This window comes from Pyxicephalus adspersus, chromosome 5 (assembly GCF_032062135.1).
Source record: "Pyxicephalus adspersus chromosome 5, UCB_Pads_2.0, whole genome shotgun sequence".
Taxonomy (NCBI): Eukaryota; Metazoa; Chordata; class Amphibia; order Anura; family Pyxicephalidae; genus Pyxicephalus; species Pyxicephalus adspersus.
Window position 1 is genome coordinate 75,695,878 of NC_092862.1, and position 72,089 is coordinate 75,767,966.

Genomic DNA, 72,089 nt, shown 5'->3' on the forward strand with positions numbered 1-72,089 from the left:
AAATTTTCTATTTCAATTTTGGGCTTCTGAGTGCACTTTCATATACAACAGCAACCCAAATGTTCAATTTTCACAAGTTTTAAACTTGTGACCCCCACATATCCTAAAATTCTTTACATAATTAGCTATATTTGGTTCCCTGTGTACCCTGAAAATTTCAAGTCGTTACAACCAATGGTTTAGGAGAAGGTTTGATCACAGTTAGACTACAGAATATGAAAAGCAGTCTTTACACATACACAGCTATTACACTGCTGCTGATATCATTGTAAACATACACTCAGGTGAATACTTTTCACAGTTTTTGTTTTTTTAAATAAAATATAGGCAGTGATGAGAGGGAGACATTGGCTGTCCTGCCCCCATCTTGCTATCACATGCACAATGCTCTTAAAGAATCACATTTTACCATTGTATAAAGGGTGACTTTCCCCTTTTATATAATGGAAAAATTTGTTGTTTTTCTTTTCCATTTTGTGGGAGGACCCCTCCCCTTCCGTCTTTACTGCCATGGTGGTAAAGGCTGAAGGATAAATCCGCAGCCTCCTGGGGTATTTGTGACAGATATCCCAGGTGGCTGTGGGCTGCTACAAAAACTAAACCACATCACACTAATATACTACTACAAGGGATACACTATTAAAACATGAAACACTACGAAGTTGGATCAAAATACACAGCACTGAAACATTTGAACATATTACAACAGAATTGAAAAATTGGTTATTCTAACATACCAGGCATTAGAAAGTTGAACAAAGTATAGTGGGAAGGTAGAACATTGACACAATAGGAGGTTACTGGATACCTATGGCATTAACTTGGAGCACCAAATTTGCAGTGTCTTTCCCCACCTACTTTTTACCACCCGGCTACAGCTTTCCACCAGACGGCTGAAAACAATTTCTGAGGAGAACACTGATACACGTAAATAATAATTTTATTTTTGTGCCTGGAATTAGCAGGAATACACTGAAATAATCATGCTGACACATCAACACAGATATCTTAATAAAATTACTGTTGAATTCGGAGTGAAAATTCCTATTTTTGGCAATGCGTGTGCATACTTCTCAACTGTCCCTGATTTGGAGGGACTTTTCTTTTTTCAGAACCAAGACCCTCTGTTCCTATTTACTATGTAGTTGTTTCTATTGTCTTTCTTTTTTTGGTGGTGGTGGGGGTGTGGGGGGCAGTGAATATATGCAAATAAGTGTATAATATACATGTATCTTTTAGTTATTTTTTTTAGTATTAATTAGTACTACTTCTATCCATCTTTCATCCAGCTTCTATGTTATTCAATTTCTTATCTTCAGCTAACATAAAGAAAACCTAGTTGTAAAAAAAAAACATTTGCAGATATAATCAATCAATTTTATTTATTTACGGTCTGCATGATATGGACCAAAGCAGGGGTGTTTAATTTCCCTTTGAAGGAAAAAGTGTCCCTTGTTCCTATCTACAAAAGTTGGAAGGTGTGCAATCACATTTTGGATGTTTGAATTCACTTAAAATGTCACCAGGGCTTAAAACCTAAAACAGCATTCATCTATTCAATGTTTATTAATATAACTGTTCTCACTATTACCGGTTTCTGTGCGCTTGTGTACCAAACTTGGCAAGATCCTCGGGGCACTGGAAACACTCAGTTGCTCGGAGCTGAAAAGATTAATTGTACCATTCTGATCATTGCCAGCTGTATCATATCAGATGCTATTACTGCTATTTGGTTTCTCTTGTGTCTGCATTACTACTGCTTCCACATCCATATATTACTTCCAAAATGTAGCTGATTTTCTTTGTTTTCTAGGCATTTAGATTCACTTGTTTACATTAGCTGGTCATTTGCATTGTAAAGATTCCTGTACTCTTTTTTCATCTCTTAAAATGAACGCATTTGATAGGTATACTAAAGGGCATGCATGAGCACATAAAGCAAGCCTGTCTGTACCACTGTATTTAAAATAATAATTGTAAAAGTATGAGCACCCCCCCTGCCTCTTTCATGACAATGCACAGGTTACCAAACTTTGGATTATAATAGTGTTTCTAAACCAGGGTACTTCCAGAGGTTTTTAGGGGTTTCTTTGGCAAGTGTGTCTCTCAAGTCAGTTTAGGTCACATCAACAATCTTTTTTGCTATCTGTAAAGCTGCATACACACGTGCAACATTATTCGATAGAAAGGATCTTTCACAATCCTTTCCAACGACTAGCACTGCACGATGCATGAACGAGTGTTGTACATACAGCACCGTTCTGCTCTATGGAGAGGGGAGGGGGAGAATGACGAAGCAGTAACCTGCTGCACAGGTTGTCCATCATCCGTGGATCCGCCAGGATGGTCGTTCGGACGATGGACAACTGACGCTGTACACACGCCAGATTCTTGCCCGATATCAGCCCTGAGCCAATTATTGGGCGAGAACCGTTGGACTTAAGAGTGACATTCTTCCCACAGGCCAGAAATGTAAGAGGCATTCTTCATACTAACCACAACACTAATGCACTGTGTGCTGTGGATATAGTAATTATAGCACAGGTTCCCTAAAGACCTGAAAGCTGTTTTCAAGGTTCCCCCATGTAAAAATTTTAGGAAAGGCTGGGTTTTAAGATCTGTGGGAGCATGCCTATGCCTTTAATTAGAAAGTGTTGGTTCCTGTTTTTTTTTCTAATGTCTGCTTTGCACCTCCTCTTTAAAATCTTTGTTTAGACTCAGTTTAGAGCAGTTTTGGCTCTGCTTATGCATGCACTTTGTGATCTCAATTCAATGTAATTTCAGTAATTTCATACTCTCTTGGTATTAGATGGATCCGGGTAGTATAAACTTTCCATTGGAATGAATTCAGATTGCTGTGCCCATGCATGGCAGAATCATAGACACAGAATTCACAGTAAATATTTTGAAAAATAGACTGTGTGATGTGGAGCAGGTTACACAGCAAAAATGTACGTAGAACAGATAAATATAGAACTTGAAATAGAGACTGGGAACAGGCATTAATACATTTATGCATTTATATCCCTATGACTGGCAGCTGGAGAGATACATACTAGGCTTTAAAGTTGCCTAAGCTAGGGGATTCACTATGATAACTGTCCAACAGTGACACACGCACATGTGCATGGTCAATAAACCTTTCATACTGCCTTTCATAAACAGAAAGGACGGGTCTTGCTGATATTTTCTATCAAATTGTCCCATCCCTTCCACTTCAGTGTCCAGTGACTGTTTAAAGCAGCGGTCCCCAACTGGTGGTCCGCAAGAATATTTTGGTTGTCCACAGCTCTGGCCGGTGCGTGTTAGGTGCTTGTTTTCGGTGTGTGACTGAAACTACTGAGACCAAAAGATCAGAATTACACCTAGGAACTAGCATTCTTTGTAATGAGCTCTGCAGTGGAAACTTGCAAGATTTCTCATGGGTAGCTACACTTTACCAATGTTCATATTCTTCAATAGTTTCTTTCAGGTAAATTTTAATTTCTCTATTTACGGACAAAGTGGGCCTCTTGAAATCTTACAAAAATATATAGGTAATTAAAAGAAAAAAGTTGCAAAATTGCAACATTTCTGCATCTTCTGGATTTACATTTTCAGTCAAATCCCAATCATAACCAAGCATGAGTGCAGAGATAAGGCCAAAAACTGCCTTCAATGCAACAATAGCTCTTCCCAATTGGTTTAATAACATATGCTGAGAAGTACAGAAAGCTTTTACTGATTACTGAGAAAAAAACATGACGTGAAAAATTAGTGCTGAACATAATGAAAGGATCTATTTAGGTGAACAGGAAACTGCAATCTTCCCACAGGCCATCAGCTGTTGGAATTGTTTTAGAGCATGCAAATAAAAGTTTATTAATTGCAATGACTTAAACCTATCATGCGTCAGATGCCAGGAACAAATGAGTACATCACAGAAACGTGCTAAGCTTTCCCTCACATGCGTGGCCACTAGCTTCAACATACACTTTATCATCTAGAACAACTGGTTTAACAGTTAGACAAGGCAAAGACCAGTTATATTGAGTAAAAACCCATGACCACTAATCTGATGTGCTCTGTGGTTGTTTGGCAAGGCTACAAAAAAAGAGCATTTTATATTGAGCTCTAAGCCTTCTCAGCTTTCTTTATATTTACTCTTATGGATGTAAAATTTATGGAACTGCCTATACCACTACTTATATTTCTGGTAATCCATACTATCATAAATGCCACCGCTGCTGTTGGTGGTAAAATCTCAATGTAGATCCCATATAATTTATAAGAAGCACACATCTGGGGTCCTCTTATTTCCAAACAAAAATTAGAATTGATATACAGTGATGTGCATCTTTAAAATTCATCCTAAAATGAGATACATTACCACCGCTTTATACCTTGAGTAAATTACTCAAAATTAATACACAGTATTTATATAGCACTAACATTTTACACAGAAAGTCCATGGCCATGTCACTAGCTATCCCTCCAAGGGGTTCACATTCCAATGTCCTTACTTCAATCATATTTTATTGTCTTTATGTATGTTAATCTCTAACACAGTCTAAGGTTAATTAGCCTAACTGCATGTTTTTGGAATGAGAGAAGAGTACCCCTTCGCAAACACAGGAAGAGCCTGTAAACTACATGCAGATAGTGCTCTGGCAGAGATTTGAACCTGGGAGCTAGCACTGCAAAGGCCAGAGTGCTAACCTCTAGGCCACTATGCTGCTACAATTACTGTAAGGCAATAATATTATTGTAGAACTACATGATACTTACATTTATCTGTTATGAAAAGCCTGCATTTAGAATCCCTGTGCCAGTAAATTGTATACACATAATACAATCTGCTTTTAGGAACTATTTAGGAAAATATTTGCTGACAGAGGCAAATCCTTTAACATAGCACAGTGCTGTCTCAGTACTGTTCACAGAGAGAAAATTTGACTATTCATAGTTTAATTCTGCTTGGAAAGACTGGAATGTGTAGGTGTAATTCTCCGTAGGATGCAACATCGCTCTCATTACAGTGATATTGTATTTTCCTATATCCATGTAATAGCAAAGCAGCTGAGGACTCTCATTTTATGGTGCTAATTCAGCAAACTGTATTCATAAATTGCAGAGAAGCTGTTTATACTTTCGTGCCTTTCAGTGCTTTATCAAAGGTCTTGATCATATGCCAAGCAAGAAGTTCAAATTAGTCACCAACTCTTGGCACTTCCTACACCTTACACTCTTGGCACAGAGACACATGTGTTATCCATATTGTGTACATTGCAATGTGATTGGCAGATGTTAACATGATTGCTGGTTTTCCAAACATTACATGAATAAAGCTTGTCATATTTTCTTGCATATAAAAGGAGAGTGCTTTGTTAACATCTCCAGTGTGAAATTTCTTTAATTACCCAAAATTATGTCTTTATAATTTTGCCACATTATATGGAATTGCACATCAGCAATATTGCTGGTTTATACATAATAGCAAACATTTTAGTTAATTTGCAGCAATTTATGATCTGCAATTTACATTATTCAAAGGCAATAGGTAAACCACCTAAGAAAAGTTGATGGGCAAGGTGGCAGACCCTCAGATCTGTCACTGGAAAGCAACAGTGCAAGCATTGGTTTGCATTATCACAGTAAATCTGTGTTAACTGTGTTAAAACCAGTTAGCAAATGCATTATCCATAACCCTAAGTGCAGGTTTAGTCATTCTTCCGGATTCAGCAATCCTATGAAGCTCCCGTGGTTGGGTTGGTCACTTGCACAGCAGTACGGGTTCCCACATTTGACAATAAGTGACAGTGAGCAGTATTGGTACTGCTTACTGACGCCCCCATTTATTCTCTATGGGGCTGCGGCAGGAAAAACGTCTGCCCAATGGCAGGTGTTTCCTGGCAGGGGCAAGCTGTGACTATGCTGAAACCACATGGCCAGTGTAAACCTAGCAAAAAAACTAACCTTATATTTTAGTAAATAAATGATCATATATCTAAACAAACAAATTAAAAATGGTATACATCACTTATTGTTTGATAAGAATGAATACATGCAAGGGTGGGAAATGTGCTGTTGCTTAGGGACTGCTTTTGTCAGCAGGTCATTCTGAATGTAACAAACAATTGAGTAATTGTTAATATTTATTTTGGAGAATTAGCAAACATAAGGATTGGTCAAAGACATGTATCCAATAGAAAACGTAACTCTACTAAAGTTGATTTAGTATGAAAAGTCTTAGTTGTGTCTTTAGAATAATATGAGCACTTCCAGGTGTTAATGATAGCTAAGGCTTAGTAATGTGTATCAAGATTGGCTCAGCTACTCTGGCAGTTAATGCCAAGGCCAGTAACTTAACTGCTGCTGAATGAAAGGATAAAGTATACAATTTCCACGTACTCAAAAGGCTTAAGAGTAAACTGATATACCAAGTAGAGCTGCTTTTATGGAGTATTGGAGGGGAACATTCTTATGATTTAATGAGCCTATTATAGAATCTGTATTAAATGTATTCCTGAGGCATAGGACATTAGAGTGAAGTGGCTAAACTTGAACAGAATTTGGCTGACAGAACTTCATTGCACCCCAAAAACCCTCAAGTCGATCAAAACAGGTCTCTTCCTTTAAAGCAACACAAGAATTAGGCGATTCAGCTCTTGTATCTTCCTTTTGTTCTCTGACGCAGTTAAGGTCTATCAGAGTATTGGCTATATTGGATATATTCAGACAATTGGTCGTAACGGAAAAGGCAGCAATCCATATAAATTGCAGCATATAAGAACTATACCATTACCTGAATTTTGGCAAACTAACTTTTATTTTTAATGAAACTAAAGCCTACAATAAACAACTGCGAGGACAGGCTATGTCTGTTCTGCAATAATATAAACTTACCCATCTGTTCAGTTTTTTACCTAAACTCCCACACATGCACACAGAAGTTATTTTCAGCAGCCAGTTATGCCAGGATAACCTAAGATCGTACACCTAGCTGTGCATGGTGTTTTAAATTTTTTTTCACTAGAAACATGTTCCAGCAGGGCCATCAATTAGATAAGCGTCCCTGTTTAATCTGACAGGGACTTAGAAAAGCCTTTAAAACTCTTCTTCTGGAAGGTTGCAATAAAGTGCATTGACTTTAAGTGGTTGCTAGGTAGCTGCCTCCCCCAGGGCATAACAATTTTAAAAACAATTGCATTAAATGTGGTCTGACTTTGAACATAAAAGTCCATGGGGTAATATGTAAAAAGGAGGTCCTCATCCTCCTCATTTTCATTGTCAGACTGGGGAAAGCAAATATGACAATTGTTAAAAAAAAGAGACTTCATCTGAGCAGGAAAAATTGTAGAGTTTTGAAAAACAGAATATCTTTGAATAATAAGGACAAGTGCCTTGTTTTGATATCCTAACGTAACCTAATACAGAATAGATAGGGTTATACTAATACTAAATATAGATAGGGTTACAAAATCAATATTACAACTGCGTTTTATACTACTGAAATTAATACAGTCCAACATTTTCAAAAATAAAACTTCTGCTGACAACAGACTAAACTTTCCCATGTAGCCCAATGCCGAATAGGTCATGAAGCCCCACCTTTGAAGTTATGGCCATTTGTGGAAGATATTTCTCTCTCAAAAACCATCAAGGAAAAGTTCAACCACTAGAGAAATAAACATACTACAAATCAGCATAATTCAGATAAAACAATATATGCCTTATAAAGCCTGGTACAGTTTGCTCCAACAGGGGAAAAAAATTCCTTTCCGATCACGTGAGGCAATCCGATATTCCCTGAATCAACAGTCTGTTATCTTTACTTTAAAACTTTAGCTCATCATTTAAAACTTTAGCTCATCAAACTTTAGCTCATCAAACTTTAGCTCATCAGCAGCATCTTTCATGTCAGAAATGTCCTTCAGGTGTTTCTTCAAATTCAGGAACAGATAATAGTCCGAAGGAGCCAGGTCAGGTGAGTAGGGGGATGGTGGACCAATTGGAAACCCAGGGTGTTCAATTTGGCTGCCACAACATTGGACGTGTGCGCAGGTGCATTGTCCTGCAAAAAAGGATCCCTTTGGTCAACTTTCAACAGTGTTTCGTCTTACTGGCCTCCTTAAGCTGGTCTAGGAGGTTAGCATATTACTGTCCGGTGGTACTAGAGTCCTGAGATAGGCATGGACGCCATGACTTTTTTGGCCGATTTCTTGGTTCTGAACTTCTTCGACCAAAGGGACCCGCTGTGGCCCCATTCCTTTGACTGTTCCTTGGTTTCAGGATCATAGATGTGGAGCCAGGTTTCATCCTCAGTCACTAACTTAGCCAAAAAGTCCTGTGCAGCTTCAAAATAGGCCAAAACGACTTTGGATGCTTCAACTCATTCTTTCTTCTGATCACTGTTCAAACATTTTGGCACCCACTTCGCTGAAAGCTTGCACATGTCTAGGATAGTGGTGATAACAAACCCAACACGCTCCCGTAACATGTCAAGTATCTTGGCTATCTTTTTTGAGGATTTTCGCCGGTCCTCAATAATCAGCTCATGGACAGCATCACAGGTTGCCAGGTCAGTTGAGGTTTGGGGGCGCCCACAGTGGGGCTCATCTTCAACGGTGAAATGCCCAGTCTTGAAATGAGATATCCAGGTTTTGACAGTGCTGTAGGAAGGACACTTCTCCCCCAGTGTTTGTGACATCTCTGTGAATCTCTGTGAATGTCCTTTGCTGACTTTTCCTGGAGAAACATAAACTTCATGACGGCCTGTAACTCCAATGACGTGAAACTTGCTTATGCCTCTGCCATCACAGCTTCTCACTAAAAGAAAAAACAGTTTTAAGAATCGCAAAGACCTAATATGTGCACAATTACATACTAAGATATTAGGCTGTCATATGCCCCCACACTTATTTTTCTATTTCATCTGGAAGGAACTTCTCAACACCCCCTCATATTTAGGACAATTCAGGTGATTTTGTGCCAACTAACAGGTTGTAATTGAAGCTCTTGGACAGCACGTCTGCTGTATACACTAAGGCTTTCTTTACACAAAGCTGGCATTTGGCAGGCATTTCCAACAAGCACCACTCAACTACAGGGCTTGAATTAGTGTACAGAGCTAAATAAGTCAGTATACACTTCCGTAGTTGCCAGGCACTCTATTGTGTTTCACTGACCTGCCCTTTTTGTGGCCCATGCTGTCCCATTCATTATCTGCTTTTTTCTAATGAGATGGAGCGATTGGATTTCACGCTGAAGCTTAAACAATGCAGGCAATGGATACTCTCGTGTAGACACCTCCACTGTACCAGTATAAGATTAGCTTGAGGAAAAGTTATGTATAGAATCCTGTTATTTAATATAATGTTTGCAAGATCTATCAGGATAACAGTTAGACAACAGGAAGGCACATAGCACCAGATATACTGTATGTGTTAAAGTGTATGCCTAACCAAAACTTTTTTTCCTGGATCCGGATAGGTTTAGAACACCTTCAATATGGTTTGCTACAAAAAATTACCATCGCTTCCAGTCTTGCTAACAATTTTCTGTCGTATAGGAAGTGAGAGTAACTCTCTAACAGAAACACAGACAGACATAAAAAAATTCTTCTTTATTAAAGTAGTGGAAGCCTAGGGCCCCCCTCAATGTTTTATTTCTGTGTTTTTCCTTGTAAGCAGCACATAAAGTAAATAATAATCTCTCTAACAGAGCCTCAGATAACATAAAAATAGAAGGTGCCATCGTTTCCCTTTTTATCCAAAACTACACTGGCTTGACATAGACTTTTACAAGTAAAAGTAGGGCTATGTATAAACTGCGATGTGTTCTGGTTACCTTTTTATTACGCCATTAAGCGAATACCTCGGAAGAGACACTACATGTAGCATCTACCTGCGGTAGCCAAAACGTGAATGAATTAGGATGGCAGTAAGTGGTTCAATACCACTCATTGCCACCTGCTGTCAAATCTACACTAGATGTGCAGTGCAAGGGGTTGATCCTTTGCTCCCACAGGTTTAAACCTGTCCTAAGTAATGTATCTTACACTGGCAGCTATTTATAGTCTCTGATGTATACAGACAGTGACACAGGAGGAGAGAACCCTGCCCCATGGAGCTTACAATCTAGGGGGTGGGGGACGTAACACAATAGGATGGGAGATATGTAATGGTGGGAAGTAGTGAGGGTTTAAAAGACAAAAGAAGACAGGTCGGCAAGTTTGAAAAAAATGGGTTTTAGGGTATTTTTTTTAAATTAGCAGAGAGTAGGAGCAAGCCAAATAGGACAAGGAAGACCATTCCAGAAAGTCGGGGCAGCTCTACAAAAGTCTTGGAGTGGTGCGTGTGATGAGGTTATGAATGAGGTAGTCATTAGTAGGTCATTGGAGGAGCAGCTAAGGGAGTATTTTTTTTTACAGGTCAGAAAGGTAGGTGGGACAAGAACTGTGGAGAGATTTGAACTGTAAAATGGAAGCAAATGAAAAGAACTACAAAGCAGAAGAAGAGTAGTGGGAAGGATGGATGAGTCTCGCTGCAGCGTTCATAATAGATTGTACAGGAGAGAGAGGGTTATTGGAATACCAGAGAGGATGAGATTACCGAGAGAGGAGGTGTACAGAGAAAAGAGAAACGGTCCAAGGACTGCCCCCTGGGGAACACCAACAGGGAGGAGAGTGGGAAAGGAGGAATTACCATTGAAAGAAACATGAAAGTAGTGGTCAAACAGGTAGAAAGCAAACCAAGAGAGAGCAGCATCACTGATACCAATGGAGTGCATGATTTGGATTAGAAGGGGGAGATCAACAGGTTCAAAAGCAGAGGAAAGATCAAGGAGAAAGAGAAGGAGAAAGTTGTCTTGAGACTTAGTTCTGTGGAGGTCGTTTCAGTGGAGTGGGCAGCTCAAAAGCCAGACAGGAGAGGGTCAAGGAGAGAGTTGGTGCTCAAGTCAAGGCGCTCAAGAAGTTTGGAGACATACGGGAGAAGGGAGATGGGACGGTAGTTACAAGGTATGGAGGGGTGTAGTGATGGTTTCTTTAGGATAGGGAGAAATATGGGGCAGGGGCCAGGGTGGAGGAATGGGCATGGAGTAGATCAGAGAGAATAAGGTCAAGCGGAGAGGTAGTAGATGGAGATGATGAGAGCAGAGAGGAGACTTTATTCAGGGTTAAGCTACGTACACACTTCCAATTATTATCGTCGGAAAACGAACGATGAACGTTCCTGCACGATATACACGAACGATCGTATAGCACCGATCCTGCACATAGAGGTAACGACACGATCGTTCGTAGATATTGTACACACAATAGATACGATCGTTTAAGCGATAGAGGAACTATGTGCACGACAGGAAAGTGAACGGACGTTCGTTCATCACGCATGCTCAGCCCATGGACGATCAACGAACGACCGTACACACGAACGATGTTCAACGATCGTCGTCCAATCCGATCCGCCGGTCCGGTCGTTCGTTCGTTTCCAGCGACTTTCCTCGTTCGTCGGCGTCGTTGGTTACTTTTTTAAGAACGATTTTTTGCCCAATCGATCGTTCGTCGTTCCATTGGAACGATAAAAATTGGAAGTGTGTACGCACCTTAACAGGGCGGTTATTGATGATTTTTTAGGTGGAAAGGGGGGCAGTGCTCAACCCAGAAATTTTTTTAAGCCGGGTGGGATGAAATTGTAGGTGGGTGGCAGCCCCTGTATTGTGACCAAACTCTTCAGTAACCACCCAAAAACAGCCGGGTGGGTGCTGAAAAGTGCTGGGTGGTGCGCCCAGCTAAAAGGGCCTGGGGAGAACCCTGGGGGGTTTGGTAGGAGTGGCACAGAAGCAGAGAAATCATGTCTGATCTTATCAGTTTTATCTGTAAAGTATGTGGCTATGTCTTGGGCAGAGAAGGTGGTGCAGGTGTGGGGTTTAGGAGGAAGTCAATTGTTGGGAAGGGGCTGCGTTGGTTGGAAGTTTTCAGAGGAAATGACAACGGAGAAATAATTTGCTTGGTGATAGTGAGTTCAGTGTTAAAGTGTTGTAGACTGGTATTGTAGTCCACTAAGTTAGCGCTAAGGCCTAATTTCCTCCACATCCACAACAGTATTTTGTAGATGTTTGGTGAGATTGTTTTGCCAGGGTCGGGGGTTAGCAGGATCCGGAGCCAAAGAAAGAGTACGGCTGAGTGGCAGCTTTATCTGTAGATGTTAATTTCGAGAGAGTGGGAGTTATGGCCCTTAGGCAATTTGGTTGTGGTCAAGGTTAAGGATATCTCTCTACCATTGACCAGGTCTGGGAGGTGGTAAAGGGGGGCAGGAATATGATTTCATTGAATTAGGTGGAAGGTGATTAGGTTGTGATCAGAAATCATCAGAGATCAGGGAAATGGCAAGTTGTCAAGGTGGGTGGGGCTGCAGAGTTTTAAAAATACCAGGTCTAAAGTGTGTCTGGCGATATGTGTGTGGCGGTTTATGTTCTGTGTGAGTCCAAAGGAGGAGGTACTGGAGAGCATTTTGGCCGGGGAGAGATGGGTAGGGTCATCCCCTGCAACATTAAAGTCACCGAGGATGAGGGTGGGCAGGTCATGGGAAAGAATGTGTGGAAGCCAAGAGGCAAAGTTTCCCAAAAATTGTGAAAAAATAGGTGAAAGAGGTGAATTGAGAGAGCTTGGGGTAGGAAGGATTCTGTATGTACAGTTAGGGGAGAGAATGAGACCCACACCACTCGCTTCTTTGTTTCCAGGTCTAGGGGTATGTTTGCATTGCAGGCCTCCATAGGAGAGAGCAGCAGAGTCTGAGGAGGAAAGCCAAGTTTCAGTATGAGCCAGGAATTGAATTTTAGAGATTTAGAGAGGAGAAAGGTTGTGGATAGAGGTTAATTTATTGGCAACAGATTCGGCATTCCATAGACTGCCAGAGAAAGGGGGTAAGAACTAATGGATAGTGTGAATGGGAATGAGGTTAGAAGAAGGAATTATTTTGGTGGAAGGGAAGAGAGAGGCGCTGGGGGGGGGGGGGGGGCAAGTTTGGGTGAGATGTCACCAGAAAGTAGCAGAAGAGTAAAAGGGTGCAGGAGCACAGACAGAAAAAGCAGGAGAGTGAAGTAGCTGGGAGACAGAGATTTAACAGACTGGGGAGGATGAAAGGTAATAGAGCCAGCAAAGAGTACAGGGTGAATGATACATTGTAACAGATAATTGTGAACCACAGGAATACATTAAACAATGTGGCAAACTGAATACCTTGTGAATAGCAGCTGTAGTAAGGGTTATAATGAGGCTTGTAAGCTTGTTGAGTTCCAGGTGTGGGGTAGGATGAATCATTCACAGAGATGGCTTGGTGGAAAGGCAGTGCAGGATGGCAGCAGCAGCGGTTGTGTTGGAGTCCAGGTGGATACCTAACCACCTGAGCGGTAACCCAGAGTGTGATTCAGATTCACATAATCTTTTGGAGGCAATGTACACTCATTGGCCACTTTATTAGGTACACCTATCACAATCACACTGTTTGTTAGTACATATATCTAATCAGCCAATCACATGGCTGCAACTCAATGCATTTACAGTAGGCATGAATACATTGTAAATGTGACTTACTGAAGTTCAAATGGAGCATCAGAATGGATGAGGATGAAAGGAATGGGGATGAAAGGTGATTTAAGTGACTTTGAATGTAGTGTTATGGTGTGTGCAATATTTTCTTGGAATACTTTTGGCCCTTTAGTACCAATTTAGCATAATTTAATTGTGACAACCTACCTTAGTATTGTTGCTAATACATGCCAATCTGTTTATGACTGCAATGTATCTATCCTCTGATGGCTACTTCCAGAAGGATAATGTGCCACAAATGTCACAAAGCTCTCAAATCATCTCAAACTGCTTTCTTGAACATGACAGAGAGTTCACTGTACTCAAACGGCCTCCACAGTCACCAGACCTCAATGCAATAGAGCCCTTTTTGGAAATTTTTGAGGCTATCATGTCAATATTGACCAAAGTCCCTGAGAAATGTTTCCAGCACCCATTGACAGAAACCTTGTGAGCTGATCATGACCTGTGCACAAAGAGGGGTTATTGAGATAAAAGGGATAGGAGGAAGGAAGAGGTCTGTGTACTTTTTAACATATCAGAAATAAAGTAGGCAGGGCTGGCAACACAAATTTTGCATTTTAGAAACTAAAGCCGCCATTTAAAAAGGATGGTCAGAATATACTGTATGTTAAATACATCAAAAGTGTTCTGTACTTGCAATGTTTAAAAGAAATAAAACATTTGGAAATGAGCATTTGAATTTGCTTTGCCCTGCCCAATATTCCCATGTTGCTGATAGCGGTTTCCTGTTGGATCCTGGCAGCTTTCCTTTTCCACATCCTAACCTTTGTCATGTGACCAGGAGCCCACAGCTGACCAGACCTCAAATGTGAACCACAGGCTTTAGCAGGGTGGAGGTTTCCTGTTATAATATATATATGTATATATGTGTACAGTACATGGGAAAGTGAATGTCTGGACACAATACAGTATATTTGGGTAAGTGAGAAAGATTGGAAGCCGTCAGGTTTTCATGAATAGACATGAATTGAAGTTTTTCAGGAATAGACATGAATTACTGGTTGTGGTGCAGCTGGCATTACATTCAGGGCCCATTCAGCACAATTGCATACAAATATGCTTGCTGCAGTGCATTGGTCACAATGACAACCCACAACACCATTGTATCCCTGCACACAAAGTGTGTGGCAATGTTTGTATGGTTGTTCGTGACAATTGCAGTCATAACATCCTGCATACTATGAATGAGCATCTCCCTGTTATCACTGCAGACAGAAACCTTTCTGACCAATCAGAGTAGAGCGCTGTGAGGAGAGGCAGCGACAAGTCAACAGTCCCCGCCCCTATCCGGTGACAGGCCCAGACACGGTGTGATGTCACTGAGTAGGAGGCGTGGCCTGGTGCCTCCAGAAGTGCGGATGAGAAGGGCTACACGAGGGGAGAGATGTGGCCGCTGTTCATTGTCATCCTGGCCGCTGCGATATGGCGTCCGGGCAGCGGCACCGAGGCCGCCATTACAGTCACGTTGCCTCCACAGGGCGGGGGGACGGTGGGCCCCAGTGCTGGCCAGGTGTCCGCCTCCAGCCCTATCTCCCCCAGGGTAGACCCTGAGCTGGCGCTGAGGGCACAGCGTCATAACCTGCTTCTCCTTTTCCAGCGCTATGGAGAGAATAATCAGAGCCTGACCATCATTGGCCTCCGTAAGCTGCTCCGCAGTCTGGGGGAAGAGAGGCTGAAGAGCATCGCTATACAGAGAACGGACAGACACCATCATCACCACGATCACCACCACCACCATCATCATCATCAGCACCACCACCACCACCATCATCCCATCACCCCCACTACAGAGCACAGTACATGTCAGGAGAGGAAGAAGAGACACGTGACCTCCCCTGGCACCTCTGAGGTCCAGCCAATGGGGCCAGACCGTGACAGCAGCATGTCAGTGGAGGTGATCATCACATGGGCCCTATAATACCTGGGGGTTAGGTGTAGTAAGCTTACCTGCCAATATACAATGGGCACTGTGTCACCCCAGCTGTCATCTTCACAAAGTCTTCTTCCAGGTTGGGAATCTTTATTGGCCTGAGCTGGAATAATGTAACTGTTCCTGCAGCACAGAGAAAGTGTCTATCATGTACACACTCTGCTCATGTATTATTACAGAAATTTACATTAAACTTCTGCTAATCAGGATGGCCAAAGATCCCAAACTTGGAAGAGAACAAGGTGAAGATGTCGGCGAAGGAGCAAGGAGAGGTGAGTTTGTGTCATTGTGAATAGGCAGGTAAGTCAGGTAAGTTTGTTTTATTGCAAAGGGCTTACAGCCTTTCCTTTTGCAATAAAGAACCTTTTTACGGTATAATAAAGGCAATATGTTTGGTAATTTGGATTGATTGTTGAGAGGCTAGCACCACTGCCAAGTTTTTATTGCTATCTGTGTTCTAGTTATGGAGATTTGTGCAATCCGGTTGGTCAAAATGACAAATAGTTTAAATGCTTTGGCGTTAGGGCCCCATTCTTGCTAAAACAATCCTGGGCAGGCATGGTGCCATCCGGTTAGTGTTCTCTTTTGCTGCCTGATCGGCATATAAGCATCCATGGCCTGGTGACCTCACACCTCCTGGCTCCCTCTATTCCTGGGACACCATTATATTGAGGCATGGATGTTCCTCCACTGTTCCAAAAATCTGCCCCAATGGTGTCCAATTCATAAACCTGTCACATTACTTCTGTTTTGTGGCAAGGAGACTTTCTTGCTTCTTCAGCTTCATTTACTAGTCCCCACGGAGACTGACTTGGATTAGTCTGACTTTGATGTCTGTTCTGTGAACTTTGATTTTTTTTGCTGCAAAGATTTGAAGCTATTCATAGCTATAGCAATTTATTTGTTTATGAATTAAAAACATATCATTACAGTCCCAGAATGATCAAATCTGTCTATTTTATCACACTTTGAATTTAGTATTCATCACTGCAATAATTTCTTTTCTTTTAGTGTTTGAATGCTTCCCGCCTTCTGACTTCACATGGAATGGATAGGCACATGCTTCTTGATGTAGTTGAGTTCAGATATATCTGTCCAGCTATTATTAATCAAATCGATAGAAAGTCCTGCTTGATTAATGCTCCAGAGGAAGCCATGGCAGAAAGCAGCCAAGGTGTATATTCTGTGAAAGTGGGTAAGTAGCTGTGTATATGACTGGCTGGACCCATTGGCTTGAGGGGGTGGGTTGTTGGGAACTGTGAGTTTGGACTTGTTCAGTAAGTTAAAGATTTACCTGGGAATCCTGGGTAGCCTGGCAACAGATTGCTATCGGGGAGAAGATCCCTTTTACTTTCACAAGAATGTGTACAGGTTCTCTTTTTCTTTGATTCTTTTTTGTGCAGTGTTTTTACATGGTTGATCTGATATCTTCATATATTCTGCCATTCTGGATTGCTTTGTACAGGTTCTAGACATTTGAGAACTCCAGAGCAGTACCATGTAAAGTGCAATAAAAAAGTGTGGGCAGGCAGGTTGTTATTTTGCAGAAAGGACAATTAATGTATTTTCTGCAAAAACATAAACTTCCCTTCTTGTTTACTAAATTTTCATCTCTTGGCACCTTCTTCAGTTGGTCCTTCTCCAGGTTTAGGATCTTCGGTCATCTTGATTGGCCAAACTAGAATAACACATAAATAAATGGTCCATATAGAGAAGTCTCTTCCCAATTATTCACTTTAAGGTCATTACAAAGGACAAGGTCTGTGAAAATGTGGAATCGGCTTCCTCAGGAAGTAGTTTCAGCAACTACTATAGATTGATAACTACTCAGTGTTCTCCCCAGCCCCTTTTAGCTGGGTGCACCACCCGGCACTTTTCAGTAACCACCTTGTTGTTTTTATGTGGCTACTGAAGAGTTGGGTCACAATACAGGGGATGCCACCCACCTACAATTTCTTCCCACCCGGCTCAAAAAATATCCTGGGTTGAGCACTGCTACCATAGATATAGAAAAAGCTTTAAAGTGAAGATAACACAGATTGTTGATCCAGGGAACATCCGATTGCCTCATGGAATCAGGAAGGATTTTTTTCCCTGTTGGAGCAAATTGTACAAGGTTTTTCTATGCCTTCCTCTGGATCAACCATGTCTATAGGGTTTATATCAGTTTTTTTTTTTTTCCGTAGTGGTTGAACTTGATGGGCCTATGTCTTTTTTTTTCTAACTATGTAACTCCCACACACAGAAGTTCCCTCATTCCCATTTACTAACTATGCTGGGATTGTACACTGAGCTACACATGCCCAAGTCAGTGTACATTATAGAGCAAATTTGTGAACATACAGGTAAGTTTGTTCTGTTGCAGAAGGGATATCGCCTGTCCTTTCTGCAATTAGAAACTTGATTGCAGTTTTTTTAATTTTTAGGTTTAGTTCTGCTTTAACTAAGCCATCTTTAATTGGTAGCATAAAGCCTATCAGCAAACTCTGTTTACCCATATAGTGCAGAGCAACAGATTTGATTTAAACCCACCCCATTTCCTTCCAGCATTTACTTACTGTCTTTTGCTCCCTTGAAGCTCTGTTTAGTGTCAAGAGCCCCAGGATGAATCTAATTCCTCCAGGTATAGAGGAATCATGTCACATAGGCAATCTATAGATCTGTGTAAACTAAAACTATGTATCTACACTGCTCAATAATTGTCCCTGGAAATTATTCTTAGCGATAATTCATAGAACAAGTAAGTGCTGAAAAAAACACTGTTCTGTTCTATGGAGAGGATGAATGGCTGAATCCTCTCCTTAGAAAACATTTTTTGTCATTCTTATTGGTCATTTAATAATCTGACTGATCACAAAAAGACCTTGGGGGAACAGGTATACAAATGCTAGATTTGTACCTGAGAGGATCATGAATATGATTTTGGGTAACAAAAAAATCTATCATTTATAAGTAGCCGAAAGCACCAGCAAGTTCTCACCAAACACTTTCATTTAGATCCTGATGGCTAAATGGAGTATAAACTTTTGGTTCGGGAGTATAAAGTAGATAAGCTGCTGGGGATGTGTACATTAAAGTGAAATTAAAGTGTCGATTTGCATGTGACATACCTATGTTAGCTGTATTATTCATTTTGATATTTTATTTTTAAGCATTCAGGGTGTGCTTTTTGAGCCTGCTAATTGAATACTTTTATTATTTTTCCACAGCATGGGTTGGTGGCTTCATATCGATCACGGTTATTAGTGTGTTGTCTTTGCTGGGTATCATCTTGGTTCCTCTGATGAATAAAGTGTTTTTCAAGTTTTTGTTAAGTTTCCTGGTGGCCCTGGCAGTTGGTACTTTAAGTGGAGATGCATTTTTACATCTACTTCCGCATGTAAGTATTTGAAATCCTTGTTAAATTTTGTTTTCCAACTAAAATGTTCTAAATAAAATGCTGTATGTTAACTACATATAGGGATGAGGGGCAATGTTTGGAAACAGGTAAAACAACCGTTGAGCTAATAATCATGCATTGTAAATTACTGCAAAGTGGAGATGACATTCTGTTCTCCAATGTGTGATAAATCTCTAAGCCTTAATTTGAATTCTTTGTAGACAGATTCCAAATCTGTTGCAATCTAGTGTCTGTGAAACCTCCGAGAACTGGAATTTTTTCACTATAAAAAGCCTGCAGGTGTGTTCTACCATCACAAGCAGGCACATTCCAAGATTGCTTGACTACGGACAAAAGGGAGTGGGGTGGACTGGTACAGTCAATAATGACCAGATAAAAAAAACTGACGTCCTGAGTAGTGGAGCAATGTATCCATCACAATGTTTCGTTGCAAGAGAATTCATGCAATAGAAGGTTTTCCAAGTTTTGCATAGAAAAAAATATGTATATACATGTATGTTACATTCAGATTTAATTTTTCAATGGCTGTAATATTAATCAAACTAGAAAAATAAGTGTCATTCTCTTGCAATATGGCAAGCTGGAGGCTTTCTGTAAGCTGTGTGTACAGAACTCCACACATGTAGTTTCTGCCTGTGTGATTGCTTCACTACTTTTCCTACACCAATATGCTTCAAAATACAAATTGCAGATATCCTCTGCAGCAGTAATTTTACCTCACTGGTTCTCCCTCAGTAATTTTAAAGGTAAAGTAACAGACTATCGTTAAGGTAGCCTAACCACAAGATTTACTCCCATGAAAACAGTGATTAGAGAGCTGACAATGTTTATCAAATGCAGTTATATGTAAAAAAAACATGTGAGTGTGCCTAAAACTCTGAGAACAAAAAGCAGACTTGCATACTTAAGGCTACTAACACATGCAAAAATTATTGTTGGAAACAAACGACTAACGACCGTTAACAAAAAAAAGTGAACAACGACTGGCCAACAATGCTGATGAACGAGCAATGTTGCTGGAAACGAACGACTGCCCTGGTGGATCAGATTCGGCGATGATCGCTTGCTGTCTATTGTGTGTACGGTCATTCAGTGATCGTGGATTGTTCTGCAGTACACTTTTTCCGGTACACATCACTTCCTGCATCGTTCAAACAATCGTGTGTAGTGTGTGTACATTATTGGTGGAAATATATTTGAACGATCGTGACATTACAGCATGTACAGAATTGTGCTGAAAACAATTGTTCAAAACAATCGTGCATAATAGTTGATCAGTCGCTAATCGTTTGTTTTCTAACGATAATTATTGCACGTGTGTACGTAGCCTAAGACAGAAGCAAAAAAAATGCAAACATCAAACAGCAGTCACACTTAGAACAAAACAAAATGCATAGCTGTTACGTCTACATTGTTGATATATCAAAGAAAGAAAAACATATCGAGTCCTGTGTACAGTTTCTATAACAACTGCTATGACATTAGGTTAATGTAAGGGAACACAAAACATTCAGTAGCTAATATAATACACAGAATGGACAGCTGTCTGTCATTATCGTGTTGGCCATCAAAACATGAAATCACTTTGTTTCCTTTCCTTCTGCTGGCTGGTGTGCCTAGTTATGTTGTTACTGGTCATATTACCTTTTACTGCACTCCTTACTTCACTGATTATACCTCAGTACACACAATGCACTCCTCACCTGTCAAATTCTCCTCCAATATGTAAAATGCAATCTTTACTTGTCTGGTGATTTCTCCTTCATTATTTCATTCAGTACACTCAATGCAGTCCTCATCTTCCTGGTCCCTGCTTGTTCCACAAAAACAAACAATTCCTGCAGTTCTTTTACTCACATCCACTCCCCTTGATTTTATTCCTCTCTGTGAGATGCAGTATGCAGCCTTGCGTTCCTGATCTGTCACAGCTACATCTGTCCTCGGCTTCTGAAGTTGAAATTATGGGGCATAAGGTGACTGCATAAATTGCCCTCAGGACGAGACCCTGGCAGTGGCAGTAATGCTCTGTATGCGAGTTGGTGTCTTGCATTATTAATATTTGTGAAAAGCTTCCCAACTCATATCCAGCCCATACACTACCAAATTGTGGTGCAATCTGATAATCAGATAATTAAGGTAGACCTATATGGAAACTGCTTTTAGTAAGCCCATAGTAAAGCAAGCATGTTTTTTTAAACAAGATATAAATTTGTTAAAAGGTTTTCTAAAAAAATCCTTGCATGGTACAGTATATTGTTTACTAGGGGAGAGTGTCTTTTACTTAAAGCTAAGCTCTAGTCAGAAATCTGAAAAAATCTAGGTATGTATTTATAAATAGCATCATTTAAATGTATTTTCTCCCAAAACTCTTTGGAGGACAGTATCTTAGTCGCTTCTTTTTGTTTGTATTTTAATATGTTGTTTTTTTGGACATTGTTTAAATAGGAATGGCACAGCCCAACCCAGTGGCTATACCCCTACACATAAGGGCAGTGTATGTTTTTACAGGCTCTGCTGGATTTAGAAATAGCTTCTGAGGATTCTTCTACTAGGAAGCAGCTGGCAGTGTCATAATGAACCATAGGATCTTGGACATTCAGTTCAGCAATCATTTATTGGTGGTGTCATACCAGACCACTAAATTTAGGGTTTCCCTGAGACAATTCTGCCTATCCCGAGATAATTTTAATCATGTTAGTCAATACAGTGGGTAACTATTCAATATTGCACATTTTTTCAAATTTTTTTGTATGATGTTATCCTAGATCTGGAAATTCGCTGCAGTAGTATTCTCTATTTTCAGTACAATACAAGACCTGGCATAAAAGAGTGTCTGTGGCAGTGAGAAGGGCTGTTGTTTGAACAGTGTTACTGCCTGTCTGGAAGGGTGGAGTGTTTTCCAAAGCTACGTACACACGTCCAATGGTTCTCGCCTGATACTCGACTCCGGGTCGATATCGGGCGAGAATCTGGCGTGTGTACAGCGCCAGTCGTCCATCGTCCGAACGACCGTCCTGGCGGATCCACGGACGGAAGATTACCATGCTATACTTTTTCTTGCTACATTGGAAGACACAGTTACCTCCTGTCTGATGTGTGCTTTTCTGTGCTGTGAGTCTTTTGCCATGGGCAAGATGTTTTCTGGAAGGTTGTTTACCTTTACACGTGTTTTAGTGATTGCCACTCCTGAGTTCATGTTCAGGAGTACAGCGACTAGATGGGTTTGTGTCCTTTTCTAATTTGCATTGTATTCCAACATCCATGAGGCAGTAGTTAAACCAACACACTGAAGAACAGACTTATTTACTTTACAGTGCACTACTGGAGTATGTCTTTGATAGGAAGTATAGACATTTTTTTTTTTTATAAATACCTGAACTGAATGGGATTTCAGCCCATTATAACTCTTTGCACAGCAATTCTTTAACTGGGATCAGGGAAGTGTTTCAGGTGTCTTTCATGTGAGTGTGCTAACAAGGTACAAGCTAGGAGAAGGAGAGATCACAGATCTAATCTCATCTGTCTTTTGCTTTGTATGCTCAGAACCAGGTGACCAGACCTTGTTGCACTATGCCACCTATGCAGTTTGACATGGCTATGGTAATACACACATGCATATCCTTTGGCAGATAAGTGCTCCCATATTTGCATACCTGAAAAGTGCCCAAAGTTCATCTCTAACAAAACAAAAGTTGCATGCTTCCCTTTGTTTGTGCTCCTGTGTCTTTTATTTTTTTTTTATTTTTACTGATATATAATTTAACACAATTTAATTTAGAACACCAAGTGTAACTGCTATTTTGAATGACTACAATCTTCTTGTTGTTCTCGTGGGGTATACAGCAGTCCTAATGGGCGGATCAGTTCTGTAGTAGTAGAGTTGTTGAAATCAAAGATGTTTTTATTTGTTATAGTTTCTTTAGTGCATAGTGTCGAAAGAATCAGGAAGAGTCTATACTGTCACTCCTATATCAGTGTTTCTGGACCTTTTTAACAAGAGAGAACCTCTTGAAAAAACTTTTAGGTCTTCAGGGTGACAGGAAGAATGCCTCTTACATTGCTGGGAAGAATGTCACCCCCACAGATAGCCAAAAAGATCATTGGTATCTGGTAAACTGACCTGAGAGTCACAAATTGCTCATTGTTCAAGAAACCCCTAGCAATCTCTGCACAAACTCTGGTTGAGAAACATTGGTCTGTATGGTCTCATTGTCGTTACTTAAACAGTGTCACAAGAATGTTACAGTTCAGTGGAACAGTTCAGGAGATACATTTACTGTCATGAAAATCTGTTTTTCAAATTGCCCTTCATTATGGGAGATTGACGCTCTGTGGTTAATTGACGTAAAGTGAAACTAAACCCACTATAGTCACCTGTGCCCAATCTGTTGCAGGGTGCCACCATCTCCTCCCCAATGATTTCTGCCATCTTAGTTGGCCAGGCCGGGATGTTGTAACTTCTGGGCATTCGTTCTCAACACACACACGGGGAACCCGGGATTGGTGGGTATCCTGGCAATCAAAGCTAAGCTGTGCATGCGCAAATTTTTGGGAGTTGAACTTTAGTTCTGTTTTAAGTAGTGTCTCTCAGCTTAGAGAGTGAATGTTTAAATCTTACCTGTAGCTTTACATTAAATTTACACACCTATTGACAGACCTTTTTTTGTGCTGATAGCAATTAGCTCATTACCCTGCACACTGTGACTTCCACTTAACAAATATTGGAAACAGCCTCAAGTATCTGAAGCACACCTCATTTTTTTTTGCACAATAGACTACCAGGTTCATCCAGCCAATTCCACTCGATCTTTCATCTTTTTTTGCTGTTTGTCCTGTCAGTCATTTAGTCTCAACTTTATGTTCTTGGATTGATCTGTATGTGTGTGCAGTCTGTCCAGGAATTCCTATTCTGATTGTGTATGAAAAGCAGAACTGACGGTTGAGAAATCCGTACTTCTGCTAAACCTACACTCAGTGGAGTTACAGAATCAGTTACTTTGTGTGCACCTGCGCTAACTATGTGCCTTCATGCACTCTGACACAGTACTAAGGAGCCAAGGTTTGTCTTGGCAATGGTTCAGTGAACAACTTTTCAGGAGACAGTTTTGGTATGGGGAGCTAGTTTTAGGTTTTCACGTTCAGTTTTGACACAAAAGAAAGGGTTCTAATTTCAATATTTTGGAGAGATAAAAGCTAGCTTGCACTCAGCAATGAGCTGAAGATGAGCAAGGTGACTGTGTTCCTTCTTATACATCTGTAGGACACTGAAATGTGAGAGCATTATTAAGTCTTACCTTCACTGACACGCCTGCTGCCTCTGGTCACAGAGACTGACAGTGATTGTGAACTCTGCTGGATCCCAAGAATAGATAATTTGCAACTGCTGTAATCATGTGTTAAAGGAATAAAGGATTGTTTAAAAAAACAAAAGGCTACACAGAGGAAAAAGGGGGAGGTTTGAGTGTGTATGTATTTGGTAGGCAAACCTGCGTTCATTTTTATTACTCATGCAAGTGAAATAAAATTATTTAGTTTTGCGTACACTAAATTGGTTATTTGAACACCGCTCCACCCCCCTTAACGTTTGCTATCCCTAGCAGCAAGAGCACTCATTCATTTAGTAGTTAAGTACTTGCTGCTAGGGATAGCAAGGGTTTAGGGGTGGAACTGCCATCAGCCAGTCATTATGTAGACACTCCATGTAAATGCAGTTTTCGGGTCAGTAAAAGTTCACTGTTCACAAATTTAAATTTTTACTCCTATTTTTGTAACTGTGCTGTGCTTTCAAGCCTTACTTTTAAAGTTTTTCCTAATGATGGAGGTTACATTTTTGTTTAGGGGTCTAAATTAGATACATGTCACAAAAAAATTGGATTGGTCTGCCTTAGTAAAAATGTGTCTATTACTCCACAGTCAGAAAAATACTGGGCTAAAATGGGCATCACTGGAGAGTAGCAAGGTGGAAAACACTTCTTAGCAATGCAAATATAAATACTTGCTTTTAATTTTTCAGAGAACACCTAAATTATCCCCAAGGAACAGTTCTAAGAATATTGTTTTTAATTCCAAGAACATTAAATTGCTCTTTTTAAGATCTGATGTTGTGAAGTTTTACAAAAGAACTGTTTAAAATAACACTGGATGTTGGTATTGAAAAAAGACAATGTGCCATATCAAGTTAAAGATAATGTAGGATTTTTTTTTTACTTTAAAATGACGTTAGAAAAAGAATCTTGCTTTATGCTTGGGTTACACCACTAGATGGTACTGTGTCCTTATGTAAAGTGTGTAACAAACGCATGCTTTCTGAGACATTATTAGATTTTGTATCACATTTTACATGGGGATACAATGACATCTACAGGACACTTAAAGTAATGCAGAAAAGATCATTTAGGACCATGTGATCCATCATACCTTAGATACAAGATACTTCAGCCAGTTAAACTGAAAACACTGATTAAAATCAGTGTTTTCCTGCATTTTTTTGGGTACAAAGAAGGAACCTCAGTTTGGATTCCTGGTATATTAAAACATACACATAACATTTTATGCAAATTGAATCATGAGGCCTTTATTAAAGCAAGCTTTTTTTTTATCTTAAAGTGAGTTTTTTTTTTTTTTTTTTTTTTTTTATCTTGTGCTTGAATAGTCTTATCCAAGCATTTTTTAAAAAACAGGTTTTACAGGCTTACATGTTAAAGAACCAGCATGTGCAGTGCTGTAAACGATCTGCATGAAATATTTTAAATGTGATGTTGTGAAAATAACTGGACAACATAACCAGGCTAAAATTGTTTTTTATCTGACTGTGTACTAGAAAAATGTCAGCTAATCTAATCATTTGCTAAAAGTATTGCTTGAAACATTTGTTAGTGGAGTCTGACTGATCTAGGAGCATGTTTAAATGGCCTACCTATTTTGCTTGTACTTCACAACCTAAACATTTCTTTTTAAACAAAGTGCCTTAATCACATCAAATGAATTGCAATCTAAAATGTTAAGTTTCCCAAAACATTTTCAAAGCTACTTTCTAATCTCATCCATGTTGTGTTAAAAGTTACTATACACTATGCAATATTATTCAAATATTTGAAAATGTCTAGTCTAGTTGTGTTTGTGATAATCCAAAATATTTAGGAACTATTGAAAATTGGGTGCTTTTTTTTTGTTAACCAGGATGGGTAACTTCTTTTTTGTGTCTGAATACTTCTAGCTGATCACAAGAAATTATTTAGTAGCCTGTTCAGACCAGCAGTGGAAACCATGGTTCCTGTACCAGAACTTAAACTTTTAACATCAAGCGGTAATACATCACTCACTCACCCGTTCATTCCCTATTTCTGGATATTTAGCAACTTACCTGCAGACGGGGTTCATGGGTGTGAGGAAGCAGTAACTGCATTGCAATGTTTCTGTAACCTGTCTAAAGAAGACTCATTTCTGTTGCAGTTGCCTTTGTACTATTTGGAAATATCATAGGTAAACTACAAGTTATGCTGGTGAAATACATATACATGAATTGCTTTTCCTGCAGTGTGATGCTTGATGATTCATAATTGGTAAATGTCCAGTGAACAAGTAGGTGGGATATGAGGCTGCAAAGTGCAGCAGGCTTGTTGAAACACCAGATTAGTTGGAAAGTATTACAAATATTTTGCAAGGTAAAAATGTTCATATATACGTATTTCAACAGTACATGGGCCTATTTGTTTATTTCAGAAATATTCAGAGTGACTAAGAATTTTGTCATTTTGGGTTTTCATCACATAATTTTATGCATAAACATTTTACAATTTGTAACTAAAGAGTTAAACCTTTTTCAGCATAATATGTTCCATTAATCTCAGGATTTGTTCATATACTGGATTTAGTTCTGCAGAGTCTAGTTGAACATACGTAATTTTAATGTTTCTCTAGTGTTCTAAGTAATTTTCCAAAATTTTTACAGGTAATGTACTTTTCTAGTCATACTCAGTTAGAGGCTTGTTGGCCCTAGAGGGTTGAATGAGGACATCGATCTGCTAGCTTTCACTGTGTACAGAGATAAGATTCTGAACACCACTTGTCAAAATGAACTGAGCCTGTGTTTACTTACTACAATATAATATTTACTGAATTTCTTGCTTTCTTAGTAAATATGTATGTATGGGTATATCTCTGTGATTACCTAGTAAATGCTGTGTATAGAATGCATGTAAAATTAAAGTAATAATAATTGTTCTTTTACTTTCAAGTCTCATGCGAAACATTACCATAGCCATGGTGGAGTTGAAAATGATAGTCATGCAGATGAAAAGCCTGAAGAAAGTGTTCATTTGGATGCAACATTGAAAGGCCTGACTGCACTCGGGGGTCTATATTTCATGTTTTTGGTGGAGCATTTAATTACTTTGATCAAGCAATATAAAGACAAAAAGCAAAAGGTACCATTGCTTTCCTTTCTTTGGTAATTTGGTAAATGGCTATTTTTTTTTTGTCCTCTGAGGGAAATCGGAAATACTTCACCTTTGGAATACCATGCTGCCCAGAGGTGCCTGCTGGTATCGTCCCTTAAGGCAGCTCCTGCTGTCCAGTTTTACTTTGGATGGGCACCGCTCTAAACTCATTTGTAGCGGGTTGTGTTGGTCAAGACCCTGCTCTATATTTGGCAAAGTCTTCTCTTCCAACCCTCCTCAAGATCCTTATGATACATAACTTGTTGGTTTGGGGAAGAGTTGGGCATTCTGTGAATCCTCAGGGGCCTGGTTTGATGAAACTAGTGTATCAGTTTACCTCTTGGAATTGGAGTTGGGGTTTTCTCTAAAATCTTCAAATCTGGATCTAGCCATCAAAGTAAAACACAAGATTTTGTTTCAATTAAATCCTGTTCTGTGCAGAACTTGTTGTTCTAGACTTGTTTTGCCTTGTTTAACTTAGGCACAGACAGTTGGCTGGACCTAGGAAAGCAGTCCATACACCCAAGAGTATTCAATAGCTTGCATCACTGGTGGAGGACCCTGGATGCGGAACCCTTGACATCTTGCTTCAGTTGCATGCTGAACTAGTTTTTCTGAAATTATGGGTATCCTCCATCGGAAGCAGTGGATACTCTGGTGGCTCAGTGGGATCTGGAAACCTTCCCTTTTGTCTTCGGGCAGCACGGTGGCTCATAGGATAACATTCAGGTCTTTGCAGCGCTAGGTGCCAGGATACTATCTGCCTGGAGTTTGCATGTTCTCCTTGTGTTTGCTTGGGTACTCCAGTTTTCTTCCACATCTAAAAATATGCAGTTAGGTTAATTGGCTTCCCCCCAAATTGACCTTAAACAGCATTAAAGACATATGACGATGGTAGGGGCATTGGATTGTGAGCCCCATTGAGGAACAGTTAGTGATATGTCAATGGACTTTGTGAAGTGCTGCGCAATGTCAGCGCTATATAAATACTAGTTAATAATAATTCTGTGTTTAAGTTTGTTTTTCAGCTACTCTTCCGGAACTCGTAGTTAAACATGAGAGTCATTTTCCCCCCACTTTCAATGACAAAAGTGGACCCTATAAATGTGATTTAGCTGCTTGTTCCACCATTCTGGTTAGGTTAGGCAGGCTATCTTGCAAGCCTATGGTCTAAAATTAGTAGTAGTACTATATACTAAACTATGTATAGATTTTTTGTCTGCACAGTATAGCAATTGTCTGATAGCTCCTTGTAATATGGAGTTATAGAGAGATCAGTAATGATCACTTGGACCTCAATGACATGTCCCAGGTGTTTATTCTTTATTCTTTCTGTACTTATTAGATAACTTCTTCAGTTACTTTTGTACATGATCTGGCAAATATTATTAACAAATAGGATTTATATAGCACCAATATATTACGCAGTACATTAAATTAGGGTTTCAAATGACAGACAGTTACAGACAGTGACACAGGAGGAGGAGAAAACCCTGCCCCGAAGAGCTTACAATATAGGAGGTTGGGAAGGATTACAAATATTAGGCCAATTCTGGTATTTTTTTACTGAAACCTTTACTGATAGAACACTTACCTTTCCTCTTGGCTGCATTACTAAACTCTTATCCAGTTGATAAAACTGGTCCCCCAAAGCCCCTTCTCACTGGAGTTTGGATCACCCTATTCCCCCATAGCTGTTAGTTGTTTCTTCCTCTAACCTCAAATGACCCCTCTCTCCTGAGGTCAGAGAGGGAAAACAGTGAAATATGTGGGGAACCAGCTTTCATAAACAGAAAAAGAAGAGTATTATCTAAACTAAAAGAAATAGCAACAAAGTTGCTTTAATTGGCTGATATTTTGAGATCTAAATTGTTCATTTGTTTAATTCTTCAAGAATCAGAAGAAAGCTGAAAATGAAGAGGAGTTAGAAGTTAAGAAGCAGCTCTCAAATCATTCACATATTGAAGATAAAGAGACAGAGGCAGATTTCCGTATGTATATTGTTCATACATATATTGCTGCACAATGCTTATGTTATGGAGACTGTGGTTTTTGTGTCTTAAGAGTTTAAATATATGTTTGTACAAAATGTTTTAGTCAGAAAAATAAAAACCAATGCAGCTAATAAATCCAACCTTAACTATTCATTTCAGTAAAAGTTTCTTTCTGATTTGCTTACATGATACAGTATTGTATGACAAAAGCAAATTTTCTTTTAGAAACATTTTTTGTACAAAATACAGTGGAAAGAAAATATCCACAATAATCAGTTATACCACATGTTTGAATTAATTTAAACATTTACAAAAACAAGTTCAATAATACAAATACAATAACATGTAAATATATACCGTACTCAATTCCAGCCCATCCTAGTAAACCACAACCTAATCAAGAAAACCCAGGGAAGGACAAAAGCAAATTTTCATTCTGTTTAAAAATGAAAAAAATGATCTGAGAGGATAGGAGTTCCTGCATTCCTGTACTCTAGGTAGTAGGATTCATTTGTGGTACAGGAAAGCTAAAGGTTTAGAGAAAAAGACTGGCCACAAAAATACTGAAGTACTAAATCTACCCATAAACATTATAATTACCACCAGGGACCCACGCATATTCTCTCGGTACCAGTTCCATTTAAAGTCAGCACATGGCCTTTTTTTAAAAACCGTCTTGTTTTTTAACCTGGATGAGAATTTCAAGGCAGTCCACATGCACTAATATTTAAAACAGTCCATTTTAAGGTAATGCAACTTCTCCTTATTAAAATATATTCAAACCCTACTCTAAGTATTTCTGGGGACAGTAAAAATTTGATAATTGTACAATGACGCACAGGGAGTTTGAGAAAACTGAGAACCTAAAGTCTTGCAATTGATCATTAACCACCTGAGCGTTACACTGAGGTCTAGATTTCTGTACCAAAAGTGATCCACTGTTTTTCATGAAATTTTTTTTTTAAATTGTAGACCTGTAACTTACAGAAATATGTCCGAACAGGGGTTCTAGTAGATAATATGAATATAAAAAATGTATTTACTTTTATTTTTTTATTTTTTTTTTTTGTATTGGATTGGATACCGGAGTTTGTATTCAATCCAATACAAAATGAGCGTTTGAATTTACCATATTATGTATTATGTTATGTACTTTGTATTAATTTTATATTATTTTGTATTGGACTGGATAGGCAAGTTTGTATCCAATCAAATACAAAATATAAATTTGAATTTCCAAGTTATTTACTTTTTTTTTATTTTTTGTATTGGATTGGATACGCAAGTTTGTATTCAATCCAATACAAAGTGACAGTTTGAATTTACCAATTACAAACTTTGTATTTATTTGAGTTATTTTGTATTGGATTGAATACAGGAGTTTGTATTGAATCCAATACAAAATGAATGAATGAGTTTCTATTTGAATTTCCCGCACACGCGCCGACATCATCACGCACGCAGGGAGAAGCCTTCCGGTTTTTTTTCTCCGCCGGACGGCTTCTCCCTGCAGAGATCATCCGGCGCTGGACGAAGACGGACGTGGACCATCAGCGGGACCAGGTAAGATGCCGGCCGGTATCTTGTGTTCAGCCGGCCGGGCGGCGGAACGCAAGATGCCGGGCAGCGGAACACAAGACACCGGCCGGCATCTTACCGGTCCCGCTGGCACCCGACGCTGGAGAGGGAGATCGACGGACGACGATGGACGGAGGACGACGCTGGAATAGGAAAACGACGCTGGAATCCTTACCTCCATGGTCCCGCTGGATGTGCACAGCGGGACCATGGAGGTAAGGATGTGACAAAATTACGGGGTTAACCATCCTAGCCATTTTTTTTTGCCCGACCTTCGTACAGGCATACGGCTAGGTGGTTAAGCTGACAAATCTAAGTAAGTACACCTACTTTTCCATTCAACAATTGACATTCTTATCAAAGATGAATGCAAGTGCCTTGAATTTTTCACCTCGACAAGCCGTATAGTTTAATCTGCCCCTATTTATTCTTTATTAAGATACAGATCATGAAGGCTACATAGAGGTTCAAGCACACGAAGTCTCTCAACAGCCAAATGCACCAGAAGAAGAAGAAGAGATAATGATTGCTCAGTCTCATGATGAAACTAGTTACAGAGAGTACGTCTCCAGAGGATGTGAAAACAAGTGTCATTCTCACTTTCATGACACACTTGGTCAGTCTGATGACCTTATACATCATCACCATGACTATCATCATATTCTACATCATCATCATCACCAGAATCACCATCCACATAGCCATTCTCAACGCTACTCTCGGGAGGAGCTAAAAGATGCTGGCATTGCCACCCTGGCTTGGATGGTAATCATGGGTGATGGATTGCACAACTTTAGTGATGGTTTAGCTATAGGTAAGTTTTTAAAGAATGTACCAAGCTGTTCTGATTGTTTTTGTGTTGGGGAAGCAGTTGATTAGCAAATTAGCTTGGGTTATGTCAGATTTACAACTCTGCTGCTACATTTGTATACATTTGTGTTCCACAGAAACAAATCTTTTGAGTTTGATGTTGTTGATCTACTTTGGGCATATGTCAATAGCGTTCATTTGAGGTGCTTCTGAGACCATTCAGAATTCATGGACAGGTTCTTCGGGCCTTCTTCAAGCAGGTTTTGAAAACCCATACCATTGTATGGGAATGTAAAACTGTTTTGAACACAAGCCTATAAGGTCAAGCCCTAAAGGAGAGCTAATGAATAAGTTGCAATAGCTAAGTAATTTGGCTGCTTACCCACAAGTGAATGAGAGCACGCTAAATTGCTAAAGCACGGCCACTTTGTTATTAGGCAAAGCAAAAAACTATGTCTGCATATGTAGTGAGTAGATATGGAATATCCAATACACATAATTGCAAATTCTGCATAGAAATTAGATTTTTAAAACATTAGCACATAGTAGATATACATTAAACTGAAATTTGTGTGGATAAAGGAAAAAAAAATCTTTTTAAGGTGTATTTAGTCATTGTGTAAAGTTTTATTACTGTGTATTATTACAGTCAATAAAACAGTCAATAATCTGGGATGTCCAAACACTTCAATAATAAATATAATGCTTTGACCTACAGATGACTTCATGTAAAAGCATCTATAACAGGCTTACCCAGTGTATTGCTGTGAAGTCCAGTGACCTATACAATCTAGGACAGGGGTCCTCAAACTTTTTAAACAGGGGGCCGGTTCACGATCCCTCAGACTGTCGGGGGGCCGTACTATAGTTTGAAAAAAAACAGGAGAAGATTCTTATGCACACTGCACAAAACGTATTTATTGTATAAAAAACATGAAAGAACAATACTATATGCACAGCACACTTGCCGATCATTAAAAAAAAAAGTGGCGTTTACTTTGGCTTTAAAATTGCTTGAGATTATTCCTTTGCATGGAAAATGCACAGATAAATTTGAATTTTCACTGTGTGTATTGAAAATGCAAATTTATCTTGCATTTTCCATGCAAATGAATAATCTCAAGCAATTCATTAATTTGCTTCTTTTTATACACCCTACCTTACACCCAACATTACCCCACACTTTTTATTAATTAAAAAAGGGCTGCTAAAAAAACTTTGTCAGTGTCTGCTACCTGTCACTCACTGCTGCCTTCATACATGGATCACACTGCAGCACATGTGTACATGATCAATGTGCATAGTATGTTTCTACTATTTACAAATTGGTCATGTACATTTGTGCTGCAGTGAGCAGGGAATGAAGGCAGCAGTGAATCTCTGCTCTGCTCATACCTTCTCTGCCTGATGGCTTCAGCCCGACAGCTCCAGCGTTACCCCGGCAACAGTGGTGTCACGTGACCGGGTTCCCTGAAGTGCAGATGGCAGGCAGCTAGAGCTCAAGCAGGAGAAGCAGCCTGGGCTGCCGGCGGGCCGGATGGAGAACCTCAGCGGGCCGTATTCGTCCCGCGGGCCGTAGTTTGAGGACCCCTGATCTAGGATTTGTATTTAAGGAAGCGTGCTTACTAAAATAATTGCTTAATAGTTGATCTTATTTACTGTATGTTGCTCCTGATTTTAGTTTGGTTGAGCAATGATCATTTTATGTCATGGGCACTTTGTTTGTTTGGTCTGTATTTGATCCTGTTGATTTGTGTTATTTGGTAATACATCATCATTAATGGCTTGCAATGAACATGCGTGGGTTATGCTAACATTTGCTTTAATTTACAGGCGCTGCATTTACTGAAGGCTTATCCAGTGGATTAAGTACATCTGTAGCTGTCTTTTGTCATGAACTACCACATGAATTAGGTAAAACCTATATCATAATATATCTGTATCATAATAGTTGTGTGATTGTTGTCAGTCGCATATCAAATGGTTTTAAAAGGTACCAACACTCAGCACGTTCTGTTTTAATAGTAGGCATGTGTGTGTTGTTCTCTGAGTATAAACAAAGCTTTTCTTAGTAGTCCCATCCATAAGATGATTTTACTTTCTGGATTCGCACACTGTTGACAGTCCAGACAGCCCTCTGCTTCTGACCCTTCCTTCCCTCCGATTCTGGGCTGTCAATGTATCAAACAGAAAAAAATACGACTACAAATCTCTTGAAAATGCTCCTTGAAAGCATTTTGAAAAGAGCTCCTACAGACAGTATATAGTTCATTCTTCCTTTGATTACATTTTTTTCCTTGACAAGATTCTGGTATTATGAGCTGGAGTAAATTGCAGTCCACAATTTGCATTATGCTTAAGTCAAATATGGATATGGGGCAATTAAGTAGGTAAATGGTGCCAACAAGCACATAATCATTATTTTAATAATAATAAAGCGTATTTATATAGCACCAACATATTATGCAGCACTGTACATTAAATAGAGGTAGCAAATGACAGATAGATACAAACAGTGACAGAGGAGGAGGAGAGGACCCTGCCCTGAAGAGCTTACAATCTAAGAGGTTAGCGAGTTGTCATCATCGTCACCATGCCAGAATTTACCAGGAACGCTTTATTGATGTGGACTCTAATGTGGAATGTTTTATGGTGGGATGTATGTGCATAATGAAATTATTTTAATTAAGAGGTATATGTTATATTTTCGAGTTTTGTTATTGTAGGTACAATGTGGATTACTATATACCACATGTTTTCAGTAAAGATCTCACTATAAAACTGGTAAAATATTGAAGTATTTGCAGCAAATAAATATCAGACATATTAAGCATCAAACTTGTACATGTCTGTTAAATGATAAAGTACAGTACTGAAACTTTTTTTAGAAATTTTCTGCACTCAACTGCACACTATAGCTGCTAAGCCTGCTTCAAATTAAAGCGTGCTCATGGCTGCTGTTAAAGCTGCAATCTTATTCTAACTCATTCAGTGCTGTAATGTATAGTATACAATATGTCAAAAATTGTGCAGACTAATATCCTAATTGTACCCAACTGCCAAGTGTGTTTGCTGTTCATGTACCCTGCAATTTCCATTTGTTGCTATAAAAGGTCTGTACAAAAAAAAAATATTAAAAATATTTCTCATTACACATACTTTTGGTATTGCCGAAACACTATATAATTACTAATACTCCATTTGATTAAGTGTGACTCCTATGCCTTTGTAGTATTTAAGCTTTTAAGCTTATTTGATACTTTTATGCCTGGAATGTCTGCGGTTCAGAAACTAAAGAATGCTGACCTGTGTTTTTCTCATAGGTTTGTATTTGTGGTTCAGTCTAGTGACATTGTTTCTTCAAACTTCTCTTTTTAGGGGATTTTGCTATCCTTCTGAAAGCGGGAATGACTGTAAAACAAGCTGTGTTATACAATGCCCTGTCTGCAATGCTTGCCTACCTGGGCATGATAACTGGGATTCTTATAGGCCATTATGCAGAGAATGTTTCAATGTGGATTTTTGCTCTGACAGCAGGGCTGTTCATGTATGTGGCTTTTGTTGATATGGTAAGTGTACATTTTTTAAAACAAAGATTTTATAAAACAAAATACTGTGTAATGTGTTTTTGCAGTGTTTCAGAATAGATATTTGCCTCTGCATCAGGTCAGACTTTTGCTGATAGCATGATATAATCCTATAGAGAGAGAGCAAAAATCGTTGACTTTTTGGGCCTGATTTATTAAAGCTCTCCAGGGCTGGAGAGGATACAGTTTTATCAGTGAAGCTGGGTGATCCAGCACACCTGGACTGGATATGGTCCAGGATTGAAAACATTTGCTAACAAATAGCAAATTATTTTTAAGAAATCCATTGCAGGTTTGTGTGATCACCCAGGTTTACTGATGAAATTGTGTCTGCTTTAATACATCAGGCCTTTTGTCTCTACCCAGGTCTTTCCAGCAATGTCCACTACAAAAAATAGGAGCAATGTTCATGACATGATGATGTCAATGTTTTTATAACAATTGTACACTTAATAATTGGATGTTGGCAGTATGTTCCCATATGATCATTTATTCTAATGCTATGTTGTCATTCCATTGAAGTGCTATATCTGTGTCACTTTTCCCATTACATCTAAGATGGAAGGTATTATAACAAGAGCTCTTTAGAATGTTACCCTATTCTGTCAAACAATAAGTAGTAAAGAAAATGTCATGTGCAAAATCTGTAAGTTATAACACTAAAATCTTTAGAAAAGTAGGCAAGCATATTGAGTGTGGTAAAAAGTAGAATGAGGTCAGTGGGCAAATATGCTGCATGGAAAAATCTCTTAGAAATGATTTAAATTGGCAAGCCAAAGACAGAATTGAGAGATTCCAGTGTTCCCCCCTTGACAGGATTTGCTGGGCGGATCACCTGTCGGTTTCCACTTTCTACCTGGCTGTCTCTGTCTGTCTTCAGTCTGGGCTTCCTGCATAGAGAACTGTCAGTGAGTCTATGCAGCCTGCCAGCTTGCAAACATCAGAAGACTAGCAGTTATCTATCTATAGCTATACTAAGGGGGTGGGGGGGATGACATAAATTTGAAACAAATTTTAGAGGGGCAGCCGTAAGCGGAAACAATTATAGGGGTCACTGGACACCTATGACACCAACAACTGGCAGCACTAAATATGTTGCATGTTTCCCAACCCAATGTTGGATCATCCAGCTACAGCTTTCCCGCACCTGGCTGAAATAAAAATTTGGGGAGAACAATCGCTTCATTTACTATATTATTTTCAGCTTTTAATAATTCATTGGCAACAAAGATCAAAGTTTTGGATTTTTACCTGGTGGATAAACAAACTTTTGATTTGTTAACATCTGTTTTGTATCCCTCTTCAGCTGCTTTGTTAACATGTACATCATTCCTGCTCAATAAAGCAAAGCTGTTATTAAACAAGCAAATATGAATTTTTAACTGTTACTCTTCTCTCTTTATATTACTTACCTTTTGTATACCTACGTGTCTTGTAACATTTATTGCATTACTATATAATGTATTATATACCAGTATATGATATATTTTCCAATGGTGTAAACCATGTGTCTGGACACAGAAATGATTGTTTCCCTCTTTGGCCAGCGTGCTAAAACTTCATAATTGTTTTCTGTTTTTTAGGTACCCGAGATGTTGCACAATGACGCAAGTGACCATGGCTGCAGTCGGTGGGGATATTTTCTCTTGCAGAATGCAGGAATTCTTTTGGGATTTTTCATTATGTTTGTTATTTCTGTATTTGAACCTAAAATTGTTTTCACAGTTAACCTATAACTATAGGTTGTCTGTGGCCATCAAATTTACACAGCAAAATAAGTTATTTTTTGTTTATTTTTTCCGGTTTTTTTTATGCATCAAGCATATCTATTTTTATACTAACTGTAAAAACAACTGCACTTATCTAATGGCTTCAGAGAAGATGCAGTAAAACTGCAATGGTCAATAGCAAACAAACTGTTTGTGCCAAACTCGTCCTTTTTTTTTTTTTTTTTTTTTTTTTTTTAATGTACTTTTTGTTTTAAACATATTTATTAGACGTAGTCTAAATATGTATGTATGTATGTCCAAACTCATCTTGGTAAAACCTAGTTTGTGGAGCTTTTTTTTTAGTTCACTACCATTTTTAGCACTTATGTTTCTATGTTTTGGAGCAAAATTTATAGATAGTAAAAACGTTAGGACCTACAGCCAATTGGGAAGGGGGGCGGGGTATAGAGGAGTTGCTTTGCAGTAATTATTGGCAATAGTTATAATTTATTACCCAGTTGTCCAGCGCTGGACCCCTTTAGATTAGTGGTCACTTGCCATCATTCATCCCATTTTCTGTAAGCCTTGGCTGTCATGGACATACCCTTTGAACATTGCATCACAAGTGATTGCTGTTCTGTGCAGTCTTAGGGACTATATCCACAGCTGCTGCTGGACAATGAGAAGCACTAATGTCATGACATGACCGCCCCAAAGACTGCTGGATTGTTAATGTATAGGGAAGCAGTGAAGGAGGTGTTGGGCATTAAAGTGTAATTCTACCTTATAAACTTGTTGGCCAAAAAAAAAAAAAAAAATGCAACCAGACAGGCCATTTATTGCAGAAGAGACAGATGATTTTCCATTTGCAATAAAATAAGCTTACCTGCCTGATTGCAATTTTTAATTTGCACTCACCTATCCTCACTGTGGCAAGGGCGCAGCCATCTTCACCCTGAAAGATCTGTAGCAGATTTGTAATATTGTGTTTGTGTGAGCATTCCAAAATTAGCTGTAAAAGGTTGGATACTAAACCGCTTGCAATAAGGTAAAATTTAAACCTTTCCAGGATACAGTAGATACTTTTAAGTCTATATAACCAAATGAAACAAATAAGGTAATAAACACTATTCAGAAAGTCTGAATACCATGCATAAAGTAATGTGCACAGTGCTCAGACCATGATATGAAATCTGACAAATTTGTTTTATTTTCTGCTGTTCAGATTCTCTACTAAAATTGAATGCTGGTGGGTAGCACCCTAAATATACACCAGATACTCATATATGCTTGAAATAAAGTCAAGCTAAAGTATAAAACCTGGTTTAAACTGTTGTCTGTGTGTGGGGAGCCCCCATATCATCCCCTTTTTATTTGGTCAGTGAGCCTAGCCATTATGGTGCCTTCATTAAACTGCTTCCCACAATAGTGCAACAAAGGGGTTACTGGTGTTTAGGCTGGAGTGTGAATAATTGCACAGTGCTACCTACTATAGTAAAAGTGTTATTACAGTCCCAGGCAACCAGTTTTGCTGAAAGTATCCCTCCCCCCAAAAACTTTTCTCAGTTTTCTAGTGTTCATACATATCAATGTTATACTCTCCTGTATCATAAAAAACACCATAAATTCAGCAGTTTTTTTCCCCCAGGTAATATTAAAATACGCTTTTAATATAATTAGGGGCAACTAATATGATGTGTGTGTTGAAGTAAGAGAAACAAAAGTATGTCAATTAACAGTCATTTACTGGTGTCATTCTTTTTTGGTTCAAAGTTGTGCACTTTTTTCCTGTAGTCCAGCTAGAAGAGTAATTATCCCTGATATAGTTTTTTTTTCTTTTTCTTTTTTTTTTTCTTATGTATAAAGAGGAGCTTTAGAATATATGGCTGTATACATGCCAAAGATCAACCTAGATGTTGCTGACTGATTAAGGTTTACAGACTGTTACATAGTGTGGGCGTAGCTGTTTATTAGAATAGATTTTGAATAAGATACATTTTGCGGATCTTGTATGTTTTTTTTTTTTTTTTTACATGTAAGTTGCATATGCCTTATTTATTTTACTGGTAAGCGATTTTTCTGTTAAATACAGGACTGAATGCCCTTGCATATTTATGGCAAAATTTCTTTTGATAGCCCCCTCCTCCCCATAAAGTTTTACTAGCTAAACTTGGCTTATTTGCTACCTCCCTGCACCATTTCTCTATTAAAAAAGAGCTTCCTGGTATTGAGGGGCATGTAACCCTCAACTTCCTTCTCATGTGACAATGCTCTAACCTTAGTTTCCAGTTACCAAGACCAAATATTGTCACATGGGAGTATAGTGACACAGTGGATAGCTGCAACATTGTAGTCTACCTGTGGGAGACTGGTGAGGGAGCATGAGGGACTGTGAGTATAGGGGATTGACTATTAGCAGACACTATCCAGAAACTATGAATTGAATTGGCAGGTGACCGTATTGAAGTCCAGTAAAATATACATTTTAAAGACATGGTCAAATCATGATTTTGAACGTAAACATTCCTATTTCTAAAGTTTTGGCAGAAGGTTATTCCAGATTAAAAGTTGTATAAAGTGATGCACATATAATTAGTTGTTTAATTAGTAAGAACCATAAATGATACATTACATCAACTGGTATAATGCATGCAAATTTTTTTTAGATTAAGGTAAACTGCTTGCTTGGATTATGTAGAAAATAAATACCTCCCAATATTGTGTAATATTTAATTGAGAGTTCCTATTCATCTCCTAAATTGGTAACTGCTGTGGAAATGTTTTGCTGTTAAAGCGCCATTAAGGAAAACTACAATATTCCGGTAATTGTATGGAGCATTTTATAATAGTATTCAGCATATAAACTTTTTATTTGACATATGCTTTTTTTTTTTTTTTGAGTTTTGGCCACATGAACATAAAAGCCAATTTGTCAGTGTCAATAAAAGCACAAAAAATAGAATGGTTTATATACTAAATACAAACATATATTAGCCATATGCAGGTATTAGAATGCACTAATAGTGGTCATTTATATTATTAACAGCAAAGATCATCCACTGCTTTATCTTTTGTGATTTTTTGGTATCCCCTTTTTCTAACACATCAAGGACAATTAGGGGAGAACATAATTGGGTAATTTACTTAAAGGAGGTAACTTAAACTAATGTGGCCTTTTAAATCTTTTACTATGTTTTGCTAAAAAAGTACAGAAGTATGTGTTCTGTTACACAAATATAGAAAGTTTTGTTTGAAAGATTTGCTGAAATCTGTGTAATCATTGTCTGGGCAATGCCTGCTCAAATATTGTCTGAATGTGTTGTCTGTGTTCTATTTCTGATGTAAAATGCAAGCTCTCTTCTTAATGTATTATGGATTCAAAATGACTTTATGAAGTCTTCAGTCACATAAAGATGCTCCACCTTTTATTTATACACAAGGACAAATGTTTCTGAAAATGGACCCAGAGAAAGCTGGAACAGAAGTGTTGTGGCTATAGGCTTCATCTCCCTCTTGAATACTAATGTTAGGGAAGACATTTTTGCCTATGATGCAGTGTTCAAGTGTTAGTAGATTTGTTATCTATCTGCATATACAATTTTCTGCTTCATAAATTTGTAAATGGTTTATGCTGCTGATTTTTTTTTAATGTCTAAGGTCCTGTGTGCATGTCCTAATTGTTACATGCAATTTTTCTATATATTTTTTGTTTCTACATTTCCATTGCTGTATGCTAGATTACAATAAATTAATTGATACATATTTTGTGTCTACTTCTCTTTTCTTCTATTGGATATAATATGTGACTTAGTAGATAGATTATAGAAATAATGCATTTAATCACAGTATGACAATTCAGTATATCCCTGTGCTTTTACTACACCACTGAACTCTACCACTTTGGGTGTTTCATTGTGTTGCTAATCTTTAAATAAATACTGACATAATTTCAGGCCTTCAGAACCTGTAGGCTTCTTTATCTCTTATATATGCCAGAGTTTTAAGGAGCCAAAGTAGTGTAACCTTTGCAATAGCTAGAGAGACAGCATAGCAAACAAAGTGCTTTGGGAATCCTTAGCTCTTTAGGAAATACTCACTTAAACTATGCTTTTGTTTGTATCTATTATGGCATGCAACAAATTAAGGATATAGTATGCATATACTTCCAGTAGAAATCTGCTATCAATGGGCCCACATGTGTGATATGACCATAGGAGGACGTGGGGAAAATAGTCACTTTCCTAGGTAAAGCAGAACTCTGTGTAGATGACCACATCCCAAAAACAAAATAAAAAAATAGAGAGTTAATAAAGAACACGCTTAAAAGGGGACCGTACATTGGCACATATATTTGCAATATCTAAAAAAGATGATTTGTGGGATTTCATGGGTAGAAACCACATTGGACGCCTACACATAAGAAGTTGGCACCTGAGGACATGAAGCTAAAATTGTTTTTCTGTCTTGCTCCTTCCGTGGCGAACATTACCTAGGATGGTGACATGTCCATGCCCTTGCCCTTTATTTAAAGTACCCATTTTTAGTACAAATCTGCTTTAGGTTCAACACAGGCTGATTAAGAACAGAAGTGTGTAATTTACATTTGTCATCAACTTATATTAACCACATATCTTTTAATATGCAATATTAACTTCCTTCAGTTTTATAAATATTCAGTAAATGATCGCTACTTTTGAAATTACACAAAATTATCAAAAGGCTATGTTGTCTGAGTTAACAAGTAATGTGCCAACAGAATGTCACATGATAAAGTCTTTGTGGTCAGTCTGGTGCACTGGAAGGACTCAGAAACTATATTCCACTGAATAAGCAGTAGATTCCCTCTCCAGAAATACAATGTACACAAATTTGTAGTTATAAAGCAAATATTTGTATTAGTCTATGGTCAAAGTTTATGGTTTTAAAAGTGATGCTTTTTTATGTTTACTTTTCAATAGGGACTAGAGTTTGATTGTGATGGGAATAACATTGTTTTCCTTTCCTCTAAATTAGCAACCAACATGTCTTCAGTGCATAATTCAAAGCTCTGTAAAGCAAAATAATGCTACATAAATTTAGGAAAAATTATAAAATGATCACTTTTTATCTTTTGATAAATAAAAATACAGCTTGTGACCTGTGACCAAATTATGTGCATTTCTACACATACCTAATAAGCAGTAAATAAACTTGGAAATTAGCACTGACTGATCTGAGGCTGTAGGACAGGTTCTCTTAGCATTTTATCTACACCTTATTCCCCTCCCAATGCACCAGCTTTGTGTGTACAAAAGGAAAAAAAAGATTGTTTAGATCAAAGATAATACATATGCTAAGTGGCATATGTGATAGCATTGTGCAGTGGAGGGTTCTCTTTATTGATTAAGGCTTTAGGGGACTATTTGACCCTTAATGCCTCCCCTGCTTAGGAGCCTACAATTTAAATTGAAAGCATGTTCATGGCTGCTTTGAGCTTGTTCTAACCCATTCTGGTGGTACACATAATTGGCAGCGAATTATGAACTAGCTTGTCACGTACCCTGTGATACTCAGGATGTGGGAAATATGAAGCAACAATCACTTACGTATTAGTATTTTGGACTTAGCATCAGGTTAAGATTTATCTGTCATGAGATAAATTAAAGACGTTGCTTTGCTGACTCCAGAATAGCATTTTATGTTGACCAATTGAAACAATTGTGTAGATTAAGAAATGCATTTACCTGTTAGGTTTAGGCCAGGGACTTGGTATTGCAGAAAAAGGTTTAGCATTACAGCAGACTCCAGCAGTTACAACTCCATGTTTTCTTTATGATCAATTTCAAATTAAAATAAAGTTTTACAAAATTGGTAGGAGGTAGCTTTATGGTATAAGACACTAAATACCTTCTGCCAAGGGAAAGAGTAGAAAGCAGCAAAAATAAGTTGTGAAATCATGGCCATGGGCTGCCTGTCTTCCAAATAACGACCATAAACAAAAAAACAAGGTAATTTTCATCTATACTGTTATTTTTATCCCATACACTGGCTCACTAACCAATGCCTGTTATCTTTACCTCAAAGTGTATCTTGCATTTTCCCCTTTTCACCTATTACACTACTAAAATACTGGTACACAATTTTATCACCATGATTATCATGGTTATCATGGCATCCTTCTCTGCAGGCTACCAACTAACAGACAGTACCTTTTCAATCAAAGCTCTTTATTCTGGTTGCCACATACCCAGAGGATCCTGTTCAAACTCCCAAGTTTACCCTACAAAGCTCCTCCATACATCTCTTTGATAATATCCAGATAACACCCTAACCATAACCTCTGCTCTGTACACAACCTTCTGCCTCTATTAGAATCACTTCCTCAAATTTTGCATATGGGACTTTTCACAAACGTAACCCGTTTTATGGAATTACCTTTCCAAACATGCTCACAATATTGTATATATATACAGGAACTGAGGAACAATAAGGGACAGAGCAACTTTGATCTGAATCAGGGACAACTGTAAGGTATATTCACTTGTTTTTCTTTTTTGGCACCATTTATATTAACAGTAGTTTTAAACACCTTAAGGAGCCATGTAGTGCAATCATCTACACATCCATAATATTTGAACTTGCTGGATTTGCTTTTAAACACGTTAGCCTCAAACCTTATTCATTATGGATTAAAACCTCATTATGTATGTGTTGTGTTTGAATTGTATTTGGTATGTCATTGTATTTACTAGGGAGACGCCCACCCTTTCATTGATGCAATCACAGATTCAATCTCCTAGGTTTGTTGTAGATGTGATTATAATTACAATTTAAGGCCCTCCTCAATCCGGAAGACTAAGGACCTACTCAGTGTAGTGAATCTTGGATCCACCCCTGAGGTGTCATGAAAAAAAAGACACCAATGCCATTGGAAAAATCAGCTGTCACAGTGCCACCGGGCAGGATGGTGGACCTTCCATGTTACCAATTCACTAGGCAAAGATGTGCACAGGGCACAGAGTCTAAGCAGCTGCTTGGTCTGGAGGTGAGGATGTTACACTACGGGCAGCTGTCAAGGTTGCGGCCCCCGTGCACACAGGCTGGTGACTGCTGACAGACAGGAATCAGGCGCTGTGCCGGAATGTGAGACAGAAGTGTGGTTAGACAAGCCAGAGCTCAGGGCAGGTGGCAAACAGGAATAGTCGAGGGTCAAAGCCAGAGTCAGTACACAAGGGAATCAGCAACTGGAGACACAGACAGGAACAGCTGGAACCCAGGAGCAGAGCCTAAAGGATCTCCTTGTTCAGACAACTTCCTGTTGTCGGTCACTTTCTTATAAAGGGAAGGTCATGTGATGGCTAGGAGAAATGTTATCTGCAGACTCCCAACCCAACACCAGAGGGAAGGCTGAAGAGGCATTCCCAGGTGCTATTCACATGCCTGCCACCAGGTGGAGTGTGTCTGCGGATTTCTATGTATTACCTCTCCTATGCACTACTATTCACTGTGCAGTCTTTAATGAACAAACTTTACAATCACACAAAAGTTTAGTGTAAATCCTAGAACACGACAGCCGGCTACAATATGTATTATATGTATTATATGCATATCACCATTTAATGGCTAATAAAGTAAAAATGTCTCTGTCTTGAAGCAAAGAAATTGGGGGAAGTCATGTTTCATATACATGTGTATTAATACTTGAACCTACCCTCAGTACCATACCTAAGAACATAAATAAACACTAAGCAATCAGATGTGTAAAAGAATTGACTGATGATTCTGTCCCCTTTTTTACTTTCCTCCTCCTTTTGCTTTACTAATCCTATGTTTTTTAAAAGTCTTGTTCTGATTTAGACTTATCTTTAAATGTAACGTCATGGATAATGGAGGGAAGGATTAAAAGACAGAATACATAAAAATAGGAGGCTAGTACAGGCCCCTGTATGTCACATGGCAGCAAGAGATTTGAATAAATAGCAGCTCCTTCATTTGTGAGAAGATATATACAATAATTACGTATAAATATAACAAACTTTTAAAACTCAGTGACTTCTACTTCTCTCCAGGGTATTGAGCTATTTAAGCGGTGTAAACGTCAATAGAGAGGGTTTGCAAGCCCCCTTGTTGCCAGCATATACAAGCCAATACTATTCTAAAAAAATTTAACAAATAGATTGGATTGCCAGTGTAGCCCTAACGACATGTGAGACTATTCAGAAATTGAGAGAGCATAACTAGTCATAAACATGGTAATAAAAATAAAAAGACTAAAAATCTTGTAGGCAGACATTTCTTTCATACATCTAATTTATATGTCAAGCTAAATTTTGTCAAAGTGATTGCCACAAGGTTATCCTGACCAATGGCCTGAGGTATTAGCTGTTCAATTACACTGATACGCTCACACCTGGTGATTCTAGGTAGTTAAAGATAATGTCAGGTCAGGAAAAAGAGCACCCTAATCCACTATTATTTACATTACATGGTCCAGAAACAGACAAAAAGAGGGTAAGTGCATACACAGGTTAAATGACATACAAATACCACATTAACAATTGATTTACAAATATACATATTTGCGTGTTATACTCACAGATGTTCACCTTTTCTTCCTGGGTTTTATGGGATTAAATGTACATGGTCTTTGTTGTATGATGTTTTTTTTTTAGTACAATGCAAACCAAAGTTGGCCAACCTTGACTTTTCCTACATACTAATCTTTATACTCAATTTATTTCTTTATTATTTTCAATATATATTTTTTCCATCTAACTAATTTTAAAGCATATTTTGTTTTTGTTACACATGTGGGCCTAATGAATGATGGTGTTCTGTTCAAAACTGGCACCATCTGTGACTGGATGTTCTTCAGGTTTACAGTGCTGGAACTGTGACTCCTAATCTCTATCTCTATTTCACCAAACTGAAATAAGCCATTCATTATTATCTGAAAGGTCCAAGGATGTTGTAGCACACAAATTATTTTTTCCTCAAAGGTAAAGCCACTGACAAAATAATAATTACACAGGTCAACAAAAATTTTCTTGCCAAACAGATTAAAGTAAATTTAGGTTATGTTTGATGCACAGATTCCTAATATGTTATTGATTTTGTTAGATTGGCTCTAGTTTTTAAAATAATGACCTCAATATAAAACCACATAAAAAAACTAATGAAACATGAAAATTAAGCAAAATTAAACTAGATATGCCTACGTATTCAACATTAAATGTTTTTGAAATAATGTCAATATGTTATATATACTGTATCTATATTCTATATTCACAGAACTAATATTTACAGAACTAATCACAAAGAAGTCATTGTAAAACTCAGTTTGTATGATTTCCTTTTATGTTGATGATTAGGACAATCACGTTGAAGGCTCCAGCAGTAGTCTACCATCATGTGTCTATCCCATCTGCCCTGATACCTTTCTTCCATCATCTTTATTTCTTGATGGAACTTCTCCCCTTGTTCCTCTCTGAAATCACCAAGGTTTTCTGGAAATGTTTGCAAATGGCCATGGAGATAGTATACCTTTTTGCCCATAGGAGCACCCAATTTTTTTAAGTTTAAGAGCAAGTTTTATACCAGTTCTTTATAATTTTGTGCTTTATGGTTACCCAAGAAGTTCCTGACAACCATGACATAGCTGTGCCAGGCAGAAGCTTCAGTATCAGTCATGTAAGTTGTGAAATTTGAATCATTTATCAGTTTCCAAATCTGGGCCCCATCAAAGATTCCTGCTTTTTATTTTTCAGTACTCAATCCAGGGAAGAATCTACAAATGTATTTGAAGCAACCACCGTCCTTGTTCAGAGCTCAAACAAATTGCTTCATTAGTCCCAACTTTATGTGTAGTGGAGGGAGAATGATTTTTTCTTTGTTAACCATTGGCTTGTTAATGATGTTCGCTGCACCTTTTTTCATGTTTTCCCCTGGAGGCCATGTCACTTTTATCCAGTGATCCTGCTTTGCTCTACTATCCCACAAGCAGATGAAACATGGGTACTTTGTGTATCCACTTTGCTGTCCAAGTAGGAAGTTCACCATTTTTAAATCAACAAATATGGACCATTGGTGTTCATGATAACAAAGCCTTTGTAAGACCATTTGGATATTTTTATATTCTTTGGGTTTTGTTGAGTGACCAATTGGAATTGATGCATAGCAGTTGCCATTATGCAGTAAAACAGATTTAAAACTTCGAATGGAACTGTCTATGAAAAGCCACCAGTCTTCTGCTCGGTATTCTGGTACTCCCATATGGGCTAGTAGTCCAGGGATGGTACAACAGTACACAAAGTCTCCATCTTCACTGAAATATGGTAGGAGTGTCACCTCTCTTGTCCTATAATCAGTCATTTTAACTTTTAGTCTCAGACTGTTCTTTTCTTTTAGCCTGGATGCTAAAAGTTCAGATGCTTGTTTTGACAGACTTAGGTCACATATTAAATCATTGAGCTCTTCTTGGGAGAACTGCTGGTATGATGAAACACTTCCTTCATATTCACTTCCACTGCTAACTCCTGGATTACACTCCAAACTCTGTATATCCTTCATGTCAGATACAGGAGTATCAGGGAGTGTACTGAACACTGGTATGGGAACATCAGCACCATGAGGAACAGGTCATCTTGCTGATTCCAAATCAGGGTACTCTCACTTGTTTTTCTTGTAACGATTGAGACCTTTTACTTTCACAGCATAAAAATAACAATCATTATGATGATTTTTGGGCTCTCGCCATACCATAGGTACACCAAATTTCAAACCTATCAGTTTTTCCACTGACACTCTACACAAGTTTTGCATACTATATGGGGAGCCCAATACTTATCTTGGTCCCCCAGTTTAATACTAAAATATGCAAGATATGCTTGTTTCACTAATTCTGTAATGTTTCTTCTCTGTTTTTGCTGAGAATATTCACCACAAATGTATCAAAATACATTAGGGTCATTTAAACAACTTCTGGAAGAACTCATATTTCTGTAAAAAAATAAAATGCATGAATAAAAAGAAGGCAAATGAAAGTTTCATGAAAAAAATGCTACATTTATATATAAAATGCAAAATAAACATTGATAATAATATGCTGTGTTAGTATTTGTTGTTGTTAAAATCTTTTCTGTATCCTGTATCACAAGAACTAGAGCCAATTCAATGAAACTGATGTCATTTCTTGGTTCAGCAGACCTGAAATACACTATATATATTGAAAAATCCCTGGCAAGTGAAAACATTTATTTATTTTTGATACTTGTGGTCAACATTCAAAACCCTACACGTTTGTCAAGCTAGAAACTGAAAATGAGGGAAAGGTTGTATTCTTTATAATGCACAGGTCTGACATCACGTGCTTAGGAATACAGAACAGTGTTGTCATATTAAAGAAGAAGCCTACTACATTTCTGCCACATTATTCATTTTTCTGTTTTTTGAAGATGGTTTAGACCAGAAGGAGAAACATTTCACCTGAATGAACACCCTGACAAACTGGATGATGTTACCTTTGTTTTAGAGATGAGTAGTAGACTTAAAACTGTCATTTTTGCCCATGCAGATTATTTTCTTCTTTTACATAAAAATGTCAACATGTATGTGTAATGTCTACACAAGTGAGGCTGTCATATAGGAATATAGTTAGCAGGACAAAGTAGGATAGATATGATTGATAATTACCAATAAAAAAAAGATTTCTTCTGAACTGGAACCTTTTCAAAAAATGCTTTCACATCAAATGTCACATTTTCTGATGAATTGTTTTTTTTTTGCCAACATGTAAGCATAATGAACTAAATGCTAAATTTTTGAAGGTGTTTTAATGTTGTGCCACTAGGTGGCAGTCTATGATTGATGATACAACACTGACTATCACATCATTGGGGAATAAGCTTTTCATATAAGCTTATTCCCCAACTATAAGTGTTTCAACTCACTTATATAATACTGATATGGTTATTATAATATATATATATACTTTATATATATTACTATATATAGAACACTAGTCACAAAATAGAAAGTTTGTTGTATTGCCTACAAAAATATTAAATAGTTCACTTGGTGTGGTTTTGAATATTGAAGAATGAATCTGTTTTTTTTTCGGTTTGCATGGGATTTAGCCTATTCTACCTGAAATCTGTGACATTCAAATTAAGCTGTACACCCCATTGACATCTAAGAGGGAATGGTAGAAAGGGAGGCATTTTAAAGGGTACTATGGAGGCTATTGTCAAAATGGTCATGGTCACATGTGCACTGCAATAAGGGACATTAAAGCACAAAAAATGTTTGCTTTTTTACATTAAACACTGTACAGTGGGGAGAGGATCATATAACATATTTCTTTTATTTTTCAATTGAATCTAGCCAGGATAATGGAGGCATTGCTGAAAAGCCAACACAGATGAAGGAGAAAAGAAACCATTAAAGGGAGGGACAAAATCCCATGGTAAGTATTGGGGCAGGGTCCACTCCTCCTGTGTCACTGTCTGTATCTGACTGTTATTTGCAACCCCGATTAAATGTACAGCGCTGTGTAATATGTTGGTGCTATATAAATCCTGTTTATTAATAATAATAATAAGGAGGAGGAGGTGCAGGCAGCTGAAAACGATGGGTGTAGAATTCATAGTTTGCCTGTCCTTCCAAAGATCAGGACTGTCTAAAAGCAAACAAAAATGAGAAGATGTGCTGCCACATGGAGGCAGCTATGTGTTGCTGATGACCTCTTCCTCTACTCCTCTTCCTTCTTCACCTATTCCATCTCTTTTACCATCCTCCACCTGTTTTAAAGTTTTATTTTTGTTCACATTTTTTTATATTTAATGCTTCTAAAAAAGGTAGAATTAGGTTTAGTGTTCCAGGGGAAGATATATTAAATTTTTATTTTTGGTTACTTTTTTATTGCTACAGGGGGTAAACTTATTGCTGACACAAGCAAGCCTGCCCTTTGTTTATAGCCTGTGCAGAAGGTAGTGAAGTGGGTGACAAAGCCTTTTTCTTCTTTTACCTTCTGGAGCAAAACAGCCGTGACCATAGAGGGAATGGAAGATATAGCCGCATAGCAGTCACAGGGCACATCAGGCAGAGAGAGCAGCATTAGGCAGGCATGTTCCAGCACCTGCACCTTACTGTGAAGTAGGCTCCAGCAATGAGATGGATGTGCTATCCTGAGGCCAGCGTGGGCCTCTACTTAACATTTCTGTTGCTGTACCAGTAGAAAAAAATTTCCCCAATTCCCCCACCTACCTAATATCTTTTTTTTTAAATTGCTTCTGTCCTCACACCATTTTCACCCAATCATCTCCATTTAGTCCTGGAAGACCCGTGGGATGCTGGGAAACGCAGCACATTACTGTCATAATTTCTTCAAAAGAAATGTCCCTCTCTGCAATAAAAGACATACCCCTCTCTCCTACAATCTTCTATCTGTAAAGTATCCAGTCACATTGGGCCTGATTTATTAAAGCTCTCCAAGGCTGGAAAAAATACACTTTCATCAGTGAACCTGGGTGATCCAGCAAACCTGGAATGGATTTTGTCTAGGATTGAAAACATTTGCTAACAAATAGCAAATGACTTTAAAGAAATCCATTCCAGGTTTGCTGGATCATCCATGTTCACTGATGAAAGTGAATGATCTAGTGATCTTCTCCAGTGGAAAGCTTTCATAAATTAGGCTCATTCTCTCTGAATAGATCTGTGCTGATGCATTACCCAGGAACTTTCCACAATTGTCACCATAAACAGACCTCTAGAAAAAAGCCATCAACAATTAAAAAATATGCCATGTAAAAAAAAAACATGTGCAGCATTTTATCACAGTAGAGTAGTGTTTCTGTTTCTAAATTTTTGGGTCCTTGGGGAAGCCCTGCTTGTTAGGAGATGCTTATCTGGCTGGCAATCCCGTGCTGTGCGCCATCACATTATCAGACACTGTTTATTCTGTCCAGCAATATCACTTGCAGCAGCAAGAACAAAGAAATAGCAGCAGCCCCTGCTTCCCTTTAGCTGTGTTGTGATGTTCTAACCGGCATTCCCAGCACTGAGAAGGCTATGCACTGCTGAAGTGGATTTTAGGGGTAGATTAGTTCCTGACTCTATCCTGAGCTGTCATTGGCTGCTAGGGCTTTATAGTCCTTCTCCTTGCAGTCCCCAGGGCCTGTTATAGCGTTAAGTTAGGCAGATTTGCTGCCGGAGTGTGAATTTGTCTTATTTACTATTGCCGACCTTGCCTGTTTCTGACCCTGTTGAGTGTATACTGCCTGGACTGACCACATGTGTGGGTCTGTGACCGACCTGGACTGATCTTTTGTCTTTGACCTTGACTCTGCTTTTGTCTTGCCCTTGAATACCTCATCTGGTGGACTGATTAGCTGTGAATGACATCTTGCCTTGTATTCTGGACTTGTTTCTGCTGGAATCTTGGTATGTTGTTATCTGTAGGCTCCTGGCCCTTTGCCAGCCCTTCCACAGACACCATCCTATGTGCACAGATGTCCTGGGGCAACCGTGTGCTGGGAAATACAACCAGTCTCCTGAGGCTGAGCGGGGCCTTGCTGTAGGTGAGGAATGTGGCATAAGATTGGGGGACTGGCTCACAGTATATTTGACGTTGCTGGCCAGTGGGAAGAATTTTACCCTTACAAATAGCCAAAAAGATCCTTGGCATCTATTAATCCGACCTGGGACACAAACTGCTCATTGATCAAGGAATTCCCCGAAACCTCTGGACGAACCCTGCTTGAGAAACACTGCAGTAGAGCATGTGGACTGAGGCGGACCAATAAAAATCTGCAGAACCTTAGCAACATTAGGATTTAACAAAGGATAAAAAAGATAAAAATCCCTCCCCTCCACCCCCAGTTCTATAAGATACACAGCATTTTACTACCTATATGATATCCATTATTGGTTTACATCTAATTTACATACCTGTCACAATACATGGTATACAATAACTTTCTATAAGCGTGTAGGCTATGTATGTGAGATGATTCTCGCCCGATGCGATTGGTAAACTTGTCTCGGGCTGCAATCTGTGTGTGTACAGCACTCGTTCTTTCATTTGTCACTCTTTTGTCGCTGGAAATCACAAAAGCCTTAGTCAGCACCACTCCCTATGATTATCCTATCATGTCTAAAGCCTATTGTCATTAAATATTGTATATAATAAAGCGCTGGCATATCCTAATCTAATTCTTTATTGGTCCTTCTAAACCAGCTGACTTATGCTTCAGGCCAGGCAGTGCAATATGCAATATGGTAAATTCCCCAATTAATAGTTTGTTACATTCCAATCCCAAATCTCAATCCCAAACCAAGAGAAGTGTAGATTGTCAAGATAGGCTCTAAAGGGAAAGAAAACAGTAAATAATGCTGGCGTGATTTTCTTTTAAAGCATTTTAAACAAAATAAGTTGGATGGAATAGGAAAGTATTAGAATCTTACTTTTACATAATACATAATTGCCTTCACTTTCTGTCTCCGTAAGGTACTGTGACATATTTTCATACTTTTAATAGCATGGGTGATGGTTAAAACCTTTATTGGTTTAAATGGTTCCCTGTTTCTAATTCTCCAGAGTATCCAAAATGAAAAAAAAAACTTTGAACATTTTCTCACCAACCATAAAAATGTTCGCCAGCTGTAAATGATCTACATATATGAATGGCAGCCCAACTGTGTTTTGAGGTTTTCTTGATTTAGGACCTAATTCCTGCAATTTTGTGCCTTCTGTCATAAAAAAATGGACTTATCCCAATATGCTATTTAGCTACCAGCTGTCACTTTCTATATTCTATGGGTTATTGCACAACATAGCTCTTTGCACTGACCTATAAAATAATAATACTGAATGTGTGTATAATCAGCACCACTGTGTCCTCCAGAAAACAATGTTGGCATTGCAAGTGTAATGCAAAGTATGTGAAAGTAACTGAGGAAAGTGCTAAATGTTAAATATAACAAAACAAAGGCAACTCCACAGATACTTATCAGTTGAACAAATATGAAATGTATTATTTCTAACCTGTATTAGTAAGGCACAGAAATGTTCCTAGTCTTATCATTATTAGTACTTTATAAAAGTTATAAAAGTAATTTTTGTATAACTTTTCACTCATCATTCCAAAAACAACAAAAAACAAAAATTTGCGTTATAGCAGCAACAGTATTTTTACTTTTTTTTTGTAGAGCAGTTTAGCTGTGGAGTAGCATAGTGATGTAGAAGCTGGCATATTTTTTGCTGAACATTTATTATTTCTATGGTGAATTGCCCCCATCTATGTCTGTTTGCAGTTCTGTGTCAGCAGCTTCTGTAAAAATTGTTATGCAAATGGACAAAAAGGCCTGCTTTTGCTGCAAAGCTTCTGACCTCTGCTCAACTCGGCTTTGTATTCAAAAGAAACTTTTTAAATCTCCAAAGATATATCAGAAACTGTAACCTTTTCATGCTGTCTTGGCAGTCTCTGTCTCAAGACCTTTAGTATGCATTTGAAGATTTAAAACAGATAATACTTATGTATGCAAAGACACCGCTTATTTTAAATTAGGAAATAAAATGATAAAACGTTAAGTTCCTTTCCCTAAAATTGGAGGAAGTCTACAAGTATAATTTGCTTCATTCTACTTTTCACCTAGTAGTCAAGTTTAGTAAATACATAGTTCCCAGGTGTCCCAGATTCCTGTGGAACAGTCCAATGATTTTGGGCACTGCCTGTAATATCTGTTCCTCAGGATCCTAAACCAGGTCTAATGATTGGTAGCTGGTGTCTGGTGTTGTAGTCTTGTGTGTTTCGGCAAGTAGAACTGGATCTAAACCAGCACTGTTTGGAAAATTGATCTTTTGCCTAAAGGTATCTGCAGAGTTCCAATGCGGCTGCTATCTTGATAAGAGTCAGCGGTGCAGGACGAAGAACTTCCCCTGAGCTAGGTAACTAATGCTTGGGGATTTTTCCTCTCGCTGACCAAAATGCCAGGCCCTATAAGTCATAGGACAAACCCATGTTTTCCCCATGACCCCTAAAAATCAGTTTTTTTTTTTTTCTATAACAAAGTGCCCCTCCTAATTCTTTTTACTGATGACAACTATGGTTAAAACAGTAAAGGTCTATTAACTGACTCTTTCAGAGGGTCAATCCTAAAAGCATTAAATATGGTCTATAAGTACAATAATGTGTGTTACACTGTCACTGCTCCTAATATACTCTCCTATAAAATATTTTAGAGAAATATTCCAGAAGATGCATTTAGTTAGTGAAAAGAAATTTACTTTGTGATGCAGAAAGACAATGTTTATCCTTGAAGGAAATTCTTCTACAATATTTTTTTCTTTTTTTTTCCTCTAGCGCTCCTTAACTTAACCCTACCAGCTGAGCAAGAATTTCCTAGAACCAGTACCCTATTAGAAATTTGTCCTTGGTTCCCCTTGGCTGTATCATGTGATGAGAAACTTAGAAGCCTTCTTCTTTTTCTTAGCTGCTCTGTATTTTTGGTCTGAATATCTTGGGATACTATAAAAGCTACAACCGAGGAGACTCAGCAGATGAGAGAAGCTGCGGGTCTCCATTTCTAGGCCCCTCCATCCTCCACAGGGGTGGCAAATACCTGCTTGGTGCTTATTTATTATTCCACATTCCAATTGTTCCATTTAACAATATTTTTTTCCCATATGAAAGTAAGGAATTTATGTTGAAGTAATTTTTAATATTATCCAATAAATATAAATAATTAAAAATCTGATAAACCATAAAAGCCTTCTTGTAAGATATATCTGCACTTGCAATCTCATGGAAACATCTCCACAATTCTAGGCCATTTTTTTTCTTGCAGCAAATATAAATGTCTAATCACCTCAGTACAGCCTTGTTTTACCTGCAGCATAAAGACAGGCCTGTGTCTTGGAGCTCTACAGATGACAAAGATTTCTGTCTCCAGCTCGATATAATGACTGCACTATGGGGAGCTGGTGGAATATCCGTCAAAAGGAATAACATTAGCAAGAAGAGGAAAGCATAGCTAATTTAATTGCTGTATTTCATTAAAATATCATGTTATGTATTAAAAGCTCAGGCAATGAAAGTCTTGCTGTATCTGTATTTATATATACCCTATTACATTTAATGAATGATAGTACCTAAATAATTAGAAACCGCTGAGATTTCCTAAATGAAAGGTTTCCTTTATTTGCTTTTATAAAGTTATAGTGCATTTAAAAGAAAAGAAATTTACCCTGTTAGAAGTTTCCTTCTTTCATTGTCATAGAACATTGTATTACAATGGATTTTTTGTATACTCATAATAAGTAGTCAGTTTCATGTCGCACTTAAAGCAGATCTCTACAAAGTGTTTTTAACTTTATTACAATGACAAATAAACAAAATAACTAATTGCTTATGTATGCATAGTGTATGTATGCAAGTTAGTATTTGGTAGATGAACCTTTGGCAGCCAATAGAGCAAGAAATCTACCTTGCTATGTAAGGATGATCTATGCCCATTTGCACACTGCAAATTTTCCCCATTTTTCCTTTCAAAACTCAATCTGTTTCATCTTGCATGTGGCCTATGAATGAACAGCCTTTAGCATGTCCATAAAAATATTCTCTATTGGATTGAGATATGAATTCTGTCTTAACTACTCTAGAATGTTGTTATTTTTAAAGCATTTTGGTGTAGTTTTGGCTATTTGCTTTAAAATATTATCCTGCTGCAAGACAAACCTTTCCCTAGACTTTAGCTTCCTGAAATCTATATCAGGTATCCCTCCAGGATTCCCTGTATTTTGCTGCAGAAATGTAACCCCCACAGCATAATTCTGCTATAACAAGCTTCAGGAGGATTGTGTTATTGATGATGTGCAATGTTGATGATGAACAAAAAAGCTCAGTTTTTGTTCTTCTCATGCTTCTTCCAGTGGACTTTAAATACTCCCTTGAGTCTCTCATTTTCTTTCTCTGTCTCCTCTTTCCTCTCTCCCTTTTAGCTCAATTTATATCTATACCTAGGACCCCAATGTATGATATTGTTCATAACTATTCTGAATAGACAGAAAGTAAAGATATATGATGGATAATGATGATAATGAGTAGTGATGATAGTATGAATAAAATATTAGAACAACGTTAAGGGCGCATTTCTCTAACACTTTCTGTGAGGTTCTAAATTCATAAACGAATGTAGCACTCACCCTTTGCAGAAGTGTATTTTTAAGATGACACACAAAGGAGAGGGGTCAGGGATAGCAGAGTATTACATTTCAACTCTAGTATGCAAAAGTCCCAATACAACTGGCAATAGTGAGCTGGTCCAAACGCAATACTTATACCTGCAAAGCAGAGTGAGAATTTCCCTGGTACTGGTCCAAATGAAAGCTCCTACAAGATACCATGCTTAAGGCTTTTTAGCTCCCAACATCAGCCTAATCAGGCCACTGATGCATTAAGGGCTAAATGTTCTTAACGCATCATGGCACAAGGATGCCATGGCACAAGGAAGTCTTCTTTTAGCCTTCAGTTTAGCACCAAAATATCCCACAGGCCAATAAATAACTGAAGCAGTTAGCAGCAAAAATACCACATATGCAGCAACAGGCTTCCAACCATCAATCCTTGAGGAGAACTAAGTTCTATAAACTATCTGGGAAAGTGTTTTTCAGTGATTTCAGGATTCCATGGAAACCTAGGGATCTTCCACAGGCTTCTAGGGGATCCTTGAGCAATTAGCATTTTGAGCTCAGGTCAGTTACTACAGACACTAATATTCTATTAGGATGTTTGTAGAGTTGGATTTCTTCCTTCTACTCAACAATGCAGGAGGCATTCTTCTCATTGATCACATGGTTATTGTACTATGAACGGCGCATAAAAATACCTGTTTCAGAGGCTGTGCGACAGTTGTCACTCTAAACCATGTGTGGTGGGATTGTCCCAAGATCAAAAGATATTGGATACGAGTACACCAGATGACTTACACTTTGGTGGGAAAGTTGTTTCGAAAAAAGTTCAGAAGAAGCTTTGCCTAATTTAAAACCATCCAGTTGCACTAACATACAATTTAAGTTATTGACTTACCTATTTACATCAGCAAAGATGGTATTGGCAAAAGCCTGGTGGGCCTCCAACCCAACCGTGGAACATTGTAAAAAGAAAATGGCTTGGTTTCTTGCTAATGAGAAAATGAGGGCAATCCTCACTGATACTATATCTAAATTCCAGAAGGTTTAGGGACCCTGTATCGACTATTACATGCCAATAGGATGGGATTGCACCTTCCTAACAATGTGAATAATCTATTATTGCCCTAAGTCTGAAGAGTATAGGTTACCAAGGCAGACTTGTGACCTGACCTTTGTTTCCCAATACCCTACCCCTTACCTTTTTTTCTCTTCCTACCTTTTGTTAGAAATTCATATTTTAATTTCTTGCAATAGCGGGTTATGTTCCACTGATGCCTGAAAAGGAAGTTTCTAATTTAGTTTAACCAATGTTGTTGAAGCCACCAGCTCACAAATGAGGATTTTTATGTTATTCTTGACCTCTTAGATTTTATTTTATTAAACGCAGCCTAGCAATTATTCTTATGGGCACTTTGACACTGGACTTTATTTGTAGAAACTGCTGTGATAATAGGTTCTGATGCAGTGACGGGAGCCCTGACAAGGTCATTCTTCTCTGATTTTTGTTGTACAGCAAACCGCTTTTGATATCTTTCTGTTTCACTGTTTTTATTCTGTAATATGTTTGTTTTTTTGTATGGCTAGTTGTTTTCCTATTGAAAATCAATATAGATATTGAAAGCTAATGTACTATGAACTGGCAGGTCAGAAAAACTGTCAGGGGTTCATTACTAACTGTCAGGGGTTATTTCCCTAAGCTAAAAAGGTTGGAGAAGGCTGGTTTGGTAACTATCACTCAAGAGGCTCTACATAAATGGGTCAATATTTACTTATACTGAAAAAAAAAGGACTGCAAAATTTTCATAGTAAAAAAGTACCCAAAACAGTCCCTCTTATTACCAGGAAGCTGGGAACCAACACCCCATATAATCATCAATATAAGAACCTTGGGGTTCTGGCGATGATGCTTGTACCCCCACATACATCCCTTTCTAAATACATATTGTTTTGTTTTGTACAACATGTATTTATTTCAATAGAATGCCTAATCTAAAAAAAACAAAAACAAAAAATATGTCTGTGCATGTAACATTTCTAGAAGCGAACTGCAACGCACATCTGTCAGCAAGATGCCTTTCATTTATAATGCAGTGCAATGGGTTAACAGCCCCATAATCCCAAGCCTATACACAAATTATAGTGAATGAAACTACTGTGGAAGCTCAGATTACTATTACTTAGCTGGGTGGCTTTAAAGTCTAAAGTATCTAGTATAAAGTCTTTTCTCTAGGTATAAATGCATTAAAGGTAAAATTGTAACATCTAAGTAGATAATGGTTGACTGATGGAAAAAAGCACAAAGTACTGTGCAAAAAGGGTGGACATTTATTTATATATACAATATGTGCATACACAGCTTTAGATGCAAATATATATACAATTCATTAGATAGGTGTTCTTTTTTTTTTTCATTTTGTTCCCCTTTTTCCTTTTAATATATCATATTGATTGCTGATTATATGCAAAACTATTTGGTAACCTAATAAGTTAAAAAAAATGAAATTAAGAAAAATACAGAATAAATTTAAACATAAGGTTGGCATGAAAAAAAGAAAATGAAGGATGGAAAGGGCTGGTGTGGTCAACTATCCATTGTCTGGTCCCACATGCCTGAACCCACCAGTCAAGTTATATGAATTCCAAGAATCCCAAAGCTCTTCACAAACTCCCATCTTGTTATTGATTATGGCACTAGAAGTTTGTTGATTGGGGAAATAAAAAAAAATCATTGCCTATAAACTTTTCATGTTGGCATTGGTTATTATTCATCCTATAGGGGTGTGTCTTCTTGCCTTACTAGAATACATGCTTGAACCATGAACCTTGTGGCAATCAAATGTAATCCACTAAATTCTGAACCAACCTACCAACCAACAAACCAAACTTGGAATAATTAGATCCTTACAGATTTGCATATAAAGCTGCTAAATAAAATGTAAGTGTATATCTTGTTACTTGATGAAAAACTACAAATGTGCTAAACTTTGAAAAGAATTCCTTTAATTGATCTATGGAGTTCTTAATTTTTAATTAGTGAGTAATTAGGTTTCAGTAAAAATGCAGAAAAGTTATTACTCAGGAGAGTCCTTTTTCTCAGTGAGCTGGTCATATCACTGCAGGTAGACAATAAATAAAGTTCTATATTAAGTATTTCAGATTACAGCCCAGATAACAATGCCTTAACTTCATAAGTGCTAAGCAATAAATTTGAGCATCCAGTGAGTTCCACCGTGTAAGTTGCAAGTTCAGCTGTTGTTGCTCATATAAGTGTAAATTAAGTTTATTCCCAGAGTCAAATTATGAGAAGCAAAACTTGTTACTTTTCCTTGACTCAGACAAGCCTTCAAACTCCTCATGGACAAAATAAGCAATACAATCCCAAACATATGTAGGTAAGTGTATCTAAATCACAAACTTGGATTTTATATATCGGTTGTATGGTATATGGAAGAGAATATCGAGTGATTATAACAAAGATACAGAAAGCATTCCAGAAAGATTCAGGAAGTATTACTCTGTGCTTATGCTTTTAATGAAGATCGGTTGTATACTTGCTGCCTGGGGCATACATTTAGAAGATGTTCCCCCCTTTCCAAGGAAAAAGTGACCCTGTAACAAACCACAAATGCTGACCAGTGTAACAAACACTCAGTGCAGACCACCAATACAAACTTTAGTGTAAACACCCTGTGAATTACTTTATTACAGATAGCTAGTACAGCACCCTAGGCATACAGCAGTACATACCCCTAGGCAGAGTACAATGCGGACCCCAGTGATAACCCTCAGTACAGACTCCTAGTGATAGGCTTCAGTACAAACCCTCAGTGACAAACCTCTGATACAGAACCCAGTATACAGACCTCCTAGTACACACCCTTAACACAGACCCCCATTGCAGACTAACACACTTCAGTATAGATCCCCAGTGACAGGCCTCAGTATAGACCCCCATTGACAAGCCTCAGTACAGACACACAGTACAGACCCACATTAACAGGTGTCTGTACAGACTCCCACAGTACAAACCCCAAGGGCAGATCCCAGAGTGACAGGCTTAAGTATAGACCTCCAGTGATAGGCCTTAGTATAGACCCCCAGAGACAGGCTTCAGTATAGACCACCAGTGACAGGTCTTTGTACAGACACACAGTACAGACCCCCAGTGACAGGCCTCTTTACAGACTCCCTCTGTACGGAACCCCTTACAGACCTTACTCAGTGCTGACCCCCAATACAAACCCCAAGTCCACTTACCTGTGTACCATGCTGATGCTGCTTGTCTCTCCCTCCAAATTCTTCCTGCTGCCAGGACTTTGCAGAGACATTTATCAAAGAGATCAATCTGCCTACAAACTGCATAGCCAGCAGCATTTCTGATGATATTTTTAGCACCTTGCCTTGATGCACCTAATTTCCATTTTATTTTTAATTGTGAAAACCTTTTATATGTATGTTAAATCTTTATTTTACAATTAAGTATGTAAAAGGAAGTTATCTTCTCATTGAACATGTTTCAGATATAAAAAATGTGTGTTAATCTTTTAATAACCATGTGTTTCTTTGTTCTATGGTTTGTAACAAATAAAACACATGGAGTCAACCACATTTTGCTTATTGAACAGATAGAATTTGCCACCTGCTATACGGTGCTACAAAGTGACAGGCTCTGCTTTGTGGTCTACTAATTCTTTGAGTCCACCAACTCAAAGCATGCAATAAGGATGATGGTGCTTGATAATCTACATTTCCTTGGATGGCTAACTTTCTTGTTTGAAATTTCTATACGTAATACAGGAATACAATATTGAAAGTCATGTTCAAATATTGGAAGGTAAATCCTTACATTAAATATTAAAATATGTGCTCCCCAAAAACAAAAACTTTTTTTTAGGATGCAATATAATTGTCCTTAAATATTTTTGGATTCCAAATAAAGTAGATAGAACATACTGCTTTGTAGTGTTTCTTCTACTGAAACTCTGAATGTCTCAATAATGTTTAAATATTGTAGGTACGTATGTGCAAGGAGGATCTCTGTTCTGATGAATGTGTAATCAGAGCTTCAGATATCTCTCCTACTCTATGGGTCTGATTTATTAAAGCTCTCCAAGGCTGGAGAGGATACACTTTCATCAGTGAAGGAGGGTGATCCAGCAAACCTGGAATGGATCTGGTCCAGGATTCAAAACATGTGCATAGCAAATGAATTCCATGAAGAATTCCATGTTTGCTGGATCACCCAGCTTCACTGATGGGCAATTACTTCTGACTGCCAGTAATTGTCCATTGATAGTAAAACAACTAAAAACAAAAAAAAAATCAGCAGAAAAAATCATATTGAAAGGAAAAATGGGAGGAAGAAGTACATTACAGCTGATTATGATAAATAAAGGGGTAAAATGGAAAATGTATGTTTTTACTGGTATGGTTTCTTTAATTCATGTCATATGCAGATTAAAGGCCACACCTTCGGTGGGCATTAGTATAAAATTGTAACAAAGTTGATGTTATATTATATTACATAATGGCACTTGCAAATTCTCTGTAATTTTGCATTGGAGCAGCTGTATCTAGACAGTAACTTAGACGATGTGATACAAATTATTCCTGACTGCCAGTAATTGCCCATAGCGGAGATGATAATAAGGAAAAGGTTGGGTATTTGTGCAAGGTAGATCATTTGATTCCAGGAGATATATTCTAGCAAAATTGTTGAAGTTTTTTCAGAGTGTATGGTTATGTGACAATGGTATCCTATGTTTACATTGCTCAAGTGGTTTAATTATAACTCCATGCTACCATGGGCTGCCTCAGTCTCCACTGTTTGTAATTAAAGCTTTTATTTCAGAAAACTTAAGTTAGCCAATATGGAGTATTATTTGAACTAAGAACATTTATATGCTGCTTTATATTAGCAAGCTCTATATTTCTTCATGTTTTAACATCTTGTTTTTATCAGTGCTATAGTCAACCTCTCCTCTGTGCTATGTCATCTTCTGGCAAAAAGTCACCAGATAATCTGTTTTATGTATTGATAAGAACAAAATGTACACTTGCTTAAAATCTGTGTATGTGAGGCTACCGAACCCTGTCAAGCCTGCAGGACAGACACTTTTTGCTGGCAGCCAGTTTAGTGACAAGACAACAGATCACTGCCGTAAAGTATTCAGTATTCAATATGCTGCACAGAGGCATACAATTCATCACCAATGCATAGAGCAGAAGAACATTGGAGATAAATGGGCACCAGACTGATCTCAATCAAAGTTCTCCTGATTGCACTGTAGATCGATTCTCTGCTGTATGTGTAGGAGTATGAGTTCTAAAAAAGAAAACAGAACAGCGAACTTGAATCTTACTTGTATTTCAGATTCTTTTTATCATTGTTGTATTAGAGAACTTATAACCTCAATTGCAAATTAATGTTACTGGTAGTAAAGAACAATACATATTAATGGCAAATATGTTTTTAAAGTTTCTATTGCTTATCAAAATTTAAAATACCGGAAATAAATTGTATGAATTGTGTGGAGACATTTTGAAACACAAATCTGAGTTTGCATCTAGTTCATTGAAACATGTTATAAGTCGTCTGTCAACCAAGAAATTACTGCCAATCACTATCTGTGTCTGAAATAAAAAAGAATATACAGTTTTTTTATATTTGTTCTCTTTCTTTGTTTTGTTTTTTAACTGAAAAACACAAGATGAAAATGTTTATATATGTTTCTGTAGTATAGCAACTATGAAAAATTTAATAAAAAGTTTTACGTTTACCACTTGCAACCAGCTGGTGGCAGTCAGGGCTTCTTTGCCTTTTTTTTTACTACCATGACTTTTTCACGAACAAGCCTAAAAAGCACAAGCTTTACTTGACACACACAATTAAAATGTCAGAAGTGTGATACCCCTACCAGTGCATATTCCGCACATATTTCTTCCTTTGGATTTTCAGGTACATTGAAACTGTCAAAAAGTGTGCAGAGAATGTTGTGCTTTGTCTTTTGAAAGCCTACATTACCATAAGCTCTGTGTAAGGCAATATTTCATGATCTGTATATTTTGTTTAAATTATATAAAACAGAGTTACTGAAAAAGTTTTCATGTCAGCTAGTACACAGGGCATAATTTATGTATGCAATGGAGTCAGTGGTAAAAATAATGCAGCAACCTCACAAGGTGCAAATAATGTCCCAGCATTAGTAGTAGGTTCAAAGAATACTGCTTTAGCATTAGTGGTCAGTAACAGGCAGAATTTTTTTTGTGACCATTGAGAGTAAAAAGATTTCCCTGCGTAGGTTGACATTTGCTATAATAAAATGACTTGGTGGTCAGAGGGTAGTATTAATATTAGTAGGATAAATATTGCCTCGTTGTTTGTGTCAGTGGGGGGAACTGTGCCCCATCATGTGTTAGTGATATAAATAAAGCCCATTTTTAGTATCAGTGGGAGGAATATGTTTCATTACTAGTGTTACTGGGAGGAATAGTGCTCCATCATTAATGTGATTTGGGAAGAGTAGTGCCCCATTTATTAGCGTGAGTGGGTTTGGAAATGTCTTTGTACGTATTGCCTGGTATATGCTCCATATTCTGTGCAGCTCTTCTAGTGAACAGATGACATCATTGCCAGAACTATCAGCACACTGTTGCTAGAATGCTCTTTGTTGCAGTGCCCAGCACCTTATGTCATTCTATATACAGCAGATTCAGCAGATGTAACAGGAAGACCGAGAAATAATACTCTGTGGTATACTCATTACCCCAAAGAAAACCTACCCATGCAAAAATTGTATGTAAAGTGCATGGATGCTAAGTAATATGTAGTTATAACTCATGTATTAGCTCTAAAAGGTACTCTTCCAAATACTGTCTTAAACCTGAATTCTGGGCAAAACTTTCTTACCCATCCCCCGTAAACAATGTGAAGGTTTTTCTTCTTTACTTACCTGCTGAAGTGTGAAATATTCATGCGACGTTCTCCCTCCAGATGCCAATACTTTTTCAGGAACACTGATCCAGTACTGTCAAATGCCTGCATTAACTTATTTCTAGAACTCTCCTTGTGATGGTCTCACTCCACTTCTAAATATTGAAAGGAGAAGATCTGTTTTTTAGAGCAGGGGTCGTTTTACAAGTCTCTGTATTACTACATCCATAACTGGACAGCCAGTGGAAAGTGTGTGCAGGCAGAAGAGATGTGGACACCTGAAGAAGAATCCTCTTCTAAAAACACAGAGGAGTGAATAGCTGGGGACAGAGTTTCTTTTTACCATGGCTTTAGGTGAGTAAAAGTTGGTTTTAAATTAGAAGTAAAAGAAGAAGTTATGGGAGGAAGGTTTGTCTTAACTTGGAGATAAAGTTTAATGGTCCTTCTTCCTAAAAAACTACCAACATCTTTCCTCAGAATCCATACAGGGCTATCATTTGTTTTCTAGACCAACAAGCTAGAGATGATTCAGTCATGTAAATGGTCATGTTGTATATTTCCCTTTTCTTTGGCCGTATGTATATATGGTGTCATAAAATGCATTAACTACGTACGTTTGGCCCCTCACTGCCTGTGACTTGCCATAACATTACAAAATGTGATAGTAAATAGGTCACAATGAGTGAACATAAGTATAGGTTGGGAATAAAGAAATTCTTCATTATTCCCTTCAGAAGTTTTAGATTACTTCTTTCTCCCAAGATGCTCCTCTCAGGCAGAACATGACAGATGCCGGAGTATATTCACTTAGGAACCAACTCTTAACACTTAAGTACCTCTAAGGTAATTTTTTACTTAGATTTAACATTTTATAATTAACGACACTATACCTCAGCCATTAAATATCTTTGTATAATAATAAAAAAAAAATATATTGTTCATATATCCAAAAATTTAATGTATATATTTTTTTCTTTAAGTTCTCACATTACTAGGGAGTTTTTCCTGGTTCATCTGTCCACAGTTCCGTTTGCTTTCAAAATTAATTCTGATATGCAGATCTGATATTTCTAATTAGCATTGCTATCTCTATTTACTCCTAAATGGGTTGCTATAGTTCCTAGACTCCTAGTAGGATTGAATATCTCCTAGACTCCATAAACCTTTTTCATGGTTCATGTAGCACCCAACACTTGTGACATGTAAATGCCCTGAAATTTCTCTCTCTTTTTTATTTAATACCCATTTTAGTTGTAATCTAATTTTTGATATATTATAAATGTGATCTACTGTTATAACCTTATTCATCAGTCATAATCCTTAATCTTCAAGTGTTTGGCCTTTCTGTTTTTGACCTCTGGTTTAACCTGAATAATTATAACAGACAATATATACCTTACTTCCACTAAATACCAAACTCAAATCTTACTATAACAAAATATTAATCCTCTCAACACATACTCAGCTATACAGTATATATATAAGTATTTATTTTTATAACTTTTTTCAATAACATATACTATTTTGATACAATTTTATTTATTTTCTTTCATACTTATTTATTGTGTCTATTGTATAGTACAATAATGGTCTCTCTAATACCCCTGAAGAAGCCTAAGAGGCGAAATGTGTCGGGAGAGGAGACCTTTTTACTCTTTGCAATTCTAGTCTCAAGCTAAAATAGGAAAAATTCTGTCTAGTAATACTAAGGTAGTATATGTGATTGGTACCATAGCAATCCCTTTTGCTATAAAATAATACATTTGTGTATTGTACCTATAGTTTGTTGCAATAGCCATAACAGTACTATGTTTATTTGTATCACTATGCAATCTCAAAGTTTCTGCTCTATATAAAAGTCTATGGCCACATTTAAAAACCCCTTCTGTCCATTTGTTTCAAATTTTGTTCTTCACTAAGGGTTGGTCATCGATAATCTTATTAGAAAGTACCATACCCCAATACAACTATATTTACCTTATATGGAACATCCCCTAAATTTATTGAGTGTTTTTTTTTTGGGTCCATTAAAGAACATCACAGTCAATTAAATGTTTGTGGTGCATTGTGTGTTGTTGTAAAAAAGAAAAAAAAAATAGTGGCAGGGATTCGATCCATTGGTCAAGCACAATGAAAGACAGCATGAACCAGGGATTTCAAATGGTAAAGCCCTTACTATAGGTCAGCTTTGCAAGGTAACTGATATACAGTAGTTTATGCATATGTTTGACTATGAATATGTTTATGAATTGCAGTAACTAGTGGAACTGATAAGAGCAGTGACCAAAGGACTCTTTCTTTATATTGGAAACATTATGGGAGCATTACAATTTTAGAGATCAATCACATGTGCACAGTCTGAAAAGGTTTAAATAATGCAGAAATAAAAATTGCATCTAATACCCTGTAACACATATAATATCACTATTTCTTTTCAACAGTTCATGTTCCAACCATTGTATTTGTATCCACCTCTCTACTGTACTCAATTGACAGGGCCTGTTTTGTGCAAGGGACTTTTGTTTGAACTCAATTGCTCCAAAAGCTTGTAGTTCATTTTGCAATTATGAAACATGTTTTCCTAAATTTCTAATTTACATTTGCATCATATTAAGCTTTTATTTTATTTTCACATATTGTCATTCACATATTGCGAAAAAGTTAGTTTCTACAACATTAACCTGTTATGCACACCCCACAACCCCATTATCCTGCAGACAGAAAACTTGAGACTGTGATCCTATTAAAGACACATGTTTTCCTAAAAAGGACAGCAGATCATTCATCACATTCTGACCTTGGTTTGTCTTTGATCTATATAACCATGCTCATTTCCCCTCCTATAAATCATGTTAGGTTTTAGATGTGAACCACCATGGTTGCTGCACATTTCATGCTAGACTAATTACACCGATATTATCTTTTGTCTGCTACAGATACAGAACTGTGTTGGTCTCTGGTCTACATGAAATCATAAAAAAGACATTACTTTTTTTAAATTACTGCTGCTGCTGACTGTACTTTATAGACGTAGTATGACATCTGTCATCAATACACAAGGAACAAGAATAATGTCTACTATATTTGCTAAAGGGCAGATCTCTGCAACAAGTAATATCACTTAGAAAACATGCATGATACAATACTTAGAAAACTCACTCTTTAATCCAGTGCTTTGCTAGTTTTACCTGGTATTTTAGTGCACTTTTTAGTCTCTTGTCACATAAATAACTGCTGTGCAACGGTTATTTTGGTGTTCTAGTGCAGTGGTCACCAACCAGTGGTCCGTGAGAAAATTTAGTGGTCGGCGGCTCTGGTCAGTGTACCCCCGAGCGGAGTCAGAAAAAGGACCTTACTGGGGGGATGCACCGGCCAGAGCCGCGGACCACGTCGGGAGCCGGTGATTTTAGTGGTCCGCCGGACAAAAATTTTTGGCAACCACTGTTCTAGTGCATGTGTGTGTGTAAAAATTTAGGTACTCAAAGCTAAGAAACAGATACTATCTGGTGAAAATTTTCACTAGGGCAGTTTTATAGAAATAAAATATATATGACAGAAATCGATAAATGTAGTGAATTAACTAGGCAATAGGACTGTATTCACTGAGTTCACGCACAACTTTTTATGCTGGAATGAAACCTTAAAGCAGAAACTTTCCCAAATCTATTGTTTCACCAAAAGCACATTTTTTTCCAGCTCACCTTGTACAGGTGGGGAAATTTGTTCTCAGTAACTTGGGTTAACTTTCTACAAAACATGTACCATTGGACTTGTGGATAGGTTTAGGAAACACTGCTGTAGAAACACTACAGTTAGATGCCAGATGTTGTCAGATGCTGAGTGAGCTAACACTACATGAGAGTGGCAACTCTGCTCTAAATCCAGGGGCAGTGCAGCATTATTGCTACACCATCAAAGGCAGCTGCATTAGAAAGACTACACGGACAGGCTAAACAGGTATTTGGGGAATTATTTTTGGAGTTCTGTCAGGTTTTACTGCAGCTGGAGGCTTCATTGGACAGATTCCATTTTTCCAATGCATGTTGTCTGCCATGGTGTCTGTCTGTATGCCCCTGATTCATCAAGCAAAATCGGATTATCGCTCGCGCATTCGTATTAGCGATCCGGGATCGTACGCGGTCGCGCTATTCAGCAACTGAAAAATCCGCGATCGATGGCCGCGCGTACGTTCGCGCTTCCAGCGAGCGCCGATTTCATTGATAAATCAGGGGCTATGTGAGAAGTGTTCTAAAAGTGAATGTGAAAGAAGAAATTGCGGATTGAACTAGCAATGAGGTTGAGGCATTATGGATGGAGTTGAATATGGAGATGCACAATACACAATTAATGATTGGAGTCTGCTATAGGCCCCCCAGTGCTAAGGAAGAAATAGAGAATGAACTACTAGCACAGATAGAAATAGCAGCAAAAAGTGGAAGTGATTTAATCATGGGAGATTTCAACTACCCTGGCATTGACTGGAGTAATGGCACTACAGGAACATCAAAAGGGAGGAAACTTGTGAATTTAATACAAGATAATTTTTTGGTACAGTTTATAGAAGCCCCAACTAGAAATGATACTCTGCTGGACCTAGTTCTGTCTAACAATGCAGAGCTTATAACCAATGTGCATATTAAAGAGAGTCTGGGTAGCAGTGACCATAATATGATTTCATTTAAGTTGTAAGTTGTAAACAGGAAGCAAAAACAGGAAACAAAAACATTTAATTTTAAGAGAGCAAATTTTCCATTATTAAGGGGGACTCTCTGTGACTTGGACTGAGAGACAATATTATCCTCGAAGAACACAGAACAGAAATGGGAATGTTTCAAGTCTGTTCTACAAAAGCACACTGAAAAATATATTCCAATGGGTAATAGGTTTAAGAGGCTAAAATTAAAATGTGGCTCACAGCTGATGTTAAAAAAGCCATAAAGAACAAGGAAAGACCAATCCAAAAATATAAAAATGAAGGATTAGCTTCATCATTTGAAAACTATAAAGAGTATAACAAAATATGTAAAAAGAAGATAAAGTGTGCAAAAAATCAAAATGAAAGACAGATTGCAAAGGAAAGTAAGGCAAACCCCCAAATTTAAAAAAATATATATTATTAGCAAAAAGATCAGATCTAAGCATGTAGGCCTCTTAAAGGATGTCGCTGGGTTGGTAACTGGGGATAAAGAAAGGGCAGATTTACTAAACACATTTTTTTAGCTCTGTGTACACAAAGGAAAATGTCAAATTCATATTAGCAATGTCACTGCCCTAAATGAGTCACAATGGCTCAGAATTGATATGACTGAGAAGCAGCTGAGAAAAATTAGGGTTGACAAAGCACCATGGCCTGATGTATTACATCCACGTGTCCTCAAAGAGCTGAGCTCGGTTGTTTCAAAGCCTTTATTTCTAATTTTTAGAGACTAGTCACTGGCAAGGTACGGATGGATTGGCGTGAGGCCAATGTGGTTCCTGTCTTCAAAAAGGGAGCAAAGTCATTACCAGGTAACTACAGACCGGTTAGTTTAACGTTCAAAGTTGGAAAGGTCCTAAAGAGTTTGATAAAGAACCACATAGAGGAGTTACTGCTAGAAAATAATATTATAAGTGATAGTCAGCATGGCTTCAAGAAAGATAGAAGTTCTCAAACAAATTTACTCTCTTTTTATGAGGAAGTAAGTAAACAAGTAGACAGTGGAATAGTAGTTGATATAGTGTACTTGGACTTTGCTAAAGCATTTGACACTGTACCCCACAGACGGTTAATATGCAAGTTAGGGTCAATAGGTTTAAGTCAATCTGTAAATGGATAGAGAACTGGCTTAAAGACCACATCCAGAGAGTTGTAATTAATGATTCATACTCTGAATGGTCTAAGGTTATTAGTGGTGTACCCCAGGGTTCAGTGTTGGGACCTGTTTAACATCTGTTTAACATCTTTATAAATGATGGGATTACAAGTACCATTTTTTGTGTTTGCAGAGGCCACCAAACTATGTAATGGAATTAAGTCCATCCATGATGTCTATATTCTACAAGCAGATCTGGATGTACTGTTTGATTGGGCAGCCAAGTGGCAAATGATATTTAATATAGATAAATGTAAAGTTATGCACTTGGCGCGAACAACATGCATGCTTCATACTGTCTAGGGGGAATACATTTGGGGGAGTCAGAAATGGAAAAGGACCTGGGGGTTCTGGTAGATCATAGACTTAATAATAGCATGCAATGCCAAGCTGCAATATCTAAAGCTAGTAAAGTACTTTCTTGTAATAAAAGAGGAATAGACTGCAGAGATGGAGACATATTACTGCCCCTGTATAAAGCATTGGTCAGACCACATCTGGAATATGCAGTCCAGTTTTGGGCACCAGTTCACAAAAAGGACATTGTGGAATTGGAGAGAGTACAGAGAAGGACAACTAAACTAATAAAAGGAATGGAGGAGCTCAGCTACGAAGAGAGATTAGCTGAACTGAATCTATTCTCCTTTGAGAAGAGATGTTTAAGGGGGGATATGATCACCCTGTATAAATATATAAATGGTCCATATAGAGAACTCTCTTCCCCATTATTCACTTTGGGATCATTACAAAGAACAAGAGGGCACTCTTTGCATCTGGAGCAAAAGAAGTTTAAGCTCCGGATAAGGAAGGGATTCTTTAGTGTAAGGTCTGTGAAAATGTGGAATCGGCTCCCTCAGGAAGTAGTTTCAGCAACTACTATAGATTGCTTAAAGAAACAGCTGAATGTTTTTCTAGAAGCAGGTTATAACTGGTATTAGGTCCTTAAAGTAAAAATAACAGTGACTGTTGATCCTGGGAACATCCGATTGCCTCATGGAATCAGGAAGGAATTTTTTCCCTTGTTGAAGCAAATTGTACCAGGGTTTTTTTTGCCTTCCTCTGGACCAACTATGTCCATGGGGTTTTATATCTGGGATATTTCTTTTTTCAAACTAACCTACCAAAGTATGTAACTATGTTAACAAACACAGTTGCTATTGGCATATATTGACATATAACTGAGCCCTATGAATTGCACATTTATTAGTCTTGTCTATGTTTTGCTTTTTGTCAGATTCACACATATATGCAAGCACATAACATATATATTCATATTATACTAAAAAAACTGTTCCTTCATATTCTGTCTATAAGAAAGAACAGGAAGTTACAGGAAATCTTAACAAGGTGAGAAAAAATCCCTTATTCTTATTTGGTACAAATGTCCCCATTAAAAAAATTCCCAATTCTATTGACAACTCAAAATTTTGGATTGTCCCTCACTTTCAGTCCTGGAGACAGGGCGAATAAGGAAAAAAACGAGGTTGAAAAAAAATATTTTTGGATATATCATAAAGAACAATTGGTTATTGTCAACAAACTATCGCCAAACATTTTTAACCTGCCCCTAGGCCCATAATTGTCAATACTTGTAGCAAAAAAACTTGCCACTGGCTTGGAAAGGTACCCGAAGACTGACAAATGGTTGTCCAAATATGTCAATATTCAACCAGTGAGTGTATATGTACATAACATATATTGGAAGCTTTATAGAATAGAGCAAAGTTTTGACTTTAAATGAGGCTGTTCAGACTTTGGAGAGTTTGAACAAAATGACATATCATTATAATCCATGTATGTCATTGATTGCACCTTGTATTTACATTTTTGACATGGTTTCACATTCTGTTATTATAAAGAAGTCACATAAAGAAGCCAGACTATCTATTTGCAGGGAGGAAAACTAATAGAGCATGATGACTTTGATTAAGGTAGTGTAAAATGTAATCAGAGGAATTAGGTAAACTCTTGAAAAACACATAAAATATCAGGTAAAGGGAGGACGGCACATATTAAGCATTTACCTCTGCAAAGCAAATGCCAGATTCAAAAAAATATTATAGAAAAACATTTGTCAAGTGCCTGCTGAACAA

General features: G+C 37.9%; 1 protein-coding gene across 2 annotated transcripts; it reads left to right on the plus strand.

Moving 5' to 3' along the window:
• The first annotated feature begins 14,921 nt into the window (after nucleotides 1-14,921).
• Nucleotides 14,922-40,802, plus strand: SLC39A6 (solute carrier family 39 member 6). Of its 2 annotated transcripts, none has more exons than XM_072411887.1 (9): nucleotides 14,922-15,488; nucleotides 16,536-16,719; nucleotides 18,734-18,903; nucleotides 27,162-27,350; nucleotides 29,257-29,353; nucleotides 31,374-31,748; nucleotides 33,578-33,658; nucleotides 35,123-35,313; nucleotides 36,915-40,802. In XM_072411887.1, exons 1-9 carry the CDS (start codon nucleotides 14,979-14,981, stop codon nucleotides 37,065-37,067), a joined length of 1,950 nt encoding a protein of 649 aa, XP_072267988.1. In that variant the 5' UTR covers nucleotides 14,922-14,978; the 3' UTR covers nucleotides 37,068-40,802. The 2 variants fall into 2 exon arrangements, with proteins under 2 accessions (XP_072267988.1, XP_072267989.1); XM_072411888.1 differs by having other exon boundaries at nucleotides 31,380-31,748.
• Nucleotides 40,803-72,089: the final 31,287 nt, after the last annotated feature.

Bases quoted from the DNA above. Each gene is read 5' to 3' on its own strand.
- SLC39A6 (XM_072411887.1), top strand. From the start codon at position 14,979: ATGTGGCCGCTGTTCATTGTCATCCTGGCCGCTGCGATATGGCGTCCG. The intron at 18,904-27,161 runs GTAAGTATTTGA...TTTACTTTCAAG, and splicing joins TTTTACATCTACTTCCGCAT to TCTCATGCGAAACATTACCA. The intron at 33,659-35,122 runs GTAAAACCTATA...TTCTCTTTTTAG, and splicing joins TGAACTACCACATGAATTAG to GGGATTTTGCTATCCTTCTG.